Source organism: Mesoplodon densirostris, chromosome 6 (genome assembly GCF_025265405.1).
Source record: "Mesoplodon densirostris isolate mMesDen1 chromosome 6, mMesDen1 primary haplotype, whole genome shotgun sequence".
NCBI lineage: Eukaryota > Metazoa > Chordata > Mammalia > Artiodactyla > Ziphiidae > Mesoplodon > Mesoplodon densirostris.
Window position 1 is genome coordinate 108,945,422 of NC_082666.1, and position 72,089 is coordinate 109,017,510.

Here is a 72,089-nt window from a genome sequence, read left to right on the forward strand (position 1 = left end):
CATGTGGGATCTTCCTGGACCAGGGCTCGAACCCATGTGCCCTGCATTGAATCCCCCAGGCGGATTCTTAACCACTGTGCCACCGGGGAAGTCCCTATCACAGGATATAGAATATAGTTCCCTGTGCTATACAGTAGGACCTTGTTGTTTATCCATTCTGTATATACTAGTTTGTACCTGCTAATCCTAAACTCTCAATACTTCCCTCCCCTACCTCCACTCCCCTTTGGCAACCACAAGTCTGTTCTCTGTCTGTGAGTCTCTGTTTCGTAGATATGTTCATTTGTGTCATGGACAAGAAATTTTTATAGTTAAGGCAAGAAAGCTCTCTGCTTTAAGGACTGAAATGGTGCAGTAGTAGAAAGGAGTTAAAACTCTTTGCAGTATATTTACTTGCTATGAAAAAAGGCACCGAATGATCCAAACAAGGGCAGCATGGCTGAGTGTGAGACGTGGAGCTACTGGAAGCAGAAGGGACACTCAGCACCAGGCAGCAAGACAGGGGTGTGGTCCAGGATAAAAATCTGCTTCTAATCAATTTTTGCTCATAGCTTTTGTAGTGAGGTGGAGTTAACAATAAACCCAGACCACGGTCATCCACGTTAATTCTTAGTAATTTACTGCATATCCTTATCTATTCCCATGTGCACTTAAATTAACTCTTGAATAAACTCTACATAATTTGTTCGTAAATAGGTTTTGTTTCTTCACAAGCGTGGGTTCATTTCCCGGCTTTTATATGCCGTGTGACTTTGACCACCTGTATCTTAGCCTCACTTGCCTGTTTCTTCAGCTTTAAAATGGGGATAACAGTAGTACTCACCTCAGAGGTTTGTTTGAGAATTAAATGAATTAGTACATGTTATTTACTTAAAAGAGCACCTGACATCTAGTTAGGGCTTAATAATTATTAGTTGTGATTATTATAAAGTCTTGAAATAAAAGTATCCATTCAGATACTTAAGGAGAGGCAGCTGAACCAGGAGGATTTAACCAGCACTGGCAATCACTCTGCTAGGACAGGTCACCTCAGTTAGACATACTGTTTTTAGATGCTCCAGACCTTAAATATGGATAATAACACAAAAATCAGATAGGATTTTGAGTAGTCATAACTTAAATGTATTCTTATATACCTAAGGAATGAACTCCCTGGAAATGGAAAATCCATTACTTACCTTTGCTTCCAGAAATCTCTTTCATTTTCTTGGGTCCTTTCTATCCTTACTCATAGAAAGTACATGGAAGGCCAAGTCCATACCAGTAGTTCTTGGATAAATAGTGATAGCTGAAGTATTGTGGCTGAATTTCACTCCTTTAAAAATTGACTGAGGAATTGAACTTAATTTGTAGCTGTATTATGCATCTTGATCCATGTGACAGGAATACTAGAAAATGATGTAGTGAAATTGTAAAATGCTTAGGATCCCCTGGAACTCATTAAGAATGAGCTATTTGTGCTTAAAACCTACTTTAGTGAAAAAATGTTTTTCTCAACTACTTTGCAGTTGTTTTTCACGTGCATTTGGAAGATTTTCCTCTTCCTCTTCCTGCTCCTTCTGCTTTCTTGAGGGGCATTTCTGCAAGGAAATGTCATTATAAACACCATTTGTCATAGGTGATGGCAGGAATCTCCAAAAGCAATGCATTTGAATAGCTCTCCTTGAAGAGGCAGGACAGTGATGGAAAGTAAACAAGCTGGACCCATGTTATAGACCGGATATCTGAAAACGTTTCCTTCTGGTCATGGCTCTGCTCTGACGTTGCTGTCAGCTCCCTTCTCGAAGCCTCTGTGTCCCATCTATGAAATCTGAACTAAAATATACAATCACATATTCAACCAACTTAAAATTCTAGGCCTCTATGATTAGGACCCTACACAAAGGAATTATGAAAAGCATTTCTAACCGATTAGTTAAATTTCCCCTGGTTTAGGAGAATTGGGGTCAGGGACCAACACGAGACTACCCTGGGGAGAAATGCAGGTCTTTTCCTGAATATACTTTACTTGGGTAAATGTAATTTCTGAGAATAATTTCTTTTCTTGATTTTTTTCCTTCAGTCTGGGGCCATGTTGGTCAGCCTTTTTTTTTTTTTTTTTTTTTTGCGGTACGCGGGCCTCTCACTCTTGTGGCCTCTCCCGTTGCAGAGCACAGGCTCCGGACGCACAGGCTCAGCGACCATGGCTCACGGGCCTAGCCGCTCCGCGGCATGTGGGATCTTCCCGGACCGGGGCACGAACCAGTGTCCCCTGCATCGGCAGGCAGACTGTGCCACTAGGGAAGCCCGGTCAGCCTTTTCGTAATATGAATTTTTATTTTCAAAATGGACTTTCTCACATCTCTCTCTGTACTACTGAAGATGTTGACAATCTATACAAAACCAGGAGAAAGAGGTCTTTGGGACGCTAATGCATTACACTCAGTCTCTTGGCCCAGGTGGCCCAGGTTTGGTGAGGAGGACACGGCAAAGATGCAAGGAAGTCCTGAGCCAGCAGGGATTACTGTAATTGAATTCCTGGGCAGCCCCTTGCTGCCTTCCAGCCCAGGCACACGTCTTTGCCTTTTTTCTATTTTCTGGCTTCCATAAATAATCCGCAAAGTGGACAGTTGGCAGCCAGAAAATCAATTGGCCCTTATATCTTCTCTAATTAATTTCTCATTGCCAAACATTCGCAAGGCATTTGTAGGGAATAAACTAACTCTTCTACCTGTTACGGTGCTTTTGATAGATGACAAGACATAGATAGATTCAGGGTGGAACAAACAGGTAAAGTTCTATAGCTGAGTACACTCTATCTGGACTTCCTTTTATCTTGTGTAACTGTAGAGGACGATGTTTTCCCAAATACCATATTATTAATATAAATAATAATTAATTTAAATGTGTTACCTTTTTTTAACTCTACTTTTTTAAAACTACATTTGTGTTGTGTGACAGAAACTGTGGGTATTATAAGTAAATAGAAAATAGGGATGACAAAATGAAAAGTAAAATCATAAAGTACATGAACATTCCTAAGGCTTTGAAACATGCCTGTGAGGAGACCAGCAGACACATATATTGGGTGCTTAAGAAATATTTAATGGATGAATGGAATTTTCCAAAACAGTTATTTGTATTTCTTCCCACCATCAGCTTAGGAGATAACCTATTTGTTTTATACTTGCCAATGTTGTTCAATTCTTTTCCTTTTTTTTTTTTTTTTTTTTTTTTCCTTTTTGTGGTATGCGGGCCTCTCACTATTGTGGCCTCTCCCGTTGCGGAGCACAGGCTCCGGACGCGCAGGCCCAGCGGCCACGGCTCACGGGCCCAGCCGCTCCGCGGCATATGGGATCCTCCCAGATCGGGGCACGAACCCGTATCCCCTGCATCGGCAGGCGGACTCTCAACCACTGCGCCACCAGGGAGGCCCTCTTTTCCATTTTTTTAACAATTTAAGTGATATATTCTTACTACACACCTATGAGAATGGCTAAAATTAAAATATTAAAAATACCAAATGCTGGTGAGAATGTAGAGCAACAGGAACTGTCATCCCTTGCTGGTGAGAATGCAAAATTGTACAGCAACACTAGAAAACGGCTTGACAGTTTCATATAAAGGTAAACATATACTTATCATAAGGCTCTGCAAGCACACTCCTAGGTATTTGCCCAAGAAGGATGAAGATTCGTGTTCATATAAAAACTCTACACAAATGCTTAGAGTAGCTCTATTCATAATCACCCTAAACTAGAAACAGCCTAAATGTGGGCTTCAGTGGGCAAGTGAATAAACAGACTGCTGCATTCATGTGATGGAATTCTACTCAGCAGTATAAAGAACAAATTTTTGATGCACATAACAACTTGGATAATCTCAAAGGCACTATGCTGAGTGAAAGAAGCTAACCTCAAAAGACTACATAGAGCATGATTTTCTCAAGGAATCAGAACTACAGTTGACCCTTGAATAATATGGGAATTAGGAATGCCAACCCCCCACAAGTCAAAAATCAGAATATGACTTTAGAGTTAGCCTTCCTCATCCACGGTTTTGCATTGGCAGATTCAACCAACCTTGGATCGTGTAGTACTGTAGAATTTACCATTGAAAAAAAAATCCTATATAAGTGGACCTGCGCAATTCAAACCCATGTTGTTCAAGGGTCATCCGTATAGTGATGGGGAGTAGGTCAGTGGTTGCTAGGGGTTTGAGGCCAGGAGAGTGTGTGACTATAAAGTGAGCGCAATGGGGAGTTTTTTTGGGTGTAATGAAACTGCTCTGTATCCTGACTGTGCTGATGGTTACATGAACCCATACATGTGCTATAATTTATAAAAGTGTACCTCAAAAATGAGCCAATTTTATGGTATCATAATTTTTTTAACAAAATTTTTAATTAATTAATTTATTTACTTTTGCTGTGTTGGGTCTTCATTTCTGTGCGAGGGCTTTCTCTAGTTGTGGCAAGCGGGGGCTACTCTTCATCACGGTACACGGGCCTCTCACTATCGCGGCCTCTCTTGTTGGGGAGCACAGGCTCCAGACGCACAGGCTCAGTAGTTGTGGCTCACGGGCCTAGTTGCTCCGCGGCATGTGGGATCCTCCCAGACCAGGGCTTGAACCCGTGTCCCCTGCGTTAGCAGGCAGATTCTCAACCACTGCGCCACCAGGGAAGCCCCGGTATAATAAGTTTTAAAACGAAGTGAAAAAAATATACATTCCTATTGAAGACTATTAAACAATAGGAAGCGTAAAAGTAAAATGGAGTCTTCACTCCTCACCTCCCTAACTCATACCTGGATGTGTATCCTTTCAGAGCTATCTATGCTGTTCTGACAGGCTGAGAGTTGCTGGGAAAGACATCAACTCAGGAGCCACATGGCCTTGATTTGTCCCAGCCCCTCCACTTAATTGTAGCTTTGTGACTTTGGGCAAGTTACTTAACCTCTCTGTTTCTCATGTTTCTCTTTCTTATGTACAAAATGGTGCTTATAGCTTGTTATTTACCTAACAAGCACTGTAAGCATTTGCCATTTTTACTATAGGAACATACGACATGCACACATAAAATCGGTTTGTATTTGTATCGTTTTGACATCTTTTGTTCATTTGACATTACATAATTAATATCTTTCCATGTCAGTATATCAAGATCTTCCCTACTTCTGTGAATTCCAAAGGCTTCATAGTAGTAGTCTATTATATATATATGAATTAAAATATATTTAATATTACATATTATTTATAAATATATAGTTAATACATTCATATTAAATTTAATATTATATATCCTATTTATAATATAATATATTTAATAATGTTCTTATTGATGAAGTCACCCTTTTTAACTTAAACTGGTTTTTTATTTTTGAAAAATTTTCTCTACCAATCGGATCCCAATGTGCTCGCAATCTTCCAGGATTTGTTCACAGTTCATAGTTCACTGCTGGTACCCTTTTCTCCCTTCTCATCCTCTTCTTCCCCTTTCTCCTGCTTTTAAAAATCTTTTCCATAAGTTCCGTGGGCTTTTCGGGAGGCATTGGACGTGATGTGTGTCTTCAGTCCGTCATCTTGAATCAGAAGCTCTTACCCTCCTAACATCCTTTCTTAAACCCATCCTATGAGTCAGGGGAAGTATTGAGGCAGAAGATTGCAGTGCTTAGGGAAGAAAACTGAACTTAAGCTGGGAAATTTGAGTGTGAATTCTGCTTAGCCATCCATTAGCTGGCTGAAGGTGGGCATTCACTTCACATTCTCTGGTTCTCAGTTTCAACTGTAAAATGATATGCTTAGACTAGATGAACTCTAAAATTCTGTTACCTCCACTTACAAAATGGTGACACTAAGGCTCACAGAAATGATTTGCCAGTGGTCATCCAGGAAGTGAGATGTAGACTTGAGTCTTGAACACGTGTCTTCGGATTTCAAATCACAGGTGCACCAAGCCAACCTGAGCAATGCCACCTCAAGAACTGAGAGTGAAGGGGACACATCTCTCTGAGAGCCATTTCCTACCATGTGTGGACGTGGGCACGTGTGCCCCCACACAGAGGCTGTCCCAGGAGGTCGCCTCGTGGCTCTTATACGCCTGCCCTCCAGTGGACAGAGCTGTGTTCTAGAACGTTGCCTGCTCCTCCTCTCGTGGGGCGGGGGCGGGGGTGGGGGTGTAGCTCGGCTTTGGCCCAGCACTGAGAAGCAGCCCTGTACAGATGGTGGTGCGGCTGCGTGCACAGTGGTCGGGCCTCCCAGCACTGGAGAGCATGGCTGAGCTGGTTCCGAACTCGCTCTGACAACATTCCTCTCCTGGCAGCCATGTAATCTCTCCTCCAGCCTTGTGCAAGCAAACGGCTTTGCAGCGGCTCCCCTCAGTCCTGGTGTAAGCAAGGTACAAGCATCAGGGCTGTGCATTTGTATACATTTCCCTTATTTGGATCTTTCCACAAGGCCTTCTCTAGATGTCAATTTCCTCCTTCCTTTCCGTGGATTTCCCTTTGGGTTGTATGAACACGGTTTTTCTTTTTAGTCAATATTAGGATGATTTTTTAAAATTTGCAGCAAAACCCCTAACTCCTCTAAACACACAAACAAACAAGCCAACAGAAAATCAAACCAGCAAACAGACGCATCCTACAAATCCATTAAAAGTGCTTCTTCAACACAATCTCATCAGCCTCTAGTTAGGGGATGGTGTACTTGTTTCTTACACGGTTTAAGAATTGAGTGTTCGTCTATTGCCACACACCTTTAGCTTCTTTGGAACATGAGCTTCTGGAGTTCTGATCTGTCACTTCATTCTTTCTGGCCTCCTTCTTCCTTCTCCATTACCTGGTTCTGTCCATTCCCTGAGTCTCATGCAATTATATCATCTGGCCAACCTTTTGGTTACTCCAGACCAGCTGTTCTCAACTCTGGCTGCACGTTAGAATCACTTGGGGATTGAATTTGTCTTTGTTGGATTCTAGGTGTGCATATATTTAAACATACCTTAAGTGACCTGTACATAGAGGGGGTAGGAAATGGATAACGTTTGTTAAATGGGATCAACTCCTTCCTTTTTCTACCTACCTAATCTAGCTTCTTCCTCTTTTGGTGATTCTCAGAGAGAAAATAGGAGGTTCCCTTGGGCGGTTGTTGGCTTTCAAGCCTTTGATCTGACAATGCATTCATAACTCTCTGGGAGTGTGGTACCCACCCTACAGGCTTATAGTCACTCTTAAGAGGTCACAGGATGAACACGAGGTACAGCATGATTTTTCGCTTGCTTTATAATTTTCTCTATATCACTCTTTCATTCATAGTTTAGAAACAGTAGATGAATTATGTAGGATTTTTAGACTCCTCAATAAAAGGAGAAGGGGAAAGGGAGCTCTAGGTTGAAGAAATTTGCATAGAAAGAAAGTATGCCCCAGTCACTGCACATTTCAAGATATGTGATATCAGTATTTGAAATGTTTTTGAGTCTGGTTCTTTTTAAAATACTTAGGGGCATCCTGGCTGTAAAGACACAAGGCATTTTGCACAGGTTGTATGTTTAAGCTCATGGGAAGAGAGTCATAAAGCACATCTTCCATATCCACCTTCTGTTAGGTATTGAGAAAACTCTTTTCTCTTCGTCTAAGCACCTGTGTTGAATTTGGTAGCTGTGGTGTTTGGACTGATTCAGCAGTAATTAATCTCCAGGCTAATTATGAGCTCTGTTGTCATTTTGCTAGATGTAATTAAACTGCATAGCTGGAGAAAGTTGGGGAACTCTGGCTTCCAAGAAAACTCTTCCCTGTAACTTGGCAAGGAGCTCAAGAGTGTCAACATAATCAGCCAATTAAATATAAGCTGGAAGCCCGATGTCCTTCAGGATGAGTTTCCATGAAGAAGACAAGTGTATGTTCACAAGAGGCACCTGCTGTTTTACTGCTGCCTTTTTGGAAAGAGCTTGGAGTATTCTAGAGGTTTTCTCTCATTAATCCTCTTGATAGCTTTATTAAACAGGAAGCAGAGCAAACATTTTAGTCCCTTTCAAACAGATGAGATGATTAACATCGTGAAGGTCAACTGTCTTGTCAAAGAGCATAGTGACCACGGGTCAGAAGAAATTTCAGTAATGTATTTCCTTTAAAAATGTGATGATTGTCTACATAGATTTCTATAGCAACCATCAAATACATGATTATACTAGCATAAAGATATGAATTGGTGAATAAATTCTTTAAGTCTTTTGGGGCCAAGGTTCTGTTCCATTTTTTAGTCTAGGGTAAGGAGATACCCTAAGAAACGTGGGTGTTGCTGAATCGCACTGGCCTTGGCCTTGCTCAGAAGGGCCACTTTGAAGAGATGAGGAAGAAGGTGCATCTGGTCCGTATTTCCATAAAAATCAGCCCTGGTAACCTGTTTGGCAAATAAGTTGCAGGCTTCCAATGCCTGACATAGGTAGAAAGACATATCGTACTTTGTTATTTTAAACAGGTTTTAATGCTTTACTCTATCTCTGAGCAGACTCTTTGCCTTGGTGTGCACAGAATACATGGTCAAGGAGAAAGCATTTAAAGCATGGGACAGCTACTCTCGTTGCTGTGTTTCCAAAAGCATGTGTGGGTGTGTACATGGGCTCCACCAGTGATACTCAAGAACTCAGGATGATTTGGGGAGGTACCTTGACTCATATAGGTAGAGTTTTGTATTGTTGGATATTTTTCATAGTTTTATTTATGGCAAGGGATTTCCATTTAAAAGAGTAAGGAATAAAAATGTCCTGTTGAAAATAAATTTATCTAAGTAAAACTGTGACCCATATAATTGTTAAATAAATAATGATATGGGTAACGTGTGGGTAGAGGCACAATTATGAAGGTGGCACTCGAATGACTAAGGTTTAGGTCACAGGGGCCTCTATCCGTTCTCTCCTACTCCTGGTAAGAGATTTACCTTCTTGATTCCTTTGGCTCTACAGTAATTCCATTTTGTTAAAGGTGGGTCAGATAAGAAAACTAATGTGTTGTACCATTAAGTCACAAATATGTATTCCGTTGCTATTGTAATAATGAAAAAATAAGGAAAACCACACTTAAACTCTGCCTTGAGTCTCCGAATTAATTTTAGTGCCCAGTCATTTGACTAACAAAAGTTTGGGTCTTGGGCTTCCCTGGTGGCGCAGTGGTTGAGAGTCCGCCTGCCGATGCAGGGGACACGGGTTCGTGCCCCGATCCCGGAAGATCCCACATGCCGCGGAGCGGCTGGGCCCGCGAGCCATGGTGCGGAGCCTGTGTGTCCGGAGCCTGTGCTCCGCAACGGGAGAGGCCACAGCAGTGAGAGGCCCGCGTACAGCAAAAAAAAAAAAAAAAAAAAAAGTTTGGGTCTTACAAACATATGACTTAGTGCCTATAATAACCACAGATTATGATTATTCCCTGAGAGTGTTTCTTCTTTCCCTGCTATGCTGAAAACAAACAGCCATAGTAAAAACTCGGTTTCTTCCTAACCATGGACAAACTAAATGGCAAGAGATCCAGGCTTTGCATATTGACTTTGGCTTTGGAAAAATAAGGGAAACTCTAAAGGACAATATGCCAGTCCACATTTCCTGACACACACAACACGGATAATCTCACTTACCTTTTGCTAAGTGAAAGAAGCCAAACTCAAAATGTTACATACTTGTTGATTACATTTATATGACTTTCTGGACAAAGTAAAACTATGGGGACAGAAAACTTATTAGTGATTGTCAGGGGGCTACAGGTTGACTTCCAAGGGGCAGGGAAGAATTTTCAGGATGCTAGAACTATTCTCTATCTTCATTATGGTGGAGGTTGTAAGACTATATCCATTTGTCAAAACTCTTAGAACTGTACGCTAGAAAGGGTGAATTTTACTGGCTGTAAATTATACCTCAATAAACCTGACCGAAGAACAAATAAATGTTCTTAGTGTTCCATAAGAAGAATTACAAGTAAAATATGAAATAATAGTCAAACCAAAACGAAAAGCCACAAATACCTGCAAATCATTTCTTGAGGGTGGAGAAAATCAGTCTCAAATTTCAAATTGATTTATCTTGATAGACAGCCTCTTAATCTGTATGTCTAGAGTGAAAATATCAAGTGTATCCTTTTATACAAACTGTTTCCATTCAATCTTTTTTTTTGTTCACGACTAGATTCATTTCAGCCCTACTGCTCTTCATAGTTTGAACAATTTATCATGGCAAAGCGTGCTTTCTCTGGTCGGGTATTATATTAGTACATCGCTGTCAATGATTGTCCTGTAGCAGTTTTTTTCATATAAAACACACTCTACCTTTGGTACAATTAGGGAATGCCTAAGAGTGGAAATGATGGAGAAATTAGGAACATATAAACTTTTGGAGATAACGTACTCCGAATTACGGAGTTCGGAGTACGGAATGGCCAACTTTTAAAATAGTGTGATCAGGTACAGATAAGGTTTGTAGCCCCTCTTACCTTGCATGTCCCCCTGTCCCCATGCTCATGAGATTGTATGGAAAATTTTGGCTCCCCTGGGTGTCTTCAGTCTGTGAGTTCCTTAGGAGCAAGAGACATATTCATTTTTGTATCCTATTTCCTAGCACAGTGCTTGTAGGAACTAAAAATTGCTTCTGAATGAATAAGTGAAAACTTATGGCTTTCTAATTATCTTAAATGAATCATTTCCATGTAAAAACGGACTTTTGCAAGGAGTTGGGCAAGTGACATGAATTCTGACATGCCAAGATGGACACATGAGGCCATATGTCTGTGATACTGTAGGTGTAGCGTTTCTTGGAGGCATGTGGCTGGACTTGAAGTCTTCTTGGAACTTGTTCTAGTTGCTGGTTGGTTAAAGTAAGAACTACTCAAAGCTTTTAATGCATTAATTAAAATTTGTTTAAAGTAGTATAATAATGAAAATTAAGTCATTTAGGAAAAAAAATGATGCATTTTTAAAGGTTCCTCTGCCTTGCAAATATAATGAATTATCAAAGGTTACACATATTTTATAGACACTGTTTTCTTTCTTTTTTTTTTTTTTTGCAGTATGCGGGCCTCTCACTGTTGTGGCCTCTCCCGTTGCGGAGCACAGGCTCCGGACGCGCAAGCTCAGCGGCCATGGCTCACGGGCCCAGCCACTCCGCGGCATGTGGGATCTTCCCGGACCGGGACACGAACCCATGTCCCCTGCACCGGCAGGCGGACTCCCAACCACTGCGCCACCAGGGAAGCCCTAGACACTGTTTTTATAGGACTAATTGACTTTCTTTTGAAGCACTGGTATATTGTTGCCAATTCAGATCATTCCATAGTTCAAATAAGAGGTCCCTTTTCCTCATGGCGCTTTTTTTTTTTTTTTTTTTTTTTTTTTTTTTTGCTGTACGCGGGCCTCTCACTGCTGTGGCCTCTCCCGTTGCGGAGCACAGGCTCCGGACACACAGGCTCCGCGGCCATGGCTCGCGGGCCCAGCCGCTCCGCGGCATGTGGGATCTTCCGGGATCGGGGCACGAACCCGTGTCCCCTGCATCGGCAGGCGGACTCTCAACCACTGCGCCACCAGAGAAGCCCTCCTCATGGCTTTTTAGGGAAGTCTTTTAAAGTAATACATGAAAATCTGATTAATATATAGTCTAGTTTTCATAATTGTATCTGTTGTGATTCAAGGACTGATTTAAGATTTCTATTTCATTTTATTTTTCTTGTTTTGTGGCAATCACAGACAGTTAGCCATGTTCACCTTCTGATACCTATGACACAATTTTCATATCACAGAAGGCAGAACTCACCTTACCAAGCCCTCAGGATTGTTTACTGATTATAGACTCAGTTAATTCTTCTCAAACAGTGCAAACAGTCAAGGTCAGCTCCTTTTTGTTGATTTGTTTCCAAGAGGCCTCGTAGGATACTGCCCACCTCTGTAGCTCCATTTCACAATTTATCTTGGCTGTGTTTCCCTTCACACATCGTATTTATCATCATTTCACTTATCCCAGACTTACTAATCAATACATCAATTAACAAATATTTGCTGAGTTCTTTTTGTGGTGGCACATGATATTTATCTTGCCCAGGAGACATTACCTTTCCTATGGTAACTACATTTAGGTTTCCTTTTGGGGCGTCTCTCCCTACATCTCTCAGTCCTGTGCTTTGGAAGCAGCAGAGCTCCAGCAGTGGGCACATGACTCAGACTGGACAATCAGTGTAGTCCATTTCTCTGGCCCCAGTGAATTGTGTGGTGATGGGCACACGACATAAAACAGTCCATTAGGAATGAATTCCATGACTTTGGACTAAAACTGTTGGGAAGAGAAGCTGTCTTTCTCCCAGGGTTACTAACCAGGTGCAGTATTTCTGGGGCTATCTTTAATCCCACTATTAGAGGATCTTTGAAGAATGAAGCCTATATAGAGAAAAGCAGACCCAAGGAATGGAGAAAGAAATTCTTATGTCCCTTTAAAAAGCCCGATCCGGGCTTCCCTGGTGGCGCAGTGGTTGAGAGTCTGCCTGCCGATGCAGGGGACATGGGTTCGTGCCCCGGTCTGGGAGGATTCCACATGCCGCGGAGCGGCTGGGCCCGTGAGCCATGGCCGCTGAGCCTGTGCGTCCGGAGCCTGTGCTCCGCAACGGGAGAGGCCACAACAGTGAGAGGCCCGCGTACCAAAAAAACAAAAAACAAAAAAGCCTGATCCAACTGTGTCTGAAGCTGATATCAGGCTACACGTGTACCTTAGAACATACACAATTTCTGTCCTTCACTAAAAAGGACTACTGATTAAAATACTCACATGTGCAAAGATTCTGAAATATACAAATTTCTGGTTTCCAAGGGTTTACAATAGATCAGAAAGAATAAAATATAATCATATCAAGTTAGCATTACTCTTCAAAAGTATGCTATTTTTTCTCTCTATCCCTGAAATTATTCAGGATTGTTTGCATATATTCCTTTCTTCAAAGATAGATTGCAGAGAAGAGAGCCTGGTCTTCTATTCACCTCCTTTTTCTTAATATCTAGCAAAGTGCTTGTACATGGAAAATAGTCAATAAATTTTTACTGAATTTATCTGAAAAGACAACTAATGGTACTCAGGGATTTATGGTAAATGCCAAATGAGTAGTTTAGATCATGACATCCTATTTTATGTTAAATCACATTTTTTGTCCTCTGGGCCAGGTCTTCATTCAGATTGCTACCACTAGATAATTTGTGTTTTGTTTTGCTTTCTTGAGCAAAGCCATGGCTCAATACTAGACAGAGGCAGCTTTGTGGGGATAGAAGAAGGGGAATTGAGAAAGCCTCCAGGGATTTATGTTTTACAAGGAATATGCTCCATTATCGAAATAATGTTAAATTATCTTGTTTACTTAACTTTAAATTGATAAACCATAAAATTTTAATGAGGAAAAGAGAGAGGAAGATTCACTCCCAATAATCAAAAGTATATGCAATAATAATATCTTGATCATAATCATTGTTTTTGACCTTTCCTAGCTCAAATAACTCAGCCACTTTTACATAGTTGCAGTGTAGAACCATTTTGTCACTAGTTAATTAGAACCAAATGCCCTGACAAGGTCTGATTCTTTCTTTATTCTCAGAGCTGTGAATCTTTTTTCTTCCTGGACCAAACTAAAGTGAACTTCGTTCCTGTCTGATATTTATCCAGCTTCAAAAGTGGAAGCACCTGAAGCTACTTTGTTCAAGGTAAGTGAACTAGATATCTGCAGTTAATATTTGTTTCTTTTAAATTTTAATCGATACAGGCATGTGTGGTCTTATATGAGGATGCATATAAAACAATGCTCAAAACAATGCTTTTATTACAGTAGCTAAGATTCACAGAAGGAACTGAAAATGCATGAGTGATATTCAACACCTCTATCTTTTTCTCTTGGGTTATGTCATTCTATAGGATGAAATAATGATGGTTAAAGTTTAATTCGTTTCTATGTTTTTTTTAACAACTTTATTGGAGTATAATTACTTCACAGTGGTGTGCTAGTTTCTGCTCTATAACAAAGTGAATCAGCTATACATACACATATATCCCCATATCTCCTCCCTCTTGCGTCTCCCTCCCACCCTCCCTTCCCCACCCCTCTAGGTGGTCACAAAGCACTGAGCTGATCTCCCTGTGCTATGTGGCTGCTTCCCACTAGCTATCTATTTGACATTTGATAGTGTATATATGTCCATGCCACACTCTCACTTCACCCAGCTTACCCTTCTCCCTCCCTGTGTCCTCAAGTCCATTCTCTACGTCTGTGTCTTTATTCCTGTCCTGCTCCTAGGTTTTTCAGAACCTTTTTTTTTTTTTTAGATTCCATATATATGTGTTAGCATATGGTATTTGTTTTTTCTCTTTCTGACTTACTTCACTCTGTATGACAGACTCTAGATCCATCCACCTCACTACAAATAACTCAATTTCGTTTCTTTTTATGGCTGAGTAATATTCCATTGTATATATGTGCCACATCTTCTTTATCCACTCATCTGTCGATGGACACTTAGGTCACTTCCATGTCCTGGCTATTGTAAATAGAGCTGCAATGAACATTGTGGTACATGACTCTTTTTGAATTATGGTTTTCTCAGGGTATATGCCCAGTAGTGGGATTGCTGGGCCATATGGTAGTTCTATTTTTAGTTTTTTAAGGAATCTCCATACTGTTCTCCATAGTGGCTGTATCAATTTACATTCCCACCAACAGTGCAAGAAGATTCCCTTTTCTCCACACCCTCTCCAGCATTTCTTTTTTTTTTTTTTTTTTTTTTTTTTTTTTTTTTTTTTTTTTTTTTTTGCTGTACGCGGGCCTCTCACCGCTGCGGCCTCTCCCGTTGCGGAGCACAGGCTCCGGACACACAGGCCCCGCGGCCATGGCTCGCGGGCCCAGCCGCTCCGCGGCATGTGGGATCCTCCGGGATCGGGGCACGAACCCGCGTCCCCTGCACCGGCAGGCGGACTCTCAACCACTGCGCCACCATGGAAGCCCTCCAGCATTTCTTGTTTCTAGATTTTTTGATGATGGCCCCTCTGACTGGTGTGAGGTGATCCGTCATTGTAGTTTTGATTTGCATTTCTCTAATGATTAGTGATGTTGAGCATCCTTTCATGTGTTTGTTGGCAATCTGTATATCTTCTTTGGAGAAATGTCTATTTAGGTCTTCTCATTTTTGGATGGGGTTGTTTTTTTGATATTGAGCTGCATGAGCTGCTTGTAAACTTTGGAGATTAATCCTTTGTCAGTTGCTTCAAATATTTGCAAATATTTTGCAAATATTTTCTCCCATTCTGAGGGTTGTCTTTTCATCTTGTTTATGGTTTCCTTTGCTGTGCAAAAGCTTTTAAGTTTCATTAGGTCTCATTTGTTTATTTTTGTTTTTATTTCCATTTGTCTAGGAGGTGGGTCAGAAAGGTTCTTGCTGTGATTTATGTCATAGAGTGTTCTGCCTAGGTTTTCCTCCCTTTCTATGGTTTTATTAGATAACTAACATCATGGGTTTTTCATGAGACGGACCCCTGAAATAAGTTTGAATTTCAGCACCGCCATTTGTCAGAGCTGTTAATTGTAGACAAGTCACTTACCTTTGCCAGCCTGTTTTCTCATCTGTTCCTCATGGAGTTGCTGTGAGGACCAAGTATTCTAATGTATGTGAGGTCAAAGGACAATGGTAGTAGTAGCAAGAGTTACAGATTAGCTGGAGTAGTAATTCTGTACAAGCTTTCCCTATATCCTCCCTAGGAAACTTGATGTAAAGGCAATTCCATTTTTCCCCAATGTTGAATGGGCCATATGGCTGGCTAGGCCCCCTCTTTCTTTACATTCCGCCTGTGTCCCTCAGGGATGTGTATGTGGTTGAACTGGTATCCTTCCAGGATGGAGGGAAACTGTTCTTCAGTTCAGAGTACACCTCTAGGAAACATGAGAATGACAAATAATAAAAAAGAACCAGCCCCAAATGCTGTCAAATTGTGAGTACAAAACTAATGTTGGTTTTCATGTCGCTGAATTTTTTGTTAAAGGAATTAAATTCTAACAAAACTAGCTTTGGTCAAAGAAGTTGACCCAATTTCATACAAGAAATAAGGATGTTACTGGGAATTGAACAGTTTATTGCTAGAATAATAAAGACGACAAGAGGAAGAATTATGGTCTCTTTTGTTCTCTCTTGAATCCCAGCTAGTAAAGTTGTGCCTGGACTATAAGAGGTGCTCAGTATATACTTATTGAATAAATGAGTGAATGCTGCTAAAAAAAAAATAACAGGTGGACTTGGGCTGATTTTTAAGCATGATAAGTGTGCCATGTAAAATAAACTAGATAGAAGCAACATAGTTAAGCCAGGAAGCTGAAATTCCTCTTCTCTGAAGATCTCTAAGAGTAGGTTCAACTCCCATTTCTCCAAGATCCTGTCAGTTTACCTTTTGAAAAGAGGATAGGCCAGATATATTCTGAGGTTGAAAGGCTCTAGAACTCTCATGGAAAGTTCCATATATGTGTGAAAGTTCTTTCGTCATCTTGGAACTTGGAGAGCTTTGCCAGGCACCACAAATATTTATCCACAGTTAGTCTTTTACCCCCAATCATGCCTTAAGACAGATTTTCCTGCTACAGATCCATTTTGCTTCTGACACTCTTTTGTTGCAAGCCACCAGTTACCTGTGTGTGCAGGTGCTAATGACCCCAGTGATATTTATTCATACTTCACTTTTCCTTCACAGAAAGCAGGAAACAGTTCCTCATTAGTATCTGGGCCATATGTAAATAACTGAATGACATTGTTGCTTTCTGTCCGCAAAGGAGAGAAATTTTGCTCAGGGTTTCACAGATAATACTGATTTTTTTGTGTCCCAGATCATGTTCAGGATATCATCATACATTGTGGTTCTACTTTCCTTTTGAAAATAATGTAGTAGATCAAAGTACTTATTTCTTTTATGTGAATAATGCTTTATTCATTTAAACTCCTAATATGAAACAAGAATATTTATTAAAAGATTTCATGGAAATTTGGGGTAGAAAACAGTGCTCGTTTTATAAGCAATTGGAAATCAAATGGTAATTATTTTGAGAAAGAACTTTCTTATTACCATGGTGGGCTACTGACAATTGTTTAGGATAAGGTAACTAATTTAATAATTAAGTGACTATATTTGTTGCCCAAATCTCTGAAAATGGACAGGTTTCATGTTAAATGGTCTAATGTATATGAAGCCAAAGCACAATTTTTGTTGTTTTTCTGGTTTGATTACTTAATAGATACAGTACCAGAAATAAACCACAGCCTAGAAGCCCCCATCATAGCTAGAATACATCTCAGGAAGACATAATTGGAAGATAGGTTTGAACCAATGAAACCCACAGAGCAGAAAGATACCATTACAGATTTAAAGATCATATATCTTATACACTTTAAGATAAAGTTGATGAATCTGAAGGACCCAGATCAGTAAAACCAACTTAGTCACATTGCATATGTAAAGAAAAGACAATGGGTCTAGTGAAACTAAGATGACTAACATAGCAAAAGACTTCAGTGCTCTCTAGTTTGCTTTGAAGGTCTAATTTATGAAGATGCTTTAAGGTCATATGTAGTACAAATGACAGTATTTCTAGAGATATATTTGTGCTCTGTAGGATTCATGAGTAATAATGCCTGGAGCACTCCAACAAAGGTAGTTGCATGAATTAATGGAGCAATCTGGGCATCAGTCCAATAAAAATGTTGGCTGAATGCTTCCTTGGGGGGAAAAGATGCTGAGAACAGGATAGTTATAAGCAATTGATGCTGGTTAAATAGAACATCTTCCTTACTCTTTTCAGCTTGCTTCTGAACTAAGTCAGCTGTGTGTCTTTGAGAGAGGAAGAAGAAGACTTTAAGGGGCAAGTTTACTTTAATGCAAAGAGTCAATTTTCAAGTAACGTACTTCTTTTTGGGTAGACTGACCTGAGTATGAAAACCCAGGCTTACTAGCAAGCCCTTAGTTATAAAGTCTCTGCATTTAATGCTGATATCTGATTTATGCTGCACACTTCCTATAAGATCAAAGTACAATATGTAATTCTCAATTTCAATGCAACTACATATTTGAATAAATTTATTTTGTGTTGGGAACAGTGGGAAGAAATGGAGTCAGTTAACCAGGTCTAATAGGAAGAGTTCCCTTCTCTCTTGGCTTGAGGTCTTCCATGGGGACATAAGGAAATAAAAACTCTAGGCTCATAAGAACTTCTGTGTCCCACTTGCCAATCAAAAATAGAAGGCAACTGGTTGTCTTTAAGTGATTGGTAGTGGGCATGGAAGAAAAGAGCATGCTGTGGAATAGCTGGGCTGGGTGGAGTGTCACATGCTTTTTAGAATTGGTCTGAAGGTCACTCTCTCCATTTATAGCCATGGAACGGATGGAGACCAAATTCAGTGTCAGAATGTTTGAAATCCATCCTTATTCTATAACTTTCTAGCCATGTTACTCAGGGCAGGTGGCTTAACTTCTCTGAGGAGAAGTTTAACTTTTTAAATGTACACAATTGGAAAAATAAAACTCTCCTCTGTGTCTTACAATCATTTCCTGAGACGCTATTGAAATAATGTATGCAGATGTGTTTTGCTGGTTGAGGAGAACTATGCCATTGTGAAGAGTGGACATTATTATTCTCTCTAATGGAAAGCTCCCTGAGGGTTTATACCGTTCATAAACCTCTTGCAGCTGCCTACTTTATTTCCCAAACCCTCCTCCTTTGGCTCTTCTTGTTGTTCTAATTACGTCCAGGAGGACAACTCCATTAGGAATTAATGAGCTTTAGTACCTTCATTTGCCATCTGCTCCCCTCCCCCTTTTAACAAATGAAGGTGTGTCTCAGCCTCAAGACCTTATGTTGACTGTAGCCAGGCAGATGTAGCCAGAGTGATTCAGATGAGAAAGATTCTTTATTCCATGGTACCAAGGTCACATTTGGATTTGGTGCTGCTTTTGGAAGCCAGATGGCGACTGGAAGGTGAGAAGAGCCTCTGTTTAGAGCCCTGCTATGGAACACACTGGCCCCACTGGCATTCATTTATTCAAGCAGGCATTTATTCATTCAATTAACATTTACTGTGTCTGTTATATGCCAGACACTGTGCTAGATGGCAAGGATATAAAGTTGAATGAGACGGACTCTTTTCCCTGAATTGCTCACAGCCTACTGGAGGAGATAAATACATGTATCCAGGTAACTATAGTGCAATATTTGATGTGCTCTAATAGTCCTATAGCACTGAGTCTAGGTTCAGATATAGGGAAAGTTAGAAGAGCTGAATTGCTCTCACAATTGGGGCTTTTCAGAGAAAGGACTGTCTTCTCAGTTGCCTCCATGTCTATTAGCAAAAGGAACTGGTTTGTGGACCAGTAAGTATCTAGTTGATACCCCCCAATTGCACATCTCTCTTTTCCTTTATTCCTATGTCTGCTGTGTCCCGTTTGGGAATCACCTAGGACATAACTGCAATACTGGAAAGATTTGCAAATGTAGAGAATAATAATCTCCCCATCTCTATTCATAATAACTGTGTACCATCTATTGTTTAATGAAGAGGGTGCTAATTAGGGTCCTAATAGATAACAGATGGCACACAAAACTGTTACAAGGGTGTGAGTACAGCCCCATAGGAGGGATTGTGCAGGAATCTGGGGCTAGGAGCAGCTGAACTGAGACAATCTCTATGTCCAAAGGGAAGAAGAGAGGGATCAGTTTCAGGACCCCAGCAGAAAAAGGACCCCTGGAGAATTGGTCTTCTTGAGAGGTACGGTAACCTTCAGTAAAAGGTCATAGTTAGCCCACTTGGAGGCTATCTAGCAGGGAGAAAGCCAGGGAAACAAATCCCCTGCCTTCACTTTCCTCCTCCCTCCCTCACATCTCTCTGATGCTCTCCATGGCCCAGACCCAGCTAGAAGTCTCAGGGGCTGGGATCCTGTCAACCTCACCCTTCCAGTTCACCAGAGAAGGGTGGAGAGGGGACCTGGGAGGGCAAACAGAAGATAACCACCCAGGAGAGATCAGGATCCTCACCTGTAACATGACTGTGTAAGAATGTAGACTTGCCTGCCCCCAAAAGTTATGTTAGTTATGTATATATGCGTATATATATGTGTGTGTGTGTATATATATATATAACATAACTTTTTATGCACATTTTATTATGCCTATATATATATATATATACACATATATATGCACATATATACATGTGTGTTTTCTTAAAATAATAGCACACAAGTTCTGTACAGTAAGTCCCCTACATACAAACCTTCAAGTTGTGAACTTTCAAAGATGCAAACATGCATTCGCATGTCCAATCACGTAAGTTCAAGTGTCTGGGGTAAATTGTCACGTGCATGCATCTTCTACGAGTGGTTGTGCTTTTGTGTAGTTTACAGAACTGTATAGAGGACAGTAATACAGTATCTTATTTCAAGCCCAGGATGTCCAGAAGCAAGCGTAAAAGCATAGGTAAAGTAGCTGGTACTACTGTACTTTTCAGAGTACTGTACTGTAAGATTAAAAATGTTTTCTTTATTTTTTCTGTTTGTTTTGTATGTATTATTTGTGTGAAAAGTATTATAAACCTATTTCAGTTCCGTACTATATAGCCGAGTTGTTAGTTGGGTACCTAGGCTAACTTTGTTGGATTTGCAAACAATTTGGACTTAAGGAACGCGTTCTCGGAATGGAACTCATTTGTATGTAGGGGACTTATTGTTTAACTTTCTTACTTGAGATGCTTTACCAAACACTCTTTTTCTTTCCTTTTTTAAAATACTTTCTTAGTTATGGAAAATGTCAAACACACGCATACATACTAAATCCCTAGATGCCCATTATTTTGCTTTAGTACTTATCAATTCATGACCAATCTTGTTTCATCATGCTCGCATCCAATCTTCATAATCCTATGATTTTGAAATACATCCCATGTTTGGCTTTTGTTAGGCCAAAGGCATGTTAAAGCTATTTTTTAAAATGAATCCCCTTTCTCAATCACAAATGCAGCATATATTTTTAAGAGCTGAATCATAGGCAGTAATTAATATATTTTAAAAGGTCAGTCAGCCTCTCTTAACCCTAGATTGTTTTAAAATGATAAATGATTGCAAAACACAATGAATAACATGATTTATATAACTGTTTACTGTGTTATAGTTTAAAAATACTGGCTTATACCTTTTCTTTTACCTCTTTTTCTTTTCATTGTTTGGTAGTTAACTAAATTCCTAAATGATGATTTCTTCCGTTTTATTTATCCCCCACCCCTATATTGGGAACCTATCATGGGGTACCATTCAGTATATAGAACATTGTTCCCCTCTGATTTGTAATGTCCCATCTTCCATATATCAGATTTCAATACATGCATGGGCCTGTGTTGGGCACCTCTTTTTATTCTGTTGGTTTATTATTTTTTAAATCATTGTGCCAACATCATACTTTATAATATACTATAAAGTATCACTTTATAATAATTCTTCATATCTGGCGTTTGGAGTCTTTAGACGTATCCTAGCCTTTCTTGGCCCGCTCTTCCATATAAATAGGTTCAGCTTGTCAAACTCCATGGGGAAAAAATCCTATTGGTATATGGCAGTTGATTTCTAAGATGATCTGAACTACAAAACATATTTGTTGAGAACTTTGAAAGTTTTCTAGAAGTTTATGAACTGAAGGCTTCATGAGGCTTAAGACAAGCAGGAATAAAATATGATTTTCTCTTTGTGCATGTGAAAGCTTGATTAAAAGAAAAAGAATATATTTTTGTAATATTTGTGTGTCAAGCATAGGATCCATATCTTTTTGTTTAATGTAGTTTTCTACTCACTTTAAGATCTTTCTTTGCAATATGGGCTCTCAGTGACTAAAAAGGCAAGGTTGAGAAGAAATGAGAAATGATTGACAGAAGATCTCAAGAGCTCAATGGTCTCAAAAAATATGCACCATGGACCCAAGGGGCAATGCATAGAAGGAATATATTAATTGGCTGGTGATTTGAAGATATTAATGATGAAGACCATGGCTGCAATACAGCTGAGTCACCAGTCATTTAAAAATGTAGGATCTGAATGCTTAGGAATTGTATTAGTTCTCTGTTTGCTGAGTAACAAATGAGTGGCTTAAAACAACCCAGGTTTTATGGGTCAGGAGTCCAGGCACTGGGTCCTCTGCTTGGGGTCTCACCAGGCTCTGATAAACGTGTTGGGTGGACCACATTTTCATGTGGACATCAGCCTGGGGGGGAATGCACTTCCATGCTCATTCAGGTCGTTGGCAGAATTCATATCCTGGTTGCTCCAAGACTGAGGTCCCCAGCTTTTTGCTGATTGTCACTGGAGGCCACCCCAGATCCTAGAGGCAATGCAGTTCCTCCCTGTGGGCTTCTTCGGTGTGGCTGCTTGCTTCAGCCAGCAAGGAGGGTCTCTGGCCTGTAGAAGGCCCGGTGCCTCTTTTATGAGCTTTCACCTGATTAAGGCCACACAGGATAATCTCCTTTTTGATTTACCCTTTTGACTTGGGACCTTTATAACATCTGCCAAACCCCTTCACCTTTGCCATACTCAATTGTTTAGAAAAAAGTCACAGGTCCTGTCTATGCTCAGAGGGAGGTGGTGATCATACAAGGTGTCAACACCAGGCGAACAGAGTCATAGGGCCACGCTAGAGGCTCTTTGCATAGGGCTAAAATAAAATGGCAGAAAAATTGTCATCTGTGGTCACAGTTCTGGCCACCTGGTTCTTTAAAAGGAAAGGGCGTTTCTGGGATGAGACCTGCAGAGGCAGAGGTGTTAGGGTGATGTGGGTGCAGCCCGTTTTGCCTTGTGTTTGTGAGAAGCAGAAGGAACACACATTGGCCTCCCCGAGCTTTCAGGGTATCTGTGCTGTAGGGCTTGGGAGCTTGCTGTGGGCTGTCTCCCCTTCAGAGCAGTAGATGTGGGGACGCAGACACGTGGCTCTGACGGGCAGGCAACACGGATCTCCTTGCAGTCAGCAGCCCAGGAAAGAGTTAAGCCTTGGCTTTTGTTCCTGAGCTAGGAGATTTTGATTAGATGCTTAATTGCTATTGGAACCTCGTGTGTAGGGTACACGCTTAGCGACCTGAGACAGTCAGAGACCGAATTTAGTACCTACTCTTAGGCCTGCTCCCAAGGACGAGAAGAAAAGGAGTTGTGAGGTACATTGTTGGCACAAACGCTGGGTGAACAATCACCTTCCTGGCCCAGCAGCAGTTTCCTGGTGCAGGTGATTCTGTGGCATTTGTGCTGTACAGCTCCCTTCACCTTTCTGGCCCCAGCCTGCAAAAAAATTCTGGCACAGCAGGGAATTAGTGCCTAATGGCAAGAGAAAAGGAAATTAGCATTTCCTAACAGCTAACCAAACACAAAAGCGTCCCCCAGCCTTGCACGGAACACCTCTGACCATCATCCATCCCTCTATGGCCAAGCCCTGCACCTTACAATTTGTGCTTAATTATACAGGAAAAGAGAAATCTGTTTCTCTGGGAGAGCCTCTGAGAACCTGTTGGGGAAAGCTTTCAATTTTAATTACAGAAGAAATACTGGCTGAGGCAATGGTGAAAAGGAATTACCTTTCCTTTTCTTCTGATTTTGCAAAACAGCTGGCAGCAGACACTGGCACATAGAAGGTGTGTAGGAAATGTGGGTCCAATAAATGAATAAATATGTGAATGAAAAAACAACTGTGAAACACTTACACAAGAATATTCTTCTTTCAAAAGAATAATGAAAAATAATTTCATTCAATAAGAGTCATTCTTAGTTACTGATACATGACTCAGTAGTTCCCATTCAATTTAAAATGTTCCATTTTTTTCTGATACTTCACAAGTCATTAATTAAATGTTGCTCACTTTTAAGGCCAATCTGTGAGACATTATTTATCCTGTCTACTCTAAAGTTCCAGCATCAACTCAGGCGGGGCTTCACCATGTACTGATCATGGGACCTTGGCCTCTCATTGCCTCAGTTTTCTCATTTGTAACATGGGTATAATAATAGGCTTATTTCATAGGCCTATGAGGAGGAAAACCTCATATATATTTGTGTGTGTCTATATATATGTATTTAAACAGTGTCTTAGAATAGTGTCTGGCACATGATAAGCATTACAGAGTATTGACTGCTGCTACTAGTACTGTTATTATGAGAACTAACTGTTGAGAATAATCCTTCATATACTGGTTTATTCCACTCAAGATAAAGGAAACTAATAGAATATTAGAAATCAGATTAAACACAGAAAGCCAGTAAAATATACCAAGACAGAAGATGATGAGAGTGTAAAAGCATAGAAGAAAAAAAACGGTTTTTGTTTTTCTTTTTCTTTTTAAGAAGGAAAAAGCCTAGAAATAGGACAAAAACTATTCGTTGGCTATACTGACATGGAGATCGCTGGTGACCTCCATAAGTAAAATTTCAGGACAGTGGGCAAAGAGATTACGGTGAGAGAAGTCAGATGGATGTAACTTATAGAGTAAATGGGACGTGAGGAAATGGAAACAATATATGAAGATAACAATTTTGAAAAGCTCAGACATGAATTGGCTAAAGAAGATATGCAGGGATTAGGGGAGGAGGGAGGCTTTCATGTTACACATATAGTTTTTAACATTTTAAGTTGGAGTTACTAGTCTAGAATGAGGTTGAATTTTGGCAAGAATCATTCATAAGGAGTAGATGGGCTGTAGAAAATGCAGTGCTGTGAAATACTTGAGAAGATGAGAGGAAATGAAATGCTATCTGTAGTGCACATGGCCTTTTAACTTTCACTCCTGTAGTAAAAGGGAATACAAAGATCAATGCAAATGCTAATGAATTAATGGATTTGGCAGTGGACTATTTACTGACTTCTGTGTTCTTAATGAGTTATGAAGCACCTCACCGGCTCAGAATGGAGGGAGTAGAGAGGATGGAGGAACATTTGAGGAGGGCAGGTAAAGCTTCTCAGAAAATAGTCCTTAAGGAGAATTAGAAAGAACGTACTATAAGTCAGAGCACTATTTCCAGTCTTGAAAATCCATTTGAAGCTGGTGATTATTAATTTATTGGAATACCAATTTGCCCTGCCACATGATTTTTCTCCAGCTACCTGGATATAAGTTACACAGAGGCAGAAGAGACTGAGAGATAACAATTGAGGGAAAATACAATTAGTATTTTTTTTTACCTTTTTCCACTTCCCCGCTCCAACTCTGGGGAGCCTTCATGGACATGGCTGCCCTCCCAGCCTCCAGCAGCACTCTGTTATCAAAGAATTCAAAGAAATGGAACATAGGTTTCCAACTTATTAATTTAGCAAAATGAAAAATTTTATATAATGTCTTCTGTTGGCAAAGATGTTTGCAATATAATTTGGTTCCATCTTTTGACAAGTAATTTGGCAATGTCTAGCAAGATAAAAATGTTAATAGCTTTTTACACATGAATTCTAATTCTGGAAGCTTATGCCAATAAATACTTTATAATCCAGAAAATTATTATATAAAGATGCTCATTGTCATGTCATTTGCAATAACAAAAAATTAGAAACACCTTTAATTGGTAACAATAGGAAAACAGTTTAGGAAATTATATCCACTTAGTAGTAGAAAATTACACAGTTACTATAGTATAATTACAAGATGATGGAGCAGAATAGAATAATGCTTAATAAAGAAAGAATGAAGAAAGCTGACCTACAGTTGTGTCTTCCTTATGACAGTAATTATGTAAACATATAAATATTTATTAAAACTTAAAACCAAAATAAGGTTTTAAAAGCTCTGTACCAGTAATGGGGATTTTATGTTTGTTTCAAAATATTTTTTAACATAACTCTTATAATTTTGTTTTTTCTACTCCTTTTCTTAAGAATTTCTGATTATTACCTCATTTTTCATTTCATAGTTTCAAATAAAGTCAGCAATTTTATCATCAGAGAAGATTAGACTTATTTGACAGTTCATAATTCCAAGTTATTTGGTTTAAAAAGACCATATACACTTGTAGGTGCTTTCAAAATAAAATTTCGAGAATTTTTTTTTTTTTGCTCAGTCTTTCCTAGTATGGAGATTAAGCAAACTACCTAAAATTGCTAGCCATTCTTTTTTCATTTTTGGCATTTTATTCAGTTATTCACAGAAATGATAACAAATGAGTCTGCAGTTGCCTCTGCCAATTTCTTAAATCCTCTATTATCCACAATATGAAACCATACTAATATGAATGCTTCCAGTATTTTCAGAGCTCTTTAGTTATTATACTTGAGCATTCTGTATGAAGTATCTTATGTAAGTGTAAAATTTAGACTCAACTTCTGGAAGCTTTTCATTTCTTAGTTCAAAAGTGAGAGATGCTTAATCCAGCCATATGATTAACAATTACCTGTATAGTAAGAAGCTCCTAAATTATTGTTTTATGGATACCTGGCAGTTTTCTTGCCATTTCTCAGAAGTTCTCTATTAAACACATTCTCTCTCTCTCTCTCTCTCTCTCTCTCTCTCTCTCTCTCTCTCTCTCTTTCTCTCTGTCTCTCTCTCTGTCTCTCTCTCTCTCTCTCTCACACACACACACACTGTGATTAAAAGCACAGACTTTGGCATTATGAAGTCTAAGGTTCAATTTCCAGTTCTGTAGTTTCTGGGCCACTTCACTTTAGGCAAGTAACCTAATGTCTCTGAACCTTGTTATTTTCATCTGTAAAATGGACATGATAATCATATCAGACAATCCTCAAAACATCCGTAATGATTTTAGAGTTTCAGAGTCAGGTACAAGCAGGCACTCAGTAAATGGCTAGTGCTTTTATCACTTTATTATTATTTAGGTCTTGATTTTCCTTGAGTCTGTGAGTCCCCATAATGAAACGTAATTTCCAGTAGATTAACACCTGTTTTCACCAAAAATTTTAACTGAGTTCATTACTTTCTGTGCAACCCAGATTAGTTTTCTGCCTTTTTTTTCTGTGCCGTCTGTAGGTGTTCAATAGATTTATTTAATAAATGTACGAATGCATGAATGCATAGATGAATTTTTAAATGCTTCTTTTTGAGAAGGTAGAACAAATGTGACACAGTAGAACAGATAAGAAAATAGTCCATGGAAAAAATGACAAAGTCACATATGTGCCCAGGGCCAGCCTAAGAAGAATTGCGTGTTTTTTTTTTAAGGGAAAATGTGTTGAATAGCTTATTTTAATTATTTTTAAAAGTTTAGTACAGGGACTTCCCTGGCAGTCCAGTGGTTAAGACTTCGCCTTCCAATGCAGGGGGTGTGTGTTCAATCCCTAGTCGGGGAGCTATGATCCCACATGCCTCGCAGCCAAAATACCAAAACATAAAACAGAAGGAGTATTGTAACAAATTCAAAAAAGACTTTAAAAAGTGGTCCACATCGAAAGAAAAGTTAAGTACAAAAATTTGCTGATGATTTACATATTTAGCACCAATAAAATAATGTGAGATTAGCTGTACTAAAACAGAATGTTGAGCTACATTCCCATTAAGTTACATTATATAGTCTAATTTTGTGGAAAACTTCTGAGATGGCTGGTAAAAAGTAAGATGGTGAGTGACCTTTGAGCAGAAAAAGACAGAAAGAGAAATGGCCTTTTCTACATTCTATTGTGCCTCTAAGTAAAATGCTTGGTAATCTAGCTACAAACCTATATGTCATTTGGCTTTAGGCACCTACTGTGATTTACCTTGTGAAGATCAGATTTTGCCATGGAGAGGATTTGTAAAAGTATCACACATTCCAGTACCATTGGCAACCACAGCTACCAAAAACGCTAATTTAACTTGATGAACCTAATGTCAGATGATAGTATCATTTCTTGTGGGTGTTTTCGGAAAAGGTGGGTAGGAAATGTATAAAAGTGAATACTTTGTTGACTGAAATAACAATTCATCATTTTGAAAACATTAAATACATTAAAGTTGTTATAGCATCAGGCGTTAATATTTCACTGTACTTTAGACATTGCCTACAATCAACGTTTTCTGCCCTTTGAAACAGAATCATGCTTGTGGTATGCATTAATCATAGAAAAGATTAAACACTGAAAAGAAATTCAGCCTTTAAAGACAATTTGCTTTGATTTATTCAGTGAGTTCTTCCAAAAAGTTAATACCAAGAATTATTGCTTGTTGAATTGGAGTTACAAATTCTTTCAGGGTTACTTAGTATTTTCTTTAATATGAGTATCAAGGAAGGTAAAGGAAATTTACATATTTTTTAGGAAATACAGGCACATACTCATAAAACAAGAAACACGATGTTTTTATAGACTTTATTTTTTAGAAGTGTTTTAATTTTACAGAAAAATTGAGAAGATAGTATAAAGTGTTTCCATATACACTATACCCATTTCCCTCTATGATGATCCACCTATATTAGTATGTTACATTGTTACAATCAATTAACAAATATTGATACATTATCATTTATTATAGTCCATCCATTAGTCCAGTTCCTTAGGTTTTACCTAATGTCCTTTTTCTATTCCAGGATTTCATCCAAAACATCACATTACCTTTAGTTGCCATGTTTCCTTAGGCTCCTCTTGGGTTTGATAACTTCTCATATTTTCCTTGGATGACCTTGACAATTTTGAGTAGTTAGTTTTTTGTAGGATACCCACTACTAGAATTTGTTTGATGCATTTTTCATGAGAATATTGGGATTATGTGTTTTGGGGAGGAAGACCACAGAGTAGAAGGGTTATTCTGTCAGATCACATCAAGTGTACAAAGTATCAATATGCATTATGAATGCTGAGGTCGCCCTTGATCACCAGGCTGAGGTAGTGTTTTTCAGGTTTCTCCATCGTAAGATTACTGTTTTCCCATTTTCATGCTGTACTTTTTGGAAGAAAGTCAATATGCTCAGCCCACAACTAAGGAATAGGGAGTTATGCTTAAGATGGAGTACTACATAAACTATTTGGAATTCCTTTGCACTGGAGATTTATCTATTCTCCTGCATTTATTTATGTATCCAATTATTTATTTATATCAGAAGAACTCATGGATTTTTATTTTATACTTTGGGTTATAATCTAATTCTACTTTAGTTACTTTGTTCCTCAAATTGCTCTAGTCCTGACCCTTGTGAACTCTTTTCAGTTGGCTCTTGTGCCACTCTGAGGTATCCCCATCCTATATATTTTTTTGGAACTTTCTGACACTATAAGATGGTCTTGTCTATAAATCTTGTATATTTACTGCCCCAGTCCTAGAATCAGCTATTTCTTCAAGGATAACTAGGTGTTTTTAGTGGAGAACGGTATTAGACAGGAGGATCTGGGTGTGGGGTGTACTAATTGCTGCTTGGATGTCATTGCTTCTAGATCTTCTCAGCTGACAGAGCAAAGAGATAATATGTGTGTACATGACCCATGTATAGGCACATATCTATAAGTATCTCTCTACATAACCATGTGTATTAAGGTAATATGAAGCAATATTAAGCTAAACATGAACGTATATTGATGTTTCCAACTTTAATCTGTTACCACATAGATCATCTTAGCCTCATCTCTTGCTTATCTTTAAATTTCAACTCCAGCAAAACACTTGACTTTTAGAAGTATGAAAATCAAATTGTAGCAACTTTGGGAAGCCACATCATCTAGCAGAATAATTCTTAAAGGGCAAGGTGTTTATCATCAAATTTTAATTTACAATCAGCAGTACTTCTTAACATCAGTAGCCCTCCAGACCTCTGCTTCCAAGAAGATGAAGTAGCCCATTTCTCCCAGGTTCTCCCACTTAAAACTAAAACCCTGAACATAACAACAAACAAACATAGGAAGATGCTGAAAGGTGGAAACGAGAAGGCAGACTTAACTAGGGACTTTGGGACTTGAGGAATAACATGGTGATGAGTCCCCTGTGTTTCCTGTTGCTTCCCATACATCCTGGAGAGGGTATTACAGGAACCCCCAATCAATAACCACCAACAGAACAACAGACAAAAAAGCTTCAGAAAAAAACACAAAACCCTGTTCCCCCTAGCCAAAGTATGAGGAAAGGGGTTGCTAAAGACAGAAGACCATTTGGGCAATAATATACACACTACTCAAGCCAAGTGCCAGTGGAATATACACACTACTCGAGCCAAGTGCCAGTGGAATATTGCACCCATCCCCTATGTCCTGTGGTTTCAGTTGGGCCAAGCTAGGATTTGATCTTCCACACCACCCCACTCCTGCCCTCCAGAAGAGGCAGCGCTCTGATTCCCCACCAGGCTTGTTTCAGTGTGGTCCAGTGGTGAGCTGAGCCTCCACCCCTTTCCATTAGCAAACAGACTTTAAAAGGTTGTGCCTGACAGGCTAGTTAACTGGGCTGCCCTCACACAGTTGTGGGGTCCAATGGTGGGACTTAGCCTCCGTCTCTCCCTGACATCAATAAGAATAGGATGTTACAGATTGGAGGGAGTAGGCACCCCACTAACCCCCAACACATGGTGTCAGTGAGACCCAGTGGGGTGCTGAATCCCCATAACCATCCTGAGGCAGTAAGACAGAATGAGGTGGCACAAGCAGGGCTAGTTGGCAGTTCTCTTCCTCTTACCCTGGTGTCAGTGGGGCCAACACGTAGCTGACCCTCTACCCACACCCGGCATCAACAAGAAGGAATGAAGTGGGAGGAAGGACAGCAAACACTTCACTTCTCCCCTCCCCTGTGTCAAGAAATCTACTGGGGAGATGAACTTCCACTCCTACTAAAAGGCAACACAATGATATTAATGTTCCCACTTTTGGGGGAAGGTGTCAGAAAGGCCATAGGATAGCTGAACTTCTACTTGATCTGTCTGCAGTGAGGCAATGTAAATGCCCACTTTTGCAGGGGTATTGTCAGTAGGGCCCAATGGAAATCTGTATGTAACCCCCCAGTCCTCATACTACACCTCAAATAGGATGATTTCCTTCTAAAATGTAATAATAAAATTAAATGGGATGCAGAGTCATATAATAACTCACAATGTTTAGAATACAATGGAAAAATACTCATGACACTAAGAACCAGAAAATCACAGAATAAATGAGAAAAGACAATAAACATACACCAACACTGAGATAAAACATCTATTGAAATGATCAGACAAGGATTTTAAATAAGCTGTCACATAAATGCTTCAATTAGCAATTATGTGTTCCTTGACAGAAATGGGAAAAATAGAAAATGTAAACAAAGAACTAGAAGCTATAACAATAAAAACAAATGAGAACAGTAGAACTGAAAAATACAACAATCAAAAAGCTTTGCTCAAGAGTAGAGTGGAGGGCCTCCCTGGTGGCGCAGTGGTTGAGAGTCCGCCTGCCGATGCAGGGGATACGGGTTCGTGCCCCGGTCTGGGAGGATCCCATATGCCGCGGAGCGGCTGGGCCCGTGAGCCATGGCCGCTGGGCCTGCGCATCCGGAGCCTGTGCTCCGCAACGGGAGAGGCCACAACAGTGAGAGGCCCGCATACCGCAAAAAAAAAAAAAAAGAGTAGAGTGGAGATTACAAATCATAGAATCATGAACTTAGAAGAGATCAATACAATCCACCACATGTACAGAGAAAAATAGACTGAGGGATAGAGACGGGAGAAAGAACAGGATCTCAAGAACGTGTAAACAGTAACAAAAGCACTAACATTCATATCATCAAAGTTCCAGAATGAAAACAGAGAGCAAGTAGGACTGACAAAGTATTCAAAGAAATCATGGCTAAAAAGTTCCCAATTTTTTAGAAGACATAAACACAAATTCAAGAATCTGAGCAAACCCAAAGAGGAAAAACGCAAAGATATCCTTGCCAAGACGTGTCATAATTAAACTTCTGAAAAGTAGAGACAAAAAAAATCTCGAAAGTGGACAGGCAGAAACAATGCATTACTTATTGAGAAACACCAATTCCAATGACAGCATATTTCTTGTCTAAAACTCTGGAGTCAGAAGCATTGACATAACATTTTTCAAGTGCTAAAAGAAAAGAACGCTCAGCCACAAATTCACGCTTTCTATATCCACTTTCTTGTTTGACTTACATTAATGGACTACTAACTCATCTTTCTATATCCGGGACTGCCATCACCCTTCTCCAAAAATCTAGCCACAGTATTTCCAGAGTGATATTTCTGAAAATGAAACAAATTTTTCTTATAAAAATACCTGATTGTGTTATGAAACTTTTCTCTCTTCTAAGTTACCAGTTAAAATCCTTCAATGGATTCCCATCTTTCTTGGAGTAAAATCTCACATCCAAACTCTCTTTGTCCTTTTGGGCTGCTGTAAGATTATGGTGCAGGTTGGGTGGCTCATAAACAACAGGCATTTTTTTTTTTTCACAGTTCTGGAGGCTGCAAGTGCAAGAATAGGGTGCCAGTATGGTCAGATGAGGGCCCTCTTTTGAGTTACAGACTTCTCATTGTAACCTCACATGGCAGAAGAGCTTAGGGAACTCTGTGGGGTCTCTTTTATAAGAGCACTAATACCATAATCATTTCCCAAAGGCCCCACCTACTAATACTATCACCTCCGGAAATTAAGATTTCAATGTATAAATTTGGAGGGGAACACAAAGACTACACCATAGCACTTACTATACATACATGGACCATTCATGGTCTGGCTTCTACCACTCTCTCCATTGTCTTCTTTTCTTACACTCCAGTGAGCATTTCTTTTTTTTTTTTTTTTTTTTGCGGTACGCGGGCCTCTCCCTGTTGTGGCCTCTCCCGTTGCAGAGCACAGGCTCCGGACGCGCAGGCTCAGCGGCCATGGCTCACGGGCCCAGCCGCTCCGCGGCATGTGGGATGTTCCCGGACCAGGACACGAACCCGTGTCCCCAGCATCGGCAGGCAGACTCTCAACCACTGCGCCACCAGGGAAGCCCCAGTGACATTTCTTATACTGATTATGAATGGGACTCCTTTCTGGACTGATCCTTAACCATTCATTTTCTGGCAAACATGAATTTATCTTGTCTTTTCCTCAAAAATTCACCCTTCCTTCATGTTACATATCCATTTCCATTGCCTTCTACAGGAAGCCCTACTGATATCCCCCATATACTACTGTCCACAGCATGAATTAAGGTCTTACGGTGTCTTCCTATAGCACTCTGTAATAATTTTTACGGTAACTATGGATTTTCTTATTTGAGTGTCACAATACATTGACTTCTAGGTGGCACGATAATGATTTTAGTAACAGTAACACTGGTGCCTAGTTTAACCCATGGCATACTTTAGGTGTTCAATAAATGTTTGTTGAATGAGTGAATGAATGAATGAATGAATGAATGGTCAGTTTGAAATCTTAATCATGTTACTTTTCAAAAATCTGTTAAAAAGATACCCACAGTTTTCCAGAAGATTAGGGACTTAGGATCTTCAACTTGATTTAATAGAGGAAATTTTTACTCATACATCATGCTTAAATACCTCAAAGTAAAACCATTAACCCAGGAATTTAAGGTTACCATTTGGACTTGCAAGCCAATAATTAATATCTCCTGCCCCCACTGTATTAGATGGTTTCAATGCTCCACTCATATCTCCCCAGCACTCATCATTCCAGTATATGCTGATAGACTCATGCTACCACCTGCAATTATCCACCTTAGGGCAGGCCAGAAATGTACAGGAGTTAATGTATCTGGGTGTAGCTGTCAACCAAGGACAGAGGGGACTGGAAGATAAGTACTTCAAGTTTCTCACCAATTCTTGGGATAACTCTAAGACATGTTCTATAGAGTTTCACAGAACTCCCCTGAAGTACTGGCAGCAGTTTCCTGCAGGAGTAATTGATTCAGTAATGCACCTCTGTTGGCTTCCTTCCATGCCTCCATTCTCAATTCCCACTCCACTTCTGAGTTTTCTGGAAGCACCTCCCAGATGAACAGTTTGCCTTCAAATTATTGCCTCAGGTTCTGCTTCTAGGGGAATTCAATTTATAGCCTCCTAACAATCCAGTGCTCCTTACAGAGCCATCACTGGTACAAGTACCAAGGCATGGCACATTATATATCACCCCTCCTAAATCCTAATATTTTGAAACAGATAGGAAAGAGCAAGACCTTGAAGAGAAAAATCGTTTACATGAGAATGGCCAATGGATAAAGGGAAGGAGAGACAGTGCCGTTTGTTTTCCATTAATGATAGTGTGAAATTTATGGGCAGATGGTCTAACAGGTGTGACTATAATTTGAGGAGCCTGCTCCCTTGGTTACAGAAGACTGCTATTGTTATTATTATGGAAGCACAACCTCATGACTTTATTGCTTCACTTGATGTAGCCTTTTCCTTTACCCTTAAATCTTTCTACATCACTGAATTGCAGCCAATAGATTTATTTTCTCCCTATGGCTCCATCACAAAAAAAAGACACACATGTGCACACACACACACACACACACAGAGTTTTGTGTATGCCAGTGCTAGAAAAGACAAGCTCATGGTGCATGTATGCAATGGATATTGTACATTACAGGTCTCTGTGAGATAGTCTTCTGCAGGTTCCTATGTTTATTTTATGAATAATTAACTTTAGTAAAGTTAACTTCCTGAAGATCTTGATGAAGACTGAAGAAAGGAAGTAAATTTTAAAGAAAAAGACTTAGAAACTTGCCCTTTTTGCCCTTTCTTTGTGTCTTAATGAACAAAGGATAACTGGGCCTTTTTTGAAGTCTTTGCTTGAGTTGAAGACACAAAATGCAACCTGTACTCTTATCATAATATGTTCAGTTTATGAGTACACAAACTTATAAACTGTGAATTTCCCTAAAGTTATTATACCATTTAGAAGATGTTTGCTTGGACGTTTACTTTAAACCAAACAATTGAGGTCTATATGTCCAAATAATTTCCTTCTCTCTTGCTGTCTCCATTTCAGTTTCCTGAGTTTCTGGGAAGGCCTGGTTTCCCCAAAGGAACGATTTCTGGTAGAATTCTGGAAGTCTGACCCAAGAAAAATAATCCAGTATAGCCAATGAATTGAGGACAAGAAGGTTTCCAATCAGGTAGGAACATTTAATCTCATACATTACAATCACCTTAAATAAGGTGTGCTGATAGCTGGATATGATATAACTGCTTGGAAAAAGATGCATATCTAACCTACCCCACAAGGAAGCTGTTCTCAATTCCCTTAGAGGTTGTGGTGTTTATCAGAGAGTGCCTTGGGGGAAAATGAATACAATAACAGTATGATGCTTTTTTTTTTCATTTTTAGCTCATTGTTGCCAAGTACACTTGGTGATCTTGGTGCCTGTGGTTTAATCCCAGGAGGTTAGACATGTGGAACAGCACATTAACCCTTTTTAGTATTTTCTCCCAAGACAAATCATTTTTATAGGTTGTCTCCATGGTCTTCTAGTTGCTTATCAAAATTAAGCATCATGTCTTCTAAGTGAGTAATAGCCCCAGTCAGTGTGAGGAAATCAGCTTGGTTCTTATTGGGGCACAAATTCTTGGTCTTGGCACAAAGTGGGTTCACATAGGGAGTTAGAAGGAGAAGAATGGGGCATGCGAAAGGGGAGTTCTGTGTTCTCATTTACCTATGCATGTTGAAACTCCACTAACAGTTTTATTTTCATTAGCAATTTGTGATAAAAACTTAGGGTAAAGGGAATAATGAAGCTGTGCCATTATATGGCAGGACAAACGATAGTAGTGACATCAAAATCAGGGCCTATCCATCTCATTTGCAGTTATATACTCAGTGTTTAGCATAGCATTTGACCCCTCATCAGTATTCAATAAGAAGATGCATGTTGAATGATTTAGGGATGAATTAATCAATGAAAAAAGTTAATATGGTAGAAAATGTGTTTTATCCTTGTGTTTTCGTGTGTTGACTTCTGTATTTCAAGACCCAGCACTGTAACTGACACATAGAATATAAGCAATAAAATTTGCTGAAAGAATGAATGAGTCCCCACAATTCTAAGAATAATTTTAAGACCAACACAGACCCCATATCTACCATGGTCTATGACAGAAGTATCCGGAGATGAAAGCCTGATCTCAGCTAGTGGTAGAGCTGACAGAATTTATCTAGTTTTAATAATTTACAGCTCATCCCATTACATCTAGGCATAGTACCTATGTGAGCCATACAATTAAATGTGGACTGAAAAAAATGCACAACCTAAAAGTTGAGAATTATGTTTTATTTGGAGGACATACTGAGGACTTAAATCAGGAGACAACCTCTCAGATAGCTCTGAGGGACTGTTCCAAAGAGGTAAGGGAGGGCACAGGATATTTAGGGGTTCTTGCAAAAAAAAAAACCCAGGTAGTTGGAACATCAAAAGATTACTGTTGGGCTTCCCTGGTGGCGCAGTGGTTGAGAGTCCGCCTGCCGATGCAGGGGACACGGGTTCGTGCCCTGATCCCGGAAGATCCCACATGCCGCGGAGCGGCTGGGCCCACGAGCCATGGCCGCGGAGCCTGTGTGTCCGGAGCCTGTGCTCCGCAACGGGAGAGGCCACAGCAGTGAGAGGCCCGCGTACAGCAAAAAAAAAAAAAGATTACTGTTAATTAAAGAAACTAGACATCTTAATTAAATAAATTTAGCACTTTTCTATATATGGTGAGATGCAAGAATGTGGTCTCATGGAAATCATTCCCTTGATATGCACTTTAATTATCTAGGGCCAGTATCCTGTTTTCTCCATCCTGAATCCTCTCAGGGTGCAGCATTGGGGGTGGCTTCAGTGGCTGATGGCTTGATGGCTATAACATCCTTTGTACTGATACCGCAGGCTACATTCTTTGTCCACGTAAATGACTTGAATATGGATAGTAAATCTGTGGATTTGCAAAACGTAATTCTTGGAGCATTTTTAGAAGGACAAAGTTAAGGGCAATTTCAGAATCACTAGCAGCTAAAATTGCTATTTATACTTTTCCACCGGTAGGTAGTAATCTGTTGTTGCTATCTTCAGTATTCCCAAGGGATAACAAAAGCCATTTAATTCTAGAAAGAAATGTAAAATTTAGCACAATGCAACTTCCATAAAACCAAACACACAAACACACACCCAACTCTCGCAGATATGAAGTAATAATCTAAAATAGAATCCTGGAACTGATTGCAAAAAAAGAGCAAATGTACTCATATTGGATTTTATTCTTTTATTAATGTTTGATATATATATATATATATATATATATATATGTATTAATAAAATTCAGAGTTGCTATATGGAGAAATAGCTTTGTACCAATATTGTCTTTGTGTTTATCAATAATGTATGAGATTGCCTCCTATGCTCCTTTTCCTTTATTCTCTTGCAGGCAGTAGATGTAGTTATCAGTTGTTTTTAAAATTTCTAGGCAGCCAAAGGACTAGTATCACTTAAATAAAGAAGGCAAATTGTCCTAAAGTAGGAACAATTTTCCTTCATTATGGAACATAAAGTCCTCCTATGAAGGGGGAAGAATTTCATAGCTAAAAGCTTTCAACTACAGAAGATTTATGAGTAACTATGTATGTTGTTTCAAAGTGGACTCTCTATAATTAATGTCTAGGGGTTATCTTTGGTATATAATGGATTTTGATTTTTTAAATATTATTAGATAATATACAAAAGAATATATTTAATTGTATGTAAGTTATGAGAAATAATAAAAACTCCTGCAAACACACCACCAAAACTAAGAACTAGAATCAAAACTGCTGAGTCTTCTCTCTGTTCTCTACCCTGATCCCACCTTCCTGCTTTCACCAAGGAAATCACTCTGATCTTGGCTTTATGTTGAACATCCACATAATTTTTATCTGATTTTGCTTATTATTGAGATTTATAAAATTGATATCATACTTTAGTCTTCTGTGCTTGCTTTTTTTACTCAACATTATGTTTCTAAGGTTCATCCACTTTACTTTAACTAGTGTTCATTCATTTGTACTACTGTATAATATTTTCTTGTATAAATACAAGAAAATGTGTTTATTATTCTATTAATGATATTTGGGTTGTTTGGGGCCTATTACGGACAGTACTTCCATGAACATTTATTTTAATGTTTCCTGGTACACATGTGCAAGATTTAACATAAGTAAAAGAGTAGACATACTAAGAGTAGAATTGCTGAGTTGTAGGGAATTCAAATATTCAACTTTAAAAATTCATGTCAAAATGTTTTCCAAAGTTATGGAATCAATTTTCAGCCCTTTTGCTCTATAGCTTCACCAGTTAGAATGGCCATTCTAGTCTTTTGTTCCTTGTATTAGTCTGCTCAGGTTGTCCTAGCAAAATACCTCAGATTCAGTGGCTTAAAAAACAAGAGATTTATCTTCTCACAGTTCTGGAGGCTGGAAGTCCAGGCTCAAGATGTTGGCAGTTTTGGGTCCTCCTGAGGCCTCTGCCCTTGACTTGCAGATGACCACTGCTGCCTTGCTATGTCCTCACATGGCCTTTTCTCTGTGTGTATACATCCCTCTTATCTCTTTCTCTTCTTACAAGGACACCAGTCATATCAGTTAGGGCCCCACCATTATGACCTCATTTAACCATACTTATGTTTTTAAAGTCCCTGTCTCCAAACAGCCACATTGGGAGATGGGGCATCAACATACGAATTTTAGGGAACACAATTCAGTCCATAACAATTTTAATTTGTATTTCCCTAATTACTGATAGGCTGAGAATCCTTTCATTTGTTTAACAGTTGCCTATGTTTCCTATTCTGTGAAGTCCAGAGAATATCTTTTGTCCATTTTTCTACTGTTTATCTTTTTCTTACTTATTTGTATTGTTTTTTAAATACAAGCAAATAATCTTTGGTCAGCTATATATGACACAAATAAGTTATTTCATACCTTCTAACATTTTTAATGTTGTCTTGTGATAAATAGCGGCTCTCAATTTTAATGAAATCAAATTTATATTTTAGCTTAGTGTCTTTTTGTTCTACTTAAAATGTCCTTCCCTAGTTTAATGCTACCCAGATATAGTATATTTTCTTCTGAAAGTTCTAGTGTATCTTTGTTTTATATTCAAGCCATTAATGCACTTACAATCGACTTGTCTGTATTATCCAATTTCTTTGTTTTCTTATGAATAATTAAGTTTTCCAGGACCATTTTGGAATGAATGGATTTTTTAGGTGTGTCTGAGCTGTTCTTGACCATTCACATAAATTTCAGAATTGGCAATCCTGTAAAACCTCTATTAAGTATTTTTATTGTAATTGTATTGACTATATAAATTAAGTTGGGGAAAACTTACACCATTATGATGAGTCTTTTCAATCCATAAACAAGATGTACCTCTCCATTTATTTAAGACTTCTTTACTATCTTTCAGTAAGGTTTCATTTTCTCCATAAATGTCTTGCACATTTTTATTTAGATTTATTCCTAGGTAGTTTTTTTTTCCATTTTAAATAATTTTTAAGCTCTCTCTTTGTTCCTGGATTATAGAAATCCAATAGATTTTTGCATCTTGAGCTTATATCTAGCCATCTTGCTAATATTGTTTTTTAGTAAGAGAGAGGATTTTCTGAGCAAAGAGGAATAAATGTAAAATTAAGTAAAAAGGTTATGGGTCAGCTCTGGTCAATAGAACTTTCCATGATAATGGAAATGTTCTTAGTGCTGTCAAAAACTACAGCCATTAGTCACATGTGTTTTTAAATTTTTAAATGTAAGTTCAATAAAATTAAAATTTCAGTTCCTAAGTCAAACTTGCCCACATTTCAAGTATTTAATAGCCACTTGTGACTAATGGACACTATACTGGACATTGTATCTCTAGACTATTAGACTGTGAAGCCATGGCGTCCCGGGATTTTATCTTTGTCAATGGCATAGGGAGATCTTTTATGTGACAGTTATTCTGTTATTAAAAAGAGAAGTTACTTAACCAAGTCATCCCTAACTTTTTGAAATAATCCAACATAGCTTTCACCATCCATGAATTTCTTGAATCATATTTATGTTTCTAAACTATTTCTTGTATCAGGTGTTCACTTTGTACCAAGTTCATTGTCCTAAAATGGCACATACCAAAGTATCAAGAGGTTCCCTTATTCCTGATAAGCTGTGATTGGATGAAGAAGACCTTGTTACCCTGCCTGTCTGATTTTTATTATAATCAGATGTTAATCTGTATCAGTCTCCATATTCAAAATTCACCTTCAAAATTATATGTTATTTACATGATGGTTGTCTTTATTTCATTTAGCTAGTATCATGACCTTATAAATGCAGTTTTGGTCATTGTCTACTAAAACCTCATATTTATCTGTGTGGAAAAACGTCTCCTACTTGTTTGCCCTCTTATAAACTCTTCCTGTAATTTAATCCTTATGAGCTTTATTTCCCCTAATTGTAATTACTTAATATTTTGTAAAACATTTAAGAGATCACTGGTATGCTCTTTTTTTCAATCATCTATACATTTAAACAGTGTGTTGCAATAAGAAATAGTACTGGTAATCAGAAGACCAGAGTCCTAGTTTTACCCGTAAAAATGAACTATATGTGCATTTAAATAAGTTTTATATAAGGTTATATAAGGTTTATTCTGATTCTAAAATTGTTATGATTATTTAGAAAATTATGTTTGAAATATGACATTATTCAAAACCAATAGGGGTTTGAAATCTATTAAAAATCTACAAAGAATTCAACTATTTCACCTTTTTCCCTGATTTGATATTAAACTGTAATCCTTCATCTTTCACTTACAGCATGCTGTAGCTGCTGTTGACACAAAGACAAAATATAATGTCTAAATATTGTGTACTTGTTTTTTAAATGAATACTTTTGTTTAAAATTGTCTTTTACATAGATTCTTGATTCCCTTTTCACAACTTTTCCATTCCCCATGCTACTGCAATCAGTCACTCATGATAGAAAATTATTCTCTTTTCTGTTTGCTAAAGCTCTTTTTAAAATACCAAGTTTCAAATGATCATCAATTCAAGAAACTTTGGGAAATGAACCTCATCATTTCCAGAATGAATATTTTGTTTCACTGGCTACCAGGACACCATCCTCTCCTAGATTTCTCCCCTCCTCACTCACCATTCCTTGGCAGTCTCCCTTGGTGATGCCTCCCATCCCTCAACGTCTTTTAGAATGCCCTAAGGCTCATTCCTGGCCCCCTTCACTCTCCATCTACCTTAACTACTCATGAGTTTTAATCTAGTCCCATTACTTTAATGGGAAGATGACTTATGATTCCCCAATTCGTACTTCTAGCCCTAAGCACTCACCTAACCTCCAGACTCCTAATTCCAGTTTCCCACTAAATATCTCCAATCTATGCATAATAGACGTTTCAAACTTAGCAAATAAAACTAAATATTTTGCTTTGATCCATCCATTGCACTCCCGTTTTTCCTGGCTCCATAACTCATCCAGTTGCTCAGGCCAAAAATGTTAGATTCATCCTTAAACTCTCACTTTCCCACAATTCCTGTGTCCAGTCCATCAGAAATTCTTGCTAGTCTAACTTGAAAATACATCCTGAATCCACCTACCTCTCACCTTACTCTTGCCGTCTTTACTTACTCCAAGCCATCATTGCTTGCCTCATCTAATGCAATAGGCAGCCTCTTCCACAACCTCCTTGCTTCCTCCCCTCTTGCCCCAATCCCTATAGTCTATAACCAATACAATAGCCAGAATAATCACAAAAAAACATGAATCATATCACATTATTTCCCAAAACCTGTTCCCATCACTTTAGAATAAAAATTAAACTTTTTACCTGTCCCACATGCTTTATTCAGTATCTCTTCTGCCCTACTCTCCAAGCTCGTTTACTACTACTATTCTCTCACACACACATCCAGATTTTCTTTCTGCAGTGGCTTTCCCAACATCAGGGCCTTTGCACTTGCTATTCCCTAAAACCTGGAAGATTTAAAAAATCTGTAAGATTCCTCCAAGCAAGATCTTAGAAGGTATTTACATTTCATTTTGTAGAGACATTTGGTAGAAGACATTTTTGCAAAAGATAGATACATTTTACTTTGGCAGCTATTCACACATCTGGCAATTTCCAAGTTGGTTAAATAACAAATGTGAATTGATGAAGCTAAAATAAAAGAACTGTAGTTGGTGAGACCTATGTGTTTTAAACCGTGAACTTTGAGGAATTGTAGACATGCAAACTCCACCATGGTTTCAGTGTTAATGTGTGAGAATTAGCTAAGGTATTTTCCAAATACTCATTACTCTCTAAAGAGCTTCTGAGCAGGAAATCAGAACAGGGCCTGTGGACCTGAATTTTATGTAGTACCACAGTCGATTCTGTTGCAGGTGGTTTTCAGTCAGCCCTTTGAGAGACACCAAGCTGGGGTATTTGCCCAGATATGATTACCAATGGTCATGCAAGTCACCAATGAGATACAATCGAGAATCAACAAATGACTGAAAAGAGTGACAAAAGAAGAAGAGGATCCAGTAAGGATCAGTAGAGACGCTATCCCAAGCACTCTTGGCTAGGAGTTTTACAAATCCATTCATATAAATGGATGATAGTTAACAGCCAAATGGCACTGCACATTTTTTTAAGTTGCTGAGTATTAAAGTGTATGGCTAAGCATCATAAGTTTTGTTAAATTATATTTTGGTTGCTATAAAATTAGGTGTACATTGTGTGTCATAGATGTAGGGATACAGATGTGTAAATATATGTCATTGTTTCAGTTCTTCAGCTGATACTTCATAATGTCTTTGCAACTTCTAAATGAAGGGCCTCTTCAAATATTGTTTAGAAAGGAAAGATACCTGTTCATCCCTGTCCACCTCCCTTTCTTCATCCCCTTCCTTGTCCCTTCCCTTTTTTTATATATCTTTATTGGAGTATAACTGCTTTATAGTGTTGTGATCCCTTCCCTTCTTGAACAAATTAGTCCGTTAAGTGAGGTAAAATAACCCTTTGTCAGCATGGGGGAGGTGGGCATTCAAGGAACCAAATGACTTGGCATTGGGTCTCAGAGTCTGAGAAAGGGGAGAGGATGTCTGCATAAGGGAGCCTGGAGTTGACTGCTGAAGTCTGATTCGTGTGAAAGGGCATCCACATGAGGAAGTGGCCTTGGCAACCACTCTGTACAGATTGTCCTAACCCGTGCCAGGTGGAGAAAATGTGTGGATGGGAAAGTGGCAGCTACAAGAATTTACTTAAATACAGGAAGATTGATCAGATAATTAAGGATATTAAGAATATGGTAATCAGTGTTATTTTAATATCTGTGGAGGGAGTTAAAATATGAAAAGGGCAAAAACTAGAATGAAGGGGTGTTGAAAGGGAATGGAGGATGTTAATGTGAACACATGATTTTCAATATAGAGACATTATAGAAAAAACCTAGACTATATGTATGCATATGTTTATGAATGTGTTTGTGAATATGTGTAAATGGTTATGAATATGTGTTTTCATATGTGTGTATGTATATATGTACATAAATCCCCTAGCTCTGCCTATTGAGAGTACCTGGGACCACTGCTTCCCAAGAGCAATGAATACACCTAGTGTCCAGATCTTGGTTTCTAAATACAGCTCTCCAACTGAAGGAACTAAAGCTCTTTGGAGAAATGGCTGATTCTAGAACCACTACAGGGAAAATATAAGATGACCCTAGAACATATTATTGTTTCAAGAAGTAAGGGATCAGCCATAAAAAGAAGCGAAATTGAGTTATTTGTAGTGAGGTGGATGGACCTAGAGTCTGTCATACAGAGTGAAGTAAGTCAGAAAGAGAAAGACAAATACCATATGCTAACACATATATATGGAATCTAAAAAAAAAAAAAAAATGTCATGAAGAACCTAGGGGTAAGACGGGAATAAAGACACAGACCTACTAGAGAATGGACTTAAGGATATGGGGAGGGGGAAGGATAAGCTGTGACAAAGTGAGAGAGTGGCATGGACATATATACACTAGCAAACGTAAAATAGATAGCTAGTGGGAAGCAGCCGCATAGCACAGGGAGATCAGTTCGGTGCTTTGTGACCTAGAGGGGTGGGATTGGGACGGTGGGAAGGAGAGCGATGCAAGAGGGAAGAGATATGAGGATACATGTATAACTGATTCACTTTGTTATAAAGCAGAAACTAACACACCATTGTAAAACAAGTATACTCCAATAAAGATGTTAAAAAAAAAAAGAAGGGAGATATCACAGAATAATTGGGAAACATCAAAGGATATAGAAGCCAAACTGAAGGGGTTTCCACTGGACAAATCTTGAACAATCTCAGCCTCAAAATAAATAATGGCAGAAACGTATTATAGTCAATTGAATAAAATAGGAGTCTATTATGAGTTCATACTGATTTAAATAATTAAATTGAGTAAATTATGTTTGATGAGGAACAGGATATTTACATAATTACAAAGTGCCTTACCACAAAAATTATTAATAATGAAGGAGAAAAAAATAACTTTACAATGGAGAAGACTGGGTGATACACCTTAATCAAATGAGTAACATGATATTCCAGTAAGGTTACAGGTTAAAAGTTTGCCAAAATTGTTTGATAGGAAGCAGTGAGAAGAACAGAGCTTCACCACTGTGTTATTCCTGCCAACTACACATATCCTGAATAATCATGAGACAAATACAAACAGCTAAATCCTACAAAATAACTGATCCATATTCTTTAAAACTTTCTAGTTCATGAGATTCAAGGGAAGCCTGAGAAAATTTTCCAGATTAAAAAACTAAAGAGAGAGGACAACTAGATGCAACATGTGACACTGGGCTGATCCTTTTATTATGAAGGACATGATGGGGATAATTGACAAAACTTGAAAGGGGTCTGAGGATTAGTAGCTCTGTGGTCATGTGTCAGTGTTAATTTCCTTATTTTCATGATTATATTTGGATATGTGTTTGTAGGAAATACTAGAGGATTTGGGGGACACATTGCATTGTGTTAGCAACTACTCTCAAATGGTTTGGGAAATAAATTATTTTTATTGTCATTTCAATCTTTCTTTAATTTTCGAGATTGTTAAAAGAAGGCAAAAAAAAAGAGGAGTAACCCTCCTTTTCCTGGCGACTGCCATAGTTAAAAGCTCAGTTTACAATGGTGGTCAGTTTTTCAGTCTATTTGTGCTAATTTCTGTTACTAACAACATAGCATCTTATTTTCTATTTGAGGTTTTTGGATTTTTCCGAATTATGCTTTTGCTTTTTATTCTATCAAATGTCTATGAATTTGATAAAGTCCTCAGTATTAAAACAAAATCAGTAAGATTCATAAAAATAAAAATAAGTTCTTGGAGAAATTTATAAATTTCTACCTGCATTCAAATTGGAGTAAGTTGGCAAGAAATTTATAAGGGGAAAATACTATAAGGAGCACTCCCATTCAGAAACTCAAAATGGTTGCACGTGTTTATCTTGTAAGAGGTCTGTGATGAAACAGCAGGATGAAGGCTATATGTCCAAACTTAAATGCAATCTTTTAAATCGCCTTTCATGTCAGGCCATGTAAGAACTGGGCAATTCAAGAAGTAAATTAGAACAATTCTTATTTTCAATAATTTCTTAGGTCAACACTTAGAATAATGAAAAACTTATCTTTAACTCCAAGAAATCTGGACAGTTATTAAAGCAAATGTGTTGTGCTACTGGCCTACACCTGGTTACAAACAGCAGTACGACTTCAGAAAACCCTGGACACTGAGTGGGCTTTCTAAATATAGCTTTTTCTTTCTATAAAGGTGTTTTACAAGAATGCTATCTTTTGTGAAAATGTGGCCTTTATAAAGGGTACACTAAGGTCTGTGACTTTTAGACCTAGAAACGATTTGAAATATTTTCTTAGCCTGGGAATCCACATTTTAGAGGCATAGAAAGAGAAACCCAATGAAATTAAATATTTTGCCCACCATCAAATGGCAAACAAGTAATAACGACAGCACTCAAGCCTCTGTCTTCTAAATCCATTGAATGCAGCATAAGTAGATTGCAATAACTGCTGATTTTCATTGTCCTCAACACTACATTTCTTCTGTGCCTTATCCCTCTTCTTTTAAGAGGGATGACAACATTATCTGCAAACTTTATCTATAACTATTTTTTTTTAAATTTTGCTGTTTTGTAAACTTTTTGTTTCTATGTTGAAAATGTGTAAGGACATTTACCTTATTTCTTGAAACACCTTTGCCTGCATTTATCACATTTTATTGTTGAACTATCGTGTAGCAATAAGTACAAAAGCGCCTCTAGCAGAGGAGATAATATCAGAGGCAACAAGGTGTGTGTATGGGGGGGCGGGGTTAGAGTTGACATACCTTAAGGGAGATGAGGAGAGAGGGAAGAGAATAGAAAGTTTATTTATTTGAAAAAATATGGCAAGTTAGAGAATTTTGGCTAAACTTAATACAATATAGCTTTCCTTAACTTAAATTCCGGGTTAACTTCCACTCTTTACATTGCCACAGACTAGGGAATAAACAAAGCAAAAAGATTTTTGGTACCACCATTTTGTGTTAATTTCATAAAGATTTCTACAAGACTTTTAAAAAATAAATTGAAAAACGAAAGTCTTGTCTTTAGCTTATTTTCCCTGCATGCTTGCACTTTAATAAGTTGATAAATGGCATTTAAACTCAATAGTTATGATTAATTCTGTCCCACAATTTTTAAAAGCACTGGGGATTGTGTGCGTGTGCATGTGCCCACCTTTACAACCAGTAAAATAAAGTTCTTGATCAAAAAATTATTATCACTTAGACTATTGAATAAAATCAGATATGATAGAGGGGCCAGCTGTTGGTAGGTTTAAAAGTCACCCTAGGTGACTAATTCATGCAGCATTGTTGCACGTCTCTCTTTAGATGAAGCACTTAGAAGTATAACCAAGCATGGATCTAATTTCATATCTGAGATGTGTTTTATTTAGAGTTCTTTGGCAAGTGCTTGCTCTGTGTGTTTTTATAGTCTTTGGTTGTGCTATAAAAATGTCAAAATTATGAATTAACAGATATGCAAAAGTGAAATCCTAGAAGACAGGATAAACATGAAGTCCTCTCATTATCACTCAAATCAGTTTGGTTGACACAGAACTGGGAATCAGATAAAGACATTAATAATTCATAATGCTGAAGTTAAAATCTTCTAGTTACAGTACAAAAGAAATCCTAATTTGTACCACAAGGTAATGAATTCAGTACTTTTCATTTGTTAAACATTTGCTTATTACCCTGCACCGTGCATATAAAACTGTTCCCAAATTTGGAGGGCAAACAGGAAAAACAGACACTCTCTACCCTCAAGTTGTTTATACTGCAGTCAGTGAAATTTCTCTACTTTGAGATCTTTTAATTCCTCAGCTCATTGTAACATCTTCTTCAGATGAATTGTTTTTTATTTGTTAAAACCAATGTTTGGCACTTTAAATAGTTTCTTCAGTGTTCCTGATAGTGAAATAGAGTCATCATGGTAATTTCCAATACTAATTATAAAGTTGATAGGAGAAATGCTCAAGATTGATAGTAAAGTGATTTCAATAATCTACAAAATGTCTTGAGGTTTCCCAGATAACAACTTGTCTCCCAGACAAAAATGCACTTATTATTTATATTCCAAGCTTATAAAAATTTTTGTACTTTAATCATATAGAGATTTTACAACATCTTTTCATTCATATTTTAAGAAATTTTGTTCAGTAGATTATCTCATTTAGAAACTATTGATTTATATATACATACTATGTAAATATTAGTATACATTTCTCAATGACTAGATTAGTGCTTTCTTAACTAAAATTTGTTTAATTCATATTGTTGTTCTTCAGCATTTCTTTTACTCACTGGAGCCTATCCTACTGACTTCAAAAAGCCTGGTGGGAGGGAGGGAGATGCATGAGGGAGGGGATGTGGGAACAGATGTATATGTATGACTGATTCACTTTGTTATAAAGCAGAAACTAAAAAAAAAAAAAAAAAAAAAGGCTGAAAACTCTGAAAATCCCACTTAAAGTAACTGTATGGAAAATCTTTAAAATAACATATAATAATGGTAGAGAAGAAGTGTATTTAACATTGTGCTGAGATTATTCCATTAATAAAGAGATTAATCAATAATTCTAATATTCAGACATATAATAAAAATGAAAAACAGTCATAATACTGAGCAATGACATTTTCAATAAAGGGAGATATTAAATATTGTATAGGAAACTAGAATCTGCAAAGCAGACAAGTTGGCAATGATTATACATATATTTAAAATATGTTGAAACAGTCATAGACAGTTTTTCTTTTTGGCTGAAAAGAGGCATATTGAAGTGTTTAAGCACTACTTCAACTGGAATAGATGTTTAGACACTATACAGAAAACACGATTGCAGAAGAGCAGATATTAGCAGGTGTGTGAATGTGTATGTCTTTTTTTTTTTTTTTTGTGGTACGCGGGCTTCTCACTGTTGTGGCCTCTCCCGTTGCGGAGCACAGGCTCCGGATGCGCAGGCTCAGCGGCCACGGCGCACGGACCCAGCCGCTCCGCGGCATGTGGGATCTTCCCAAACCAGGGCACGAACCCGTGTCCCCTGCATCGGCAGGCGGACTCTCAACCACTGCGCCACCAGGGAAGCCCGTGTATGTCTTTAATTAATGTATTTTCATTCATTCAAAAAGGGAAGAATGCCAAATTTACTTTAAAGGTGGCATTGTGATATGTTAAAGTTCCATTCTTAGACTTTTGCTGCTGTTGCTGTTCCTTTAGTATTCACCAAAGAGTACCGTCCTGTCATTTATCCAAGTTAGAAATCTAGGAGCAATCCTAGGATTCTCATTATAGGGTCCACTACCTTCATGCTCCCCCCTCAATAAGTAACACATTCTTGGCTCTCCTATATAGGAAAGCTCTCTCCAATGTACGCCTGCTCTGTCACTCTCCGGGTCCAGCATCTCTGCCTCAGCCTCCCATTGAAGTCACTTCTAGTTCATTCTGTGCAGGGCCATTTTTAAACCTTCCTCAGTCCTAGGCAATTGCCCTTTTAGAAGCTTTACCCTAAATGTTATCAAATGCATTAAAATGTGCCCAAGTCACATATCCAATATAATTTATAGATAACTATATGAAAGCTGAGTAACATTGCTGTTGTAGTAATATTAGTTGAAAATATTAATTACACAAGTTTTGATCTCCATTTTGCAGATTTGTTTTCATATTCTGGAGCCATTTTTTTCAGGTTCCAAACAATTTTCTAAGTCCTTCTCAAACTCCTAGTCCCTAGTGAGTGTGCTTTTACTGTCACAGGGTTGAACAGCCCAGACAGCAAGATGTCTGAAGATGAAGACCATCACAGGGATGAGTAAATCAGATACGTGGAAGTTGGAATGCAAAGTGTTTGTAGAAAAAAATATACAAATCAAGGAAGAAATTGCAGTGTCAATTAATATGATGTATATCAGATGATAGTATTAAAAAGCCAGGTGAAAATAAAATAACTTAATAATGTACATATTTCTCTGATTGTTTACTAGTGATATACTGCTCAGTGTAAGGTGAGAACCACAGATATTATCTTCTGGAAAAAAACCCTTTAAGCCCTAACAGTTTCAGTTTATAAATTTCCTCTCTAATAAATGAGGAATAAAATAATTTACAATAAATTAATTATTTCCTCTTCTGAAGGTACCAATACCACAAATTCAGTCAGAAGATGGATCAAGTTTTTCATACATTTCTCTCATTTCACATTTTTTAAATAAATGAGACTATATTTTGTCTAATGACTACCAGAACAACTATCTGGAAACTGTGACTTCATTATATGTGAGAGAGCATTTTAGGAGATACAGATGTATATTTAGATGGAGATATAAATACATAGCATATATACACAATATTTAATCAGACACAGGAAATGTAGGATAGCTCCAGAGTGGTACACCCTATGTTCTGAGCTGCTCCGAAATGCAGTTCCTTTTTTTTTTTTTTTTTTTTACATCTTTATTGGAGTATACTTGCTTTACAATGGTGTGTTAGTTTCTGCTTTATAACAAAGTGAATCAGTTATACATATACACATGTTCCCATATCACTTCCCTCTTGCGTCTCCCTCCCTCCCACCCTCCCTATCCCACCCCTCTAGGTGGTCACAAAGCACCCAGCTGATCTCCCTGTGCTATGTGGCTGCTTCCCACTAGCTATCTGTTCTAATGGGAGTTCTCTGGGCACAAAGGGCACTATTTTCTGTAATGAGATTAGAAGAAAGGATTTGCTAATAATTGCTTCTATAGCAACTAAAAATCTTGGAATCCCACCTTTCAGCATTTTGAAAATCTTAAAGGGGATGTTGTCAGTAACAAAAAAATTGAAGACTGATTATGTATTTAAATTAATGATTCTTTAAATTCATCTGCCCTTTCATCTTTTAAATGGATTCATGCTTCTCAGAAAATAAAATATGCTAATCCGTATATCCTTTTTCCACTGCGTAGGGCAACTATATCTAAAAACAAAAATACTATCATTTTACTTTCCTTTACTATATTCCTCCACAACTTGTGTTGTACTTTCATATTTTCTTTTCATTCTGCTAGTGAGATATATATCCATATATGTATGTATACATATATGGATATATACACATAATATTTAGATTTTAGATATTTGCATTATGCAGGGCAATCCATAAAATGGATAGATGCTTAATTTTAATACCATTGAATACAATTTTCATAATTTTATACTTTAATTATTTTTGGAAGCACAAACCAGAAAGGGTAAAGCAAACTTGAAATGGAAAAAGATGACCAAGCTGGCATTTTGCATTTCAGACTTTATATTTGGACTACTCAGTGGGACAGATTATAATAACAAAATTTTGCTTTTGCAGGGAGGTCAATCTTTGCTTCTGCATTGCCTCATCTCTTTTAATCCCATCCAGTTTATTTTTCATCTCAGAAACTATATTTTTCATCTCTAGGAACTCAATTTGGGTTATTTTTATATCCTCTGTATGTCTATTTAAGGTGTTGACGCTTTCCTTTAAACTTTTTGAACCTATGAAAATTAGTTATAATAACTGTTTGAATGTCTTTGTTTACTGATTGTACCATTTTTCAGTCTGTTTTCATTAATTAATTTTTCTCCTTGTTATGGGTTATATTTTCCTTCGTCTTTGCATCCCTAGTAATTCTAGATTGCATGTCAGATATTGTGAATTTTACTTGACTGGTTGCAGGGCGTATTTGTATTTTTTTAAATATTTGTAACTTTGCTCAAAGAGGTAGTTAAGAAATAGTTTGATCATTTTGAGGCTTCCTTGTAAGCCTTATTAGGCTGCAAGTGAAACAATTTAGTCTAGGGCTAATTTGGTCCCACTACTAAGCCTATACCCATTGAATACTCTGTGTACTGAATACTCTAGTTAATGCTGCATGTATTAAATTATATCAAAACATATTTGTATAATCTTAAAGCAATAAATGCAACACATAAAAATATAAAAATTTTTAAAAATTAACTTTTATTAAATAAAACAAAAATGTTTTCTTCTAGTAATTGTAGTATTTTAACATATTTAAATACTGCATCCCTATGAAATTCATTTTGTTAATAAGTATGAAAAGAGAATCCACCTTTATTTTTCACAGGTGACCAGGGACTTGTTCAAACACCAACATTTAACTGTATTACACAAAACATTATGCCACTGGTTTTTATGGGTTATCATTATAATTAACAGCTTTATACAACCGTTGTCTTCTGCTGTTTGTTGTTCAATGTCTAAAAGTATTGTTTAATATATATATATTTTTACTTTTAGCAGTTTAAGCCAGGAGAGTAAATCCAGTTCCTATTACTCCATCCTGTCCAGAAGCACAGGTCTTAAGTGAAATTTAATACCAAAGAAACAGTTCCAAATTTTACAACGGATCTATCACTGGTTGTTAGCATATCTTCCCACACCCAAGACACCAAGATACCTTCTACTCACTGTTAAAGCTTTATGATGAGCAAAACTTCCACCACTGTGCTTCCTTAGCATGTGAGTATATTTTTAACTTACTGGTTATATATATTCTCTAATTATCCATTATTTTGTCCTTCTTTTTGATTAGATATTGATATCCACTTTTTTTTTTCTAATAGCTCACAGAAATTTCTCTCATTAACAACACCAATAGAAATAACAATAAAAATCGCCTTGGGGGACCAAATTTATATCACATTATCAAGTTTTTATTTTGCTCCCATAAAACTTCTGCAAAATACAACCACTGTCTACCATCAGTATCATTAGAACAAAACCAAGTCATTCTAATCTCAAAAGCACAATATTTTATTTAACTTAATAAATTTCACATTATAAAAATTTTCTCATAGCATCATCCTTAATTCCTCAGTATTCACTAATATTGGGGGATTTTTCTTTCAGTTATTTGAGACTAAGGATGATTTTATTCATCTCTACAACCTGGTATATATATGTACAATGTTTGTCAAAAGGTGGATATTCAAAAAAATTCTTGACTAAATTATGGTAATTCATGTGATCAGTTCTGCAGTTCTTAAAACTTTAAATTACTTGTTAATTCTAAGAGAAAGTCAGATACTTTATAGAAGGATTTCCAAACCATGCTAAAGTGTCAGCCTTCATTTCCTTGTGTGAGGGAAACAGGAGAGAAGTAGATGGTTTTAAAGTTCTCCAAGCTTCTGTGTCCTTTATACATCCACAATTTTAATCCTTATCATTTTCAAGATTTGCTAAATTATTTGAGGTGATCCATTCTCTTATTAAAGTTACATATTTTATGTCACATACTGAGCATATTAACAAATAACTTACTGATAAATGACAATGCCCATAACATCAGGTTAATCTGATTTCCATGAAATGAGCTATAACTTCAAGAATATTAATTCATCTAATAAGGGTGATGATTTACATAATGTTGCCTAAAATATTTCTCTTGATTATTTAAGAGAGTTTTCCTAGGGGAAAATAGCTGGGAAGTCTATAGAAAAAAAAAATACAACCATGATTAATTTAATTCCAGTCTAAAGGACTCCATATATAATGTATTTGAGAAAACCAAGTCACTATTATAGATTCAGACAAATGGTTGTATATATGAGATATTTTTAATGTAACCCAAATTATAAGAAATAGTTTTTTGGTATAGAAGCAACCACTCTTTTACCTAAAGGAAAATATAAAATCTGAGTTCATTGAAAATTTGCCTCATTGCCCTCTGTTAGTTTGTGCCTGCCCCATCCTTAGGGGCCCAGTTAAGGACTATTCTATCATCCATACATCAGAAGAGAATGTCTGTGTTCTATGTTGATAGTCAGTCTAAACAAATATTTATACAGTTGAGATCAGAGATATAAAATGTCAGTTCCAAATCCACCCATGATGGCACATATACCAGACAGATGACAAAGGTTATAAAGGCCTGTGAAATACTTGAATCATATTTTGCAACCCTTGAAAGAATTCAAGTTGGAGATTAGCAGAAACCAGGCTCAGTTCTGTCCATAATCCCCTTTATCTGTCTTCTAGACAACAATATGAAACCTGAAGCCAAGCTGACAAATAGAGTGTGAAGGGCCTTCTACTGCATTTAAGAAAAAACTGAGACTTGCTATAGGTAGAAATTATCTTTTCTATTACTATTATTGTTGATGTTGTTGTTATTCATAGAAATAATGAAAAAAAAACCCTAAATAACATTATTCTGCTGGATTCTTTACTATATGCAACACAATAAATTAACTCGCTTCATATTACACTGGGCATATAACATGAAAACATGTGCAGAGAACAGAAATCAGTATCTGTACAGACAAATGCCCCTGTGATAGAGAAATCTATTATTTTAAGTCCAGACAATTAGATCTATTAAGGTGTAAGAGTGTTTCAGTACAGTCCTGCTAAAAGTAAACCTTAAAAGTAAATCGAAAAAAAAAAAGGAAAACTGATGCCAGTTAGATACAAAATATAAGATTATGCTATGTATATGGGACAGGATAGAACTCTGAATGCACTCACATGTAGGGAAAGCAATATTAGTGACAAATCAACTAATGTCCTTATTGAGCATAGACGTTCCAAGAAGGGTGAAGAGTACTGTATATTAGATGTAAGACTCATAATATTCAAGTTAGTTGTAAAAGAAACAAGGTAAATGCTTTCAGTCAATAGGATAGGCTGAACTGATATTGAGAATCCTTTCTTGCAATCTGAACACACAGTTTGTTATACTTGTGTTTTCTTTTATATGTTGCTTTTACATGTAGCAACACATAAAAAGAAAATGAACAAGCTTACAAAAAATGGGGGGGATCCCCAGTCTCAGGATTTAAGGAGAAAAAACAAATTCAACATTAGAATAGTGAGGAGGAGTTGAAACCAAGAAATTCAAGGGGGCCCTGGAAATAATAAGCCTTGTTTTTGAGGGCTGGCTTTAAATATCTGTTGTCTTATCAGAAAACAGGTAGATGCTGGAAAACAATAGAATAATATCTTCAAAGTACTGAGCACATATAGCTGTCCAAATTAAAATTCTACACCTCATTTTAAAAAACTACTCAAGAACAAGAAGTAAAGAAATTTTCATTCATAGACAAAGAGGAATTACCACCCACAAACTGTAACAACAACAACAACAAAATGACTAAAGCAGTAGCAGCAGCTATTGGAATTGTCTGAAGGCATTAAAAAATATTCTGATGCCTGAAACCAATACTTGGAGATTTTTTTTTTTTAACCAAAGGGATCTAGGTGGTGTTTCAATAATGGGAGCTTTAAAAAGTTCTCACATAATTCTCATGTGTTTTAGGCAAGATTGGAGACCATTGTACAAAGAATGTTCTTCAGTAAGAAAGAAAATAAGCATAAAAAGAAGTAGGAAGGTGCACTGAACAGTGACCAGCAAAGAAATTTGTAATGTTGGAATGAATCTGAATAACAGTTGAGTGTAAAAAATAATAGCCAATGGGGGTATGTACAAAGCAAAACTAAAACACTAGATAATATACTGAAATACTGGAGATCAGATTTAAAATTTGAGGGGTCCATGAACCGCTTAGGAGGAAGATGAGATAATTAGTTTTAGACTTTTTCAAGTTAGAAATATATGTCAAATTTTTCAGAAAACACTAAAAATGAATACTTCATATATGATTCATAAAAAGGTAGACCATAAAAAGAGAATGAAAAATGTGTTTAAACGAAGTTAGTACCGGGAGGGATAAAACATGGAAAAATAAAGGAGAAATAGATCAATAATCACCATACATTTGATCACAGAGACAATAAAAATAAATTTAAAAATTCCAGTTTATGCTGCTTACAAAAGACATATATAAACTATTTTTAAGATGCAATGCAATACTTCACTCGAAATAATTAATTATATACATGATAAATGATTTTTAAGATTACATATTTGGCATGATGACATGTATACAAATTTTTAAAACTCAAAGCAATCATGTGTTTTTCATGGATTCATTTGCATATAGTAAAAAGTTCAAGCATGGATTCAAAGTATTTATGTTCAATTCATGATACCAGTTATCTAAGAAGAGGAAAAATGGGACTGAAATGAGAATAGAGAGGAGAGAAAAGAAATGTGTGTGTATCTGTGTGTTTGTGTGTGTGTGTGTGTGTGAACACATGTACAACAAATATGTGCTTCTTTCACAGCATGATTCACTGTATTCCATCACAATATTAATAAGATTTCATACAATATGGGCATCTCTGCAGAAATTAAAATTGTCACATGCTTATGTGTATTGGGCAATGAGCTCACCTTACTATTTCCATCCATTCTTCAATTAAAATCTAGAAATGTGAATGGGCTGTTAGAATTTAGTTAGTGAGCCAATTATCTTTACAGAACATGCTAGTTATGCACAGCTTTTCCTTGGCTTAACTATGTTTTAAAATAGCAGGCATTCATTTTACGTCTTTAATTGATGGCTATCACACACAATTAGTTTGAAATTTCTTATCAATATGCTTGAAATATACTTGGTTGAATCATTGGAGTAATCTTTTTTGAACTTACCCAAAAGTATGTGTTTAGCCTTCCTAAACACAGTGGCACATTTCCAAGTACAAAGTAGTTGCATTAGAATTATTCCTAATATGAAGACATTCAGTATTTGTGGCAACAAATTTTCTCTTGAAAACTTAGCTTCCAGATGGAAGAAAAATAAGGGTAGAAATGTATTTAAAGGCAAATTTGAAGATGAGAAATCAAAATTCACATTCCATAGTGAAAGAAAAAGGGTTAGTAATTACAGAGAGAAAGGCAAATACAATGCAAAAATTATTGGAACATATTTTGCTCAATTACAAACAAACTTACATGGTAAGTTGTAGCTTCCATTATTGCACCCATTTGTAGCATATTTTAATATTTTCATTTTGAAAGGAAAATTTTAAAAAGTCATCTATTGTTTTTTTAGAAAGTATCTAGAGTGGTTGAAGTGAAATAACTTTCAGAAAATGTGTTAAAATGGGGCTACAAAAGACTTAGGAGGACATAAGCTTGGTTCTTATTATTGACAGTTTGCAGATCAGCCATGGGGATACACATTATTTCCAATTTAAAATGAATGATGATTCTATATACATATATATGCATCTTATCATATTGATTATAAACCAAGTAAAATCTCATGAAATCTAAGTATGTTTGAAAAACTTAAACCTATTTTTATGTTTTTCCAAACACTAGAAAATGAAAGCAATTTCTGTTGTTTGTCATTTTCTTTTGGACTCTCTTGGCTTCCTGAAAATGATTATGTCAAGATATTGGAGAAATATTCATAGGAAGCAACAGAGGCCATGAGAATAGAGACCTACACTGCTTCCTCATTAGAAAAAATAAAATAAAAATTCCTGTCTATCCATTTCAAATCACACTCAGGGATGCTTATAATATAGAATTTGAAAGTTGAATACATACTAGTTGTCAAGTAGTCAGCCCCGTTGATTATTCATGCATTCCCTCCTAAGTATGTTGTTCTTAGAATTCAGAGGGGTCCTTTAATCACACCCCCCATCTTGACCACTCACATCTCCAGATTTTCCTACTTCACGGCATATTGGTGTTTAACTTATTAAACAAATATTTGTTGAACAGTTACTATGCATGCTAAGCAAAGGGGATCAAAGATGAATGAATATTCATTTGTCTTTAAGGAGACACAGTCTACTGGAGAGAGGCAGAACTGTGAACAGATGACTGCGTAAAGAGGCAAAGTCAAGTCTTATTTATTCAGAGGAAGAAGTCCCCGTGATCAAACAACAAGTAAAATCATTTCAGTGTGCAAGACATGGATTTGTGATTGAAAATGCACAAGCATATTTATTATCCATCATAGATGGTCACCTATTATAATCAGTGAGATTTCTTAATGGCACAGCATCTAGAGGAGGACGTCATGCATGAACCTGTCATATTCAGAAAGTAAGGAAGTGGCACAGTGGGAACAATTCAGGAAAGTAAATAAACATGACAGTAGATTTAAAATCTACTTTGCCTGTTCTTACTATTATTAATCTATTTGGGCAAGTAGTAGTTTTCATTGATGTTACCATTTTTTCATCCACGACTTGAAATCAGACATTAAATATTAATATTATAAAAATATTACAAATCGAATTCATTCACAAATTTATAAAAATAGATCAGCACCAGAGACCTATTTATTGGAAACAAAGTAGGTAGAACAATGAAACTCATTTATAGTTCCTCCTCAACCAAAGTGGACAGAAGTTTTATATGTAGAGGTCAATCCTGGGCCAGAGGCTATTTAATATTTTCATCAAGTCTAGGATGATAGAAAAGCATGTGGATTTAGTCATTTACAGTTCTCTTTAGTTGATAAGACTGATTAATACTTTGTCAAGATCAAAATTCAACATGACCGTAATATGACCTTGACAAATTGGAGAAGTGGTTTAAAACGATGCAATTTAATAAGTCTAAGGGTCAGGTATGGGCTTTAGAGGGATTGGGAAGGAAATGGAAATTATAATAATGTAGGTGATACCATGCCAGTGAGAATGCATTTGTGTGTGTAATATAATATGTAACAAATAATATTGAGTATGACTTGAGTCAAGAATATAGCAATAGCTTTTATTTTTTTCTCTCTCTCACCATGGCATAGTGCTTACTCACTCACAAATATTTCTAATACATTTCCTCAAAATTTCATCATTAAATCCTGTATCCCTGCTGATAAAAGTAATTCTAAGATATATAAATGAAGAGAAGGGTATAAAGGTACAAATAAGTGGGTGAATATTAATGAAATTACTTTGTATTGTGCTTTACAAATACGATTTATGCATTTATCTTGTTACTAACACATTCATTCATTCATTCATTCAGCAATCATTACATATTTATAGAACTTCTACTAGGTCCCAGGCACTGCATTAGGTGCTGGTAATACAAGGTGTGGAAAAGCAAGCATTGTCCATGTTTCTTAGAGCCTGCAGTCTAAAGAAGAATTACTAATTGTAGTAAATATAGACAGGGTACTATGAGCCATGGAACAGGGAGCATTTCTCACCTGGAAGGATAAGGAAAGGCATCCCTTGTGAAATGTCTTCTTAACTGAAGTATGACGTAGGTAGCCTAAGGGGACAAGGGAGTAAAGGAGTAAGTATTTCTTGCAAAGGGGAAAGCAAGTGTTAAGAATTTGAGCTTCAAAAACGGAATGCTTCACGTGGATATTACAGTCTCAACAAATACAATTAAATTTCTGGTTGTTAATACATTGCATAAAAGTGGAGGAGTGGATTTCTGCCAAAATTAGGGCATATAGTTAGGATTAGAAATGTGCTCTGTGATATCAGTGACTTTAACATTGCAGTGAGACTGGGAGAAAAAAACGTACAAAGAGGCTATCCTCTGGACCCAATGGCACCGATGTACATCAAGGCTTTTGCTGAAGTAGATAACCTGCTATTGATATTGAGGTGCTCTTGAATGAAACAATGACTTCAAATAAGAGTTCCAAACTGAAACTCAGAAAGACCACCAATCTGACATGACTTAAATTTGAACTGCTTCTCAGATAGGCAATTTATACTTTGGGGTAAATGGAAACTGGGCTTGGTTTCACTAATGATATCAATGACATTTTGCTATTAATTTGGTTTAATATTTTCATTTTTCAAATCCCTAACTTCAAAAACTCTCTAAGGGAAAGTAAGGGGAAAAGGATAGGACTAACTTGTTTAGTTACATTACCTTGAATTTTACATTTAAATTGAGCTGCGCTATCTCCACCAGTGCTTGACTAGAAGCCTGCACATGAGTAGTTGTAATGGAGGAGATTGGCTCATTTTAATGGCCACATCTGATGGATCTCAAAGAAATTCAGGTAAAACAACTCTCTGCATAGTTCATAGTCAATTACTTATACTTACAGAAAAATGCCAAAGCCTAGAAAACTTTAAATGGTGGATAATCGGCAACATTCACATTTTTCCTTGAGGTTTTCAGGATCGTACAAACACATTTAGGCTTTGAAAGACACGTTTTGGAACTTTACTGGAGGTATTCTAAGAAATACCTTCATGTTAAAACAATCTCCAAATATTTTAGGAATAACTAGTATCTCTCCGTAAATAATTCATGCCTTAATTAATTATTATCATTGTTAGAAATTAATACTGAAGTATTTCAGAAAAAGATGACATATTAAGAATGTGACACTGCTTCCATGTCATATAAGAGCATGAGGATATCTCTATTATGAAACTTACTGCATTTTGCTACAACATTTTTGTCTATCTTCTCTTCCAGATTACAAGCTTCTTAAAAAATCGACTGTGCACAGATCTAACTTTCTGGCCTACATTTGCAGCACTGGAGACTACTATTGAAATATTAATTCAAAGGATATTTTAGAAAACATTATAGACAGAACTCTACCATAAAAGAGCATATATAAATATAGCATATTTTCTGATGTTATTGAATCATCTTAAATATTGGTTAATGCAAATTTCAATCTCTAAGGCACTTCTACAACATACCTGAAAAATGATCGTCATCTTGTACTTGAATGTCCTCACTGAGAAAGAAATTGCCAACTCAAAGTAAGTTTATTTCATTTTTAGGAAGCTCTAATTGTTAGAAAACTCACTCTTAAAATAAGTTAAAATCTCTATTCCTCAACTTCTATGCATTTTCTTGGTTTTTAAATTAGGGGCAACTTGATCTTTTTTTGATTCGACAGCTCTAACATAGCTAAAGCTGGCGTTCAGGTCCTTTGCCCACTTACCTACTCTTCATAATTATTTTATTAAAAGAAATATATTGTGGTATAATATAAAAAATATACTAACTTGAATGTCCACTTTAATGAATTTTGACAAATGTAAATATTTTGTAACTCTGTTTCCATCAAGGTAGACAATTTTCCTATTACCCCCCTTTGCAGTTTTCCCTTTCCTCTTTGCAGTCACTCTCTACTCCATATTTGATACAGGCAACTGCTGATATGTTTTCTGTCGCCATAGATTCATTTTTCCTTTTCTAGAAAGTCATATAAACAGAAACATAAAGTACATACTCTTGTGTGTCTAGCTTTTTTCTCAGCATAGTGTTTCTGAGATTCATCCTTGTTGCATTCCTCATAATTCTGTCCTTCTACTGCTGTATGATATGACATTGTATGGATATACCACAACTGGTTCACCCATATAAATCTTGTTGGAGATTTTCTGATGATGGCCATTCTGACCGGTGTGAGGTGATACCTCAATGTCGTTTTGATTTGCATTTCTCTAATGATTAGTGATGTTGAGCATCCTTTCATGTGTTTGCTGGCAATCTGTATATCTTCTTTGGAGAAATGTCTATTTAGGTCTTTTGCCCATTTTTAGATTGGGTTGTTTGTTTCTTTGATATTGAGCTGCATGAGCTGCTTCTAAATTTGGGAGATAAATCCTTTGTCAGTTGCTTCATTTGCAAATATTTTCTCCCATTCTGAGGGTTGTCTTTTGGTCTTGTTTATGGTTTCCTTTGCTGTGCAAAAGCTTTTAAGTTTCATTAGGTCGCATGTGTTTATTTTTGTTTTTATTTCTCTAGGAGGTGGGTCCAAAAGGATCTTGCTGTGATTTATGTCATAGAGTGTTCTGCATATGTTTTCCTCTAGGAGTTTGATAGTGTCTGGCTTTACATTTAGGACTTTAATCCATTTTGAGTTTATTTTTGTGTATGGTGTCAGGGAGTGTTCTAATTTCATACTTTTACATGTAGCTGTCCAGTTTTCCCAGCACCACTTATTGAAGAGGCTCTCTTTTCTCCACTGTATATTCTTGCCTCCTTTATCAAAGATAAGGTGACCATATGTGTGTGGGGTTATCTCTGGGCTTTCTATCCTGTTCCATTGATCTATATTTCTGTTTTTGTGCCAGTACCATATAAATGCTGGAGAGGGTGTGGAGAAAAGGGAACCCTATTGCACTGTTGGTGGGGATGTAAATTGATACAGCCACCATGGAGAACTGTATGGAGGTTCCTTGAAAAACTAAAAATAGAACTACCATACGACCCCGCAATCCCAGTACTGGGCCTATACCCTGAGAAAACCATAATTCAAAAAGAGTCATGTACCAAAATGTTCACTGCAGCTCTATTTACAATAGCCAGGACATGGAAGCAACGTAAGTGTCCATCATCAGATGAATGGATAAAGAAGATGTGGCACATATATACAATGGAATATTACTCAGCCATAAAAAGAAACAAAATTGCTGTATTTGTAGTGAGGTGGATGGACCTAGAGTCTGTCATACAGAGTGAAGTAAGTCAGAAAGAGAAAAACAAATACCGTATGCTAACACATATATATGGAATCTAAGAAGAAAAAAAAAAAGGTCATGAAGAACCTAGAGGTAAGACGGGAATAAAGACACAGACCTGCTAGAGAATGGACTTGAGGATATGGGGAGGGGGAAGGGTAAGCTGTGACAAAGTGAGAGAGTGACATGGACATATATACACTAGCCAACGTAAAATAGATAGCTAGTGGGAAGCAGCTGCATAGCACAGGAAAATCAGCTCGGTGCTTTGTGACCACCTAGAGGGGTGGGATAGGGAGGGTGGGAGGGAGGGAGACGCAAGAGGGATGAGATATGGGAACATATGTATATGTATAACTGATTCACTTTGTTATAAAGCAGAAACTAACACACCACTGTCAAGCAATTATACTCCAATAAAGATGTTTAAAAAAAAATCTTGGATATTTTGGTCATATCCAGTTTTACCTATTATGAATAATGGTGTTACACATTTTTGTGAACAAATTTGTGTGACCTAAGACTTCATATCTCTTGGATAAGTATGAACTATTAGGTAATTGCTTGGTCATATGTAAATGTATATTTAACTTTAAAGCTTTCATGCTACAGGCCCATTAACAATGTATTCATGTTTCTCTAGGTCCACACCAAAACTTGATATTAACAGTTTTTTAAATTTTAGACATTATAGTGGTATGTAGTGGTATCTCATCATAATTATAATTTGTACGTCTTTGATGGAGCAATCTCTAATATATATAAATAATATATAGTTAATATATATGTTGTATACAATATATGTAAATATTTTAATTAAGTTTTTTGGAGTATAGTTGATTTACAATGTTGTGTTAGTTTCTGCTGTACAGCAAAGTGAGTCTGTTATACATATATCCACTCTTTTTTAGTTTCTATTCCCATATAGGTCATTACAGAGTACTGAATAGAGTTCCCTGTGCTATACAGTAGGTTCTTATTAGTTATCTATTTTATATGTAATAGTGTGTGTATATATATATAAAATGTAATTAGGCACTTAAAAATAAAAGGAAGACATGCAAATAGCCAATAGGCATATATTCATGGATACATATACTTTACATTTATATATATAACATATCCATACATATATCTTTGCCATTTTCTCCCATTGGATTGTCTTTTTATTTTTGAAGTGTAAAAATTCTTTAATCTGTATCTGAGTTCTTTGCCAGATATTGATATTGCAAACATTTTCCAAGTTTGATCTTTCCTGTTGATTTTCTTAATTTTGATGTTTATTCAGCAGAAGTTTCCCTTTCCTCTGTGGCTGTCACTGCCTTGTCAGGGTTGGGTTCTGATCCCTAGTCGTTGGAGCAGAGGCCCTCAGGTCTGTTTCTTAGCTGTGTTTCTGATCTGCGGTGTGAGGTCGGGAGGACTGGAGCACCCCCACTGGGATAGAAGCCATTGAGTATTCCTCCTCTGGAGGTGTTCACCTGTGGGTATGCTCTGTTTTGTCTCCTTTCCGCCCATTGTGTAGGCTTACAAAGTACGCTGCTGTTGGTACTGCTCTCAGTCCCACCTTAACCGTGGTTATGGCGGCAACTGGCCCTGGTGACTCAGGCATCGTTTTCACCAGGCCACTGGCCCAGATCCACTGAGGTCAGGTCCCAGGACTGCAGGAATTATGTACCTGGACCCACTGTGTGAGATACGGCGGCAGCTCAGACGCTGGTCTGGCCAAACCCCAGCATGTTTGTGCCCCCAAAACCCACAGCTGCTAGAGCCAGACCTGTCTCAGCTGCAGGAGCACGTGTCCATTGGGATGTTCCCAGGGGCTGAATTTAGGAAGCCATCAGAGGAAGGGTGATGCCATGATTTACACAGCCATGAGGAGAGATTTCAGCTCTTCTTCCTTAGTTGCATGTCCCCTGGAACTCAGCTGTGGTTTCAGCCCCATCTCTGCATGTGGGCCACCCACTGGCGTCTGCTCCCAAGGCTGCTGGAGCACACGAGCTTGTCAGGCAGGAGGATGTAGAAGCGGCAATCAGGGCAGGCAGGCTGCCCAGGTGAGAGGTTGCTGGGTGGCTATGGGACGTACGAGCCTGTCAGGCAGGAGGGAGTCAAGGTGGCAAGCTGGGCAAATGGGCCACCCAAGCAGGAGAGTGCTGAGGTGATGATGGCTGGGGGCCCGTGAGCCACTCTGGCAGGAGCCCTTCCTAGTGCCTGTGGAGGCAGGGGCCAGTGCGTGAGGAGAGACTGCAATGGGGGCCCCGGCCTTTGTGCATCACGCAGCAGTGGCACTTTGCTTCTATGCTGGTCTGGGCTTCCTCCAGAAGCATTCCTTGTTGTGGAGCTCCTCACTCCTATCCCCTTGAGCTGTCTCCTCACAGCCAACATCATTCCCCTTCCTGGGTCTGCTCTTCAAACCCCACATTCCAACACTCAGCCCCCCGTGTGCACCAGTGGTCCCCAGTGGCTGGGTCATGCAGAGCTGTGGCCAGACCACTCGTGTAGGCCTCACTCTCTCCTGCCTGCCACAGACTGGTTGCTGCACTGTTCTCTGAGCCACCAAATTTCTCCTTCTGCCCCAGCTTCTCTCCCCGCTGCTTCCCCAGATGCAGGAACCTCTTCTCACCTTCAGCTCCGCTCCCCCGCCCAGGGTCACAGGTCACGTCCCACTTCATCTGCTCTTCCTTTTCCCTTCTTCTTTCTTTCGTCCTACCTGCTTACGTGGGGATCTTTCTTGTCCTTTCAGGTGCCTGAGGTCCTCTGCTAGTGTTTACCAGGTGCTCTGGGAGAATTGTTCCATTTGTAGATGTATTCTTGATGCATTTGTGGGGAGATATGAACTCCACATCTTCCTACTCCTCCGTCTTCTTGACTGACTAATCAGCAGTTTGAGTTTTAAAAGGCCACATTTTCCCCCTTTTTAACCTTGGTTTCAGGTTCTACCTAATTTAGCTAATTAGGCTCAGTCTCAGGTCATTGTGGTCCGTATTTACATTTCTGATTTGTACCGACTTGCAAGACAAAGACAGTTGCTTTTAATTCCCCAAAGAACTGGCCTGTCACCTAAATAATATTAAAAGATGGATTTGCCCAACTATGTTTTCTTTAACTTGCTTTTCTGTATCAGTGAGAAGATTTCCAACTAGACTGAAATTTCAGAATTCTATAGTCTAGAACTTTATGGTTTAATTGATCATACCTTCAAAACTTGCATAAGGCATTCAACAAAGACCCTCTTTCTGAGTGCACGGGTTAGACCCAGAGTAAAGTCTCCATTATTTATTTTTAGTATCCCTTAAATATTAGCTGTCAGTTTTTACTTTATATTGTATAGGCTCAGGTAATCCCACTGGTTTCCTTTAGTATGTTTAATTAATATTTCCTTCATATGCCGTCTTATAATATCAGGCAGGGGAAGAATTCCCCAGTGAAACATGTCTATCCCACACAATATAATTAGGCAAAAGAGAGGTAATTATCTTACACAATGCCCATTTAAACATACCAATTTTTATAAAGACTCTGGGGTCCCCAGAGAGTGGTTGAGCCAAGGGACTCAGGCACTTTTGTCAATCTTTTAACTTGATTAATTGGTCTAACTTTTGCCCCAAGTAATTGTTGGTCAGGTATCTCAGTGTAATTTTACGTGTATAAAATTTACATGTAATAAAATATACGTATTTAAAACTGGGGTAAATAGGGCAGACTTGTTTGGGTCTGGCCCTTTAATGTTGATGACAAGTAGGAGATCCCTTTGGCCCATCCAATCTTAGGTAGTATTGTATCCAATCTTTGATTTATCTCATTAATGTCTGTTTTATTTATCCCGCTTTAAAATAACCATCTAAAGATTTCTTATTCATTTAGGAGAAGTCCCTTTAAAATTTCCACCTTGTTGGGAAAAAGTTTTTAGGCTTTTCCTTCAGTTTTTTTCCCTGTTACTTAACCTAATTAACAATAATTATTCTAATGTTTTTATTAGCATCTGTAAGACCCATTTAGGGGAAGCAGAGACCACAAATAAGGTTTCCCAAACCAATTTTTGGGGTTTGTTTGAAACTAAAGGAGTTTTTAGGTTAACCATTGTATGACTAATTTCCAGCATTTCTGCCCCCCCATAGGAGCCAATGAAACAGCTGTTTATAATGAGAGCTCTCTAAAAATTTACCAATTTAGAAGTTTCTCCAATTTGAAGGATCCATCATCTGGCCATAAATGAGGTATACCTTAATAGTGACTCAAACCAATAAGACGCAAGAGGCTTCCCCACAAAAGAGTGTAAAGGATGCTGTCTAAATAAGATCCAGAAAGTTTACTCCCAAAAGTAGTTTAAGAAAGTAATGGTCTTTGTTGTACAGGCTGACACAATGAAGGTTAAGATGGCAAAAAGCCCCTGAGAGTTGTACAGTCAGACAAAAGACTGCTCAGAATCCCAGTCTATTTGACTGGCTGCCAAATGTACACCATATAAGTACTTTTGGATGGTAGTGACCAAGTTCTCAAAACACACACACACACACACACACACACAGAAGAATATCAGAACACTTACATTTCAAAGACACAGGAAGAGAAATGCAAGTTTCCCCTAGAAAGCCTTTTGTTTTTTTGAAGTCAGAATTCTGAAAAGATGTTTTTATCGAGCCAGCTTTTTCTAACTTAACTGCATATGCAATCAAAGAGTCCTATCTTAGTCATTTTTAGGGCAAGATTTTCTTTAAGTCCCAAGTAAGTAAGCACTTGTAAATGTAAATTTTGTATGGACATAAACCTGGCCAGGATATCCGTTGGAGGCTGGAAATCTGTTGTTCCTTTTTCTTTTGTATTGAAAGCTAAGTTCCCCATTCTGAGTTCAATTTGTGAAGATCACTTTTATTTTGACAAACTCTATTAAAGTAGCCAATTCAAGGAAGACAGGTTAGTCTTCCACCTAATTACCCAGTCCAACTTTTACTCAGTGTCTTTCACCTGAGCAAAGCCTCCCCAGTCTTTCAGCTGAGGATAAACCACAGTGTCTACACTGAGCAAGATCTTCCCAGTGTCTTTTAAGTGAGGCTAACCCACTTGAGCAGAAGTCTTCCCAGTGTTTTTCTACTGAGGATAAGCTCTCAGTGTTTAAATTGAGTAAAAATCTTCCCCGTGTCTTTCACTGAGGATGACCCAAGTACTTCTTCTTGAAACCAAGTTTCAAGGATAACACCTACTACTCAAGAGAAGAGTTGAACACCACTGCATAAAACTTAGGATCATCAACCAAAACTGGAGATCCAAGAACCAGGAGATACTCACCCAAATTCGTCTGGACTCTCTGAGAAAGCGGACAGGCCCAAGAAGCCTCTGCTGGTGCCAGGACTCTGGATCCTCATAGAGTTCAGGCAAAGAAGAAAAGTCTGCTCTGGGCCCCTTCATTGGTTGCCAAGACTGCTGACTGAAAACTATGCACAACCCAAAAGGAGAATTATGTTTTATTTGGCAGCTTTTCTGAGGACTTAAGCCCAGAACACAGCCTGTCAGATCACTCTGAGGAACTGCTCAGAAGACCTAAGGGAGGAGTCAACCAAAACCAGGTAGTCAGAACATCAAAAGGTTACTATTAATTAAAGAAAACTAGACATCTCAAGTTAAGGACTTTAGCACTTTTCTATGTATGAGAAGATGAAAGAATCTGGGCTCCGTGAAATCATTCCTTTGATATGCACCTTAACTCTAGAATCAGTACCCTGTTTTTCTCCATCCCGAATCCCCTCAAGGTGCACAGTTGAGGGTTCCTGCTTTGACATCTGACTTGATGACTGCAACATCCTTTGTCTACTGATATGGCAGGGAACATTTTTCATCCACGGGTAAGAAATTGAGGAGAAAATTAACATAATTCAAGATATAAAACCATTACAATATTAAAAATTCCCAAATGTCAAACAAACATAAGTACCCTTGACCTGTAAAATGGAAGATGCCAAAGAAGGGAAAAAAAGAAACAATAAAGAAAATGTAGAAAATAAAGCATAAAATAAGATGGCAGAAATCAATAACAGTAGAACAATAATTAAATAAATCAAGGTAAATGTTATCATAAGATTTTTAAATTTCCAAAAAAAACCCCCATCAAACAAAACATTGAAAATAAAGTAATAGAGAAAATTTAGAGAGCAAATATGAATGCAAAGAAGACCTGTTAGGTAGTTAGTCAGACATTAGCAGCAAGGAGGTGACAGTGGTGAGAAAGACAAGAAGAAGAAATTGAGTCACACGCAGCCATCTGGGGACTCTCCCTTGACTCCACCCAGAACGGGAGAAACTATGGTCTGGTGGTGGGCAGCTTATCCTGATAAAGAGAGGCACAGTAACACAAGGGGACTTCTCCAGGCTGTGCATGCCCAGACCAGACAGGCGTATAACCTATAGTAAATCCAAACTCATTATACCATAATTACAATAAATTACATGTGGTTTTGCCCCTCCCCCCACCCAGTAGGCATTTCTTGGGGATTCAAGGATGAGAGCATGCGCAGCAGAAAACTTGTTACATAGCTCAGGACTGTCAATCAAATAATGATCCTTGTCACTCACCCCCGCCTCTCTGCCAAATGCTCCTTAAAAGCGCTCGTAAGGGGCTTCCCTGGTGGCGCAGTGGTTGAGAATCTGCCTGCTAATGCAGGGGACACGGTTTCGAGCCCTGGTCTGGGAGGATCCCACATGCCGCGGAGCAACTAGGCCCGTGAGCCACGACTACTGAGCCTGCGCGTCTGGAGCCTGTGCTCTGCAACAAGAGGCCGCGATAGTGAGAGGCCCGCGCACTGCGATGAAGAGTGGCCCCCGCTTGCCACAACTAGAGAAAGCCCGCACACAGAAATGAAGACGCAACACAGCAAAAATAAATTAATAAAAACTCCTACCCCCAACATCTTCTTTAAAAAAAAAAAAAAAGCGCTCGTAAGCCTTTATAGGAATGCTGCTTTCAATTTGCAGAAACAGTACACCCATCCCCCCCCCCCATCCCGAGAGTGTACCTTTGCTTCGATATACTTTGCTTTGGGCTTGCTTCACTTCGCTGAAATAGCCTGTTCTCAGAAACAGCCTGCTCTTTCTCTCTCCTTCTCTCTCTCCCTCTCTGAGAGTGTACCTATGCTTAAACCAACTTTGCTTTGTGCTTGAGCTTAACATGGTAGTTTGCGATCCTTTGCTTACTATCATGGAACCAAGATAGCTGGTCCAGGCCTTCCACTGACCTCCTCGGTTGAAGCTATTTTGTTACAAAGCATGTCCACATGGTGACAGACCTAGGTCTAAATTTTGATAAAAGGTTGAATTAAGGTGAGAATATCATATGGGAGGAAAAGACTGTAGGAAAAATAGTAGATGTAGGAGATATGTTTGTGAAAGTGCACATTCATGGCCATATAGCCAAATAAACTCACATGCCCACGTTCCCACTAAAACTGTATAAAATTATGACCAACAAGCAGAGAATACACATTATTTTAAAGCCCTCATGGGGCATTAAGACATATTTACCATGTGAATCCTTCAGTGAATCTTGTGTTACTGCTAAGGGATGTCATAAGGGAATTTTGTGTAAGACTCAAAGCTCCCTTTCTATATGGTTCAGGCTGGACTTGAAGCTTCAGGGGCCTGGGAGGATGGGGCAGGAAAGGCAAGGCACACTCAGAAAAGAGAATACATCCATAACACACTAGGAATATCTGAAGAGGCTGCTCAAGACCTGGCTCAGCCCCAAGGGTTTGACCCCTAGTCCTACTCTTCACCCTACAGCCCTTTAGGGTCAGGACCTTGGCTCACCCTAACCCATTCCTAGCTTCCGGGTATAGAATGAGTGCACATGTCTGAATGTTAATGTTCTCTCAAAATTTACATGTTGAAATCCTACCTCTTAAAGATAGGAGGCGGGGCCGTGCAAAAGTGCTTATGAGCTTTCATGAATGGGATTAGTGCCTTATAAAAGAGACTCCAGAGATATCTCTAGCCTCCTCCCATCATATGAGGATACAGAGAGAAGGCTCCAGCTGTGAACCAGGAAGAGAGCTCTCACTACGGTGTGGCCATACTGGTGACTTGATCTTGGGCTTCCCAGCCTCCAGAACTGTGAGAATAAATGTCTGTTGTCTTTAATCTACCCAGTCTATGGTATATTGTTATAGCAGCCCTAATGGACTAAGACCACATATTTCAAAATTTATCTGGAGCGTGGGGACTGTCTTATCATTGCAAACTAAGAAGCTGGGTTGAGACAACATATGAAAGATTTTTTTTTAAGTAGAAAATTATGGATTATTGGATTTGAAAGTACTAGATTGGTTAAGGAACATGAGTACGTGTGTGTGTGCGTGTTTGCAGCGTGTCCCAAAAGTTTTTGTGCAGTTTAAATATTTACTAACTCCAGAATTATAAACACTACAAACTTACAAAAACATCATTTGAAGGTTTAACTGTTACCAGATGCAAGTCTGTGTGCCTGATGCACAGTGAGGCTAAATACGGAAACATCAGAGTTTGAAGCAGAGAAAGGTTTACACAGTGCCATGCAAGAAGACATGTGGCTCATGCCCAGGAAAAACCCCAAACTCCCTGAAGGCTTTCAGCAAAGCCTTTTTAAAGGCAAGGTGAGGGAGGGGCATGACTAATTGTTGCAAATATCTTGGTGTTGGATCCTTTGTTCTAGAGGCTGGCCAGATGGGTCAGATCCTGGTCAGGTCATGTGTTCCTGTAAACCTCCAAGAAAACAATTATTATTCTCTGTTCTGCAACTTTTTATCTCCATGAATGGGCTCTTAAAAGTCAGAGCCTTAGAAATAGTCTATCCTGTATATTTCAGGCTCTAGGCAACATTGTTTTACAAAAAGTGCAGAGCCAGCCTGGATCACAGGGATGGACAGAGTTAGCTCAGGCAACAAAGCATAAAGATTAAAGTAAAAACGATCTCATGTGGAGGCAGATTTGTTCTTCCCTATTACATAACTATTTATACTTCTTTCATACTTATGAATTTTGAAAAATAAATTATTTTAATTTTTGTGTGTAGTTCCCTCTGATAGAAAATGAGGCAAAACATACACTATTCAAAATTCACAAAACTAAATAAGTGTAAAAGAAATTCACGTTCTATCCCTGGGTTTACACAAGACACAAACATGATGTGGGAAAGTTGGAGCTGAGGACAAAGGAAATCCTGAGTAAAAATGTCTGTGAAACAGCCAGTCTTCCAGGGTCAGCTTAAGATGTTCAAGAGTTATCAAGTTGGTGGGCCTCAAGTAAAGGTCTCTAATGGATGAAGGAACCAGGTTCCAGATGGAATGAAGAGAAAATTGGCTAAGGTCTCTCTGACAGGATGAGAGTAGTTGGAAGGAGGGATCTGGAAGCCCCAGGAGGGTGCAGGTGTCTGTGGGTGTGGATGGGAAGGAGGGGCAGTGATTCAGCCTATTTCTCTTATTGCCCCTCCCCCCACACTCAGGAGCCCTTTGTGACAAGGCCACAGCTCTGTGATGCAGGCCTGGGGTTCTGCCATCAAGTGAACTCCCAGTGCTCTGTTGCCTGAGGGCAGCAATGCAGTTCAGAAGATGGAGAATCTCTTTTCTTTGAAAGACATTGTTGCGATCTGGCTGAGATCCAGCCCAACTTCCTGGGTGATTGATATCATCCTTGGGTTCCTGTGTGGACTGGGGCTCTTCCTAATGTTACTCCACTGCTTCCAGAGTAATCTATTCTTAGCACCACCTAGGAAACATAGAAACATCGGGAAGGTAAGAAACCTTTGGCTTAATCCCAGCAGAGATTCTCTCTTTTTTTCTTATTCTTATTTCCACTTTTCTAAACCACGTAGAGAGACTCCTGAGATGGGAACTCTCAGAAAAGTATAGAACATCATCCTTCTAGGGAAAAGCCAGGCCAGAGAGGGGTTAGAGTGGGCATGAGGATTTCTAGCCTAAGATCTTAGACCAGGAGTTCAGGTATGGTAGAGGGCTCCAGGGCAAGTCCCAAATGCAGTGACTAATGGTTAAGGACTGGATTACGAAGAGTTCAATCTCTGCAGGAAGGCTGACCCCTGAGCCCTGGTTCACCAGCCACCTTCCCACAGCGGGTGTCTCAAGTGAGACCTTCCTCTGTGTTGGGGCTGAGCCCCTGAGAGCCTGAGAGAAGAGGCTGGAGTGGAGGTCTGGCCTTGGGAAGCAGAATCCTATCTGACAAAGCTCACGTGGGCATTTAGGTCTGAGAATGTGTGTGTTTCTTGATCAGAGGAACAGTGACAGAAGAAATCTATGGTGATTAAAACTTAAAAAATCCTTCTTGGGCT

At 38.1% G+C, this 72,089-nt stretch overlaps 1 long non-coding RNA gene across 1 annotated transcript; it reads left to right on the forward strand.

Annotated features, from left to right (window-relative positions):
• Positions 1-13,572: 13,572 nt before the first annotated feature.
• Positions 13,573-57,533, forward strand: LOC132492427 (uncharacterized). Its single transcript, XR_009532812.1, has 4 exons — positions 13,573-13,677; positions 34,887-35,013; positions 51,761-51,982; positions 57,158-57,533. It is a non-coding gene; the product is annotated as an uncharacterized LOC132492427 (long non-coding RNA).
• The last annotated feature ends 14,556 nt before the right edge of the window (positions 57,534-72,089 follow it).